This window comes from Theropithecus gelada, chromosome 10 (genome assembly GCF_003255815.1).
Source record: "Theropithecus gelada isolate Dixy chromosome 10, Tgel_1.0, whole genome shotgun sequence".
Lineage (NCBI taxonomy): Eukaryota > Metazoa > Chordata > Mammalia > Primates > Cercopithecidae > Theropithecus > Theropithecus gelada.
The window spans coordinates 73702013-73774101 of record NC_037678.1 but is presented as its reverse complement, the minus strand read 5'-3'; the positions used below and the strand labels follow the sequence as shown (position 1 = coordinate 73774101).

At 45.0% G+C, this 72089-nt stretch overlaps 1 protein-coding gene across 2 annotated transcripts; it reads right to left on the bottom strand.

Annotated features, from left to right (window-relative positions):
• Positions 1-14218: 14218 nt before the first annotated feature.
• Positions 14219-68927, bottom strand: TGM6 (transglutaminase 6). 2 transcript variants are annotated; one of them, XM_025399234.1, is made up of 13 exons: positions 68860-68927; positions 54599-54772; positions 53790-54032; positions 52631-52749; positions 51213-51341; positions 49513-49690; positions 48812-48950; positions 45776-45879; positions 45452-45694; positions 29346-29687; positions 16369-16523; positions 15942-16075; positions 14219-14482 (listed from the first exon to the last, which is right to left on the bottom strand). In XM_025399234.1, the coding sequence occupies exons 1-13, from the start codon at positions 68864-68866 to the stop codon at positions 14329-14331; spliced, it is 2121 nt and encodes a 706-aa protein (XP_025255019.1). In that variant the 5' UTR covers positions 68867-68927; the 3' UTR covers positions 14219-14328. The 2 variants fall into 2 exon arrangements, with proteins under 2 accessions (XP_025255019.1, XP_025255020.1); XM_025399235.1 differs by lacking the exon at positions 15942-16075.
• Positions 68928-72089: the final 3162 nt, after the last annotated feature.

Below are 72089 nucleotides of genomic sequence, written 5' to 3'. Positions count from 1 at the left end.
GATTACTTTTGTCACCATCTGCTGGTTTCAGCCAGTGTCTTCACTTCATCCTGTCTGGACCAGATCCTATTTTGTTCAGCAGGGTTGTGACTAGAAAACAAGCCCTGCTGGTCTCTAACCTCAAATTAATCTATTTTCAAGTTTGCTTATTCTTTCTTCTGTCAGCTCAAATCTGTTCTTGAGTCTCTCTATTACATTTTTTATTTTATTTATTATACTTTTCAACTCCAGAAGTTCTGTTCTTTCATATGGTTTCTATCTATTATTGATATGCTTTATTTGGTGAGCCATTTCCTCATACTTAAAAACTTTTTTTACACATAGCTTTTGTTTTTTTTTAGTTCTTTGAACATATTTAAAACAGCTATTTAAACTGTCCAGTAAATCCAATATCTGGGTTTCCTCAGGAACAGTTATTATTGAGTTTTTAAAATTTTCTTGGGTATAGGCTATATTTTCTTAGTTCATTGTATGTCTCATATATTTTTTGAAAATTGGATATTGAAAATAACGTGGCGACTCTGGAAGCCAAAGTTCACTGCTCCCCAAGGCCTTGTTATTTTTGTTGTTCATTTAGTGACTTTCTTGTATTAATTCTTTCAAGTTGTGTATTGCCAATGGAGTCTCTGCTCAATTAGCTTGGTAGTCAGCTAATTATTGAACACAGATTCCCTTAAATGTCTTGAACCAATAAGCTCCCCAGCCTTTGCTGAGGAGTTCCTTGTGTATGTTAGGACATACCTTCAATTCTCAGGCAGGAAGTTACAGCTACTCCTTATCCTCCACTTCCTCCCTGTGTAGCAGCCAGAGGTGAAAATTTAGGTCATCCTAAGTTATTCCTAGGCAGGTGTACAGGAATATCTTAGGAAGTCCTGGGCAGGTGCACAGTCCTATGCATGCAAATGTCCTCCTAGATTTCCAAATGTATGTTGGAGCTTTTCAAAGTTCCCTATGGACATCTCATTTCTCATCTTTTAATATTTTTAGTTAGCTTTTTGTTTACCCTATTTGCCCCAACTTTAGGTAGTTTTGATGGTAAACAATTTCCGCTGCTTGTTTTCAACAAACTCCTAGGGGAAAGAGTCTGTTTGTACTGAGCAAGCTCTGAGTCCGCTCAAATAAAAAGAAACCCTACAAGTGAAGATTTTAGGGAACCACCAGAGAGGTCAAATAATAATAATTCACTGGGAATGATGTCTTGGAGGAGTTCGAAACCTGTTCTTCCCTTTCCAGTGTCTGCCAAGCTACTGATTTTCACTATAACTGCAGCGATGTCGCTTTTCAAGACAATCAAGGAGATGGGAAGTAAAAACACTACAAAGAGGCCGAGCAAGGAGGCCCATACCTGTAATCCCAGCACATTGGGAGGCCGAGGCAGGTGGATCTCTTGAGCCCAGGAGTTTGAGACCACCATGGGCAACAAGGTGGTACCCTGTCTCTACAAAAAGTACAAAAGTTAGCTGGGCATGATGGCATGTGCCTGTACTACCAGCTTCCCAAGAGGCTGGTGGGAGGATCTCTTGAGCCCAGGAGGTGGAGGTTGCAGTGAGCTGAGATTGGGCCACTGCACTCCAGCCTGGGTGACAGAGTGAGACTCAGAAAACAAACAAGAAAAAACCCACTACAAAGCTCTTACCATTTGAACTAATATTCATGCCTTTTTTGTTTTAATTGAATAAGCACTCCTCAGATTGTTGGAAGCCTTTGGTTAATTTACAGAGTTCTGAACATGTTGTTTTTGACAATTTTTGTCAATGTTCTTATTGCTTTAATGGAGAGTGGAATTTGGGGGTTAGTACTCTGCCATTCCTGATGACATCCTGGGAATGTGGACATTTTGATGCTCCCCTTTCCCCCTCTTTTCCGGGTGCAGTGGCAGGCACCTGTAATCCCAGCTACTGGGGAGGCTGAGGCAGGAGAATCGCTTGAACCCAGGCGGCAGAGGTTGCAGTGAGCTGAGACTGCGCCACTGCATTCCAGCCTGGGCAACAGAATGAGATTCCATCTTAAAATAAAATAAAGTAAAATAAAATAAAATACAGCCAAGCATCCATTTGCTGACTAGAGGTTATACGTGTACTCTGCATTCCCAGAATGCTCACACCTTTTTAACTTTGGGACTTACAGATCTCACCTGAACCAACCAGTCAGAGGTCACCTGCCTTGACCAATCAGGGTTCAACTGTATTGACCAATCAGAGCAAGATTGAATCCTTCATTTGCGTAAATGAACCTAATTGGGAACTGGGTGGCAAGTTTTGCTATAAAACCTGAGCTTTCCCTTTGTTCTCTGGAAAGCATCTTCATTTTACATGAAGGCTGTGTCTTCCCAGTTTGCAAACTTTTCACTGGAATAAAGTATCTTTCCTTCAAATCTTTTTCTAAGAAATTTTGTTTACAGTGCATTTTTAAGTGTCTGATCTATTTTTAATTGCATTGTCTGTCTGTTCTTTATTGATTTGTAGACATCCATTGGATATAAACTTCTGTCCATTTTATGTGTCACGGATATTTTCTTTCATTTTATGGTTTGCCCTTTTACTTTCTTACTGGTGTTTTTTGATTAACACAATGTCTTAAATTTTAATGTAGTTCAATTTATTAATGTTTTCCTTTATGGTTAATGCTTTTTTGTGTGCACCGTTTAATAAATATTTCCTATTCTAAGGTAGCAGTTTTTTCTATGTTATCTTTATTGTTTTACCCTTCACAGTTAGATTTGCCATCCACCTGGAATTTATTTTTGTGAATGCTGTGGGGTAGTGTTCCACGAAAGGACCATATAGATAAAGTGACCCCTGATTGTTCTGTGAAAGGGCTGGATATGCAAAGTGACCCACAAATGCAGAAGGAGCCAATAAACCAAAGAATGAGGCAGACAAATCTAGTTTGTGAGTAGGGGATGGTTTATTAGGGAATTTATGTACAGAAGCCTAGTCTTAGGTGGCAGCGATACAGGTAGATTTCCCCACTGTTACTCCCTAAAATCAGAGCTTACATTCTATAGGGAAAGAGTGTATATGTTCTGTAAAGACAATGAAAGGCAACTCTGCAGAACAGGCAAGAATGCTGTGTGTGTCATAGCCTATAATTTGTATGATAACATCAAGGTTGCTTTGATTTAAAGGCAGGATTTATAGTGAGTACATGTTCTCACACTAAGGACAGTAAATAAAATAGAAATCAGGAGGCATTCATGGGACTGGGTTTAATCAGAAGTCAACACGGTGTATTAGCATCCAAGATGGAGTCACGTTTGTCTTCACAGGTACCGTTTGGATTTTAATTTTTTTCTTTCTCTCTTTTTTTTTTTTTTTGAGACGGAGTCTCACTCTGTCACCCAGGCTGGAGTGTAGTGGCGCAATCTCTGCTCACTGCAACCTCTCCCTCCAGGGTTCAAGTGATTCTCCTGCCTCAGCCTCCCCAGAAGCTGAGATTACAGGCAACCACCATCATGCCTGCTAATTTTTGTATTTTTGTAGAGATGGGGTTTCTCCACGTTGGCCAGGCTGGTCTCGAACTCCTGGACTCAGATGATCCACCCACCTCAGCCTCCCAAAGTGCTGGGATTACAGGCGTGAGCCACTGCGCCCAGCCGGATTTTAATTTCTTTTCTATGGATATTCGACTGACCCAACATCATTTATTTTAAAAACCTTCATTTTATCTTTATTATAAATCAAATATCCATCCATGGGTCTATTTCTGGCCTCCATTTTGTTCCATTGGCCTTATCTTCTTCCTGTCATACCTCATCATATTAATCAATATAGCTTTATAATGAATCTTGGTATCTAATAGGGATAGTCTTCTCATTTTGTTCTTCTTTAAAATACTCTTGGCTACTTTTGGGTTTTTGCATTTCCATATACATTTTAGGCTACATGGATAGATAGTGATTTTTATTGCAATTGCACTGCACCCATAGATCAATTTGTAGTCTTCCAATTCATGAACCTGGTATATTTCTTCAACTATATAGATCTTTCATTTTTCTCATTAATATTTTATCGTTTTCTGGATAGAGGCCTAACACATCTTTTGTTATATTCTTTTTTACAAGTATTTCATGACTTTTGATGCTGTTGTAATGGTATCTTTTAAAATTTATTTAAAAAATTTTCTTGCTGGTATATAGAAGTATGATTACTCTTTTATATTAACCTTATATCCAGTAATTTTACTAAATTCACTTATTAATCCTACTAACCTTAGATACTTTTGGATTTTTCTATAATTGTACATAATCATATTGATTGTGAATAAAGACAATTTTAGTTCTTCTTTTCCAATCTTTACCCTTTTAATTTCTGTTTCTTACTTTATTGCACTGGAAGCTCCAGTACATTGCCAAATGGAAGTAATAATAATGAACATCTTTTCCTCATTCGCAATCACCACTCCCACTTCCTGCCTCTGGATACTCAAGAAATGTAAATGCTGGCCGGGCACAGTGGCTCACGCCTGTAATCCCAGCACTTTGAGAGGCTGAGGCGGGTGGATCACTTGAGGTCATGAGTTTGAGACCAGCCTGGCCAACATGCTGAAACCCCATCTCTACCAAAAAAAAAAAAAATTAGCTGGGCGTGGTGGTGCTTGCCTGTAGTCCCAGCTACTCAGAAGGCTGAGGTGGGAGAATCACTTGAACTCAGGAGGTGGAGGTTGCAGTGAGCCGAGATTGTGTGACTGCACTCCAGACCTGGGCAACAGAGTGAGACCTGTCTCGAAAAAAAAAAAAAGAAGAAGAAGAAGAAATGTAAATGCCAGTGCATCACCATACCACCCTCTCATCTACCTAGGTCAGCTCTGAGGCTATGGAAACGGGGTTTAGCCCTCGTCTGGAGATTAAAAAGGCCTCAGTCTCCCCTAAGCATAACCTCCCTGGGTTCACACAGCTCAGAAGATCAACACAGTCCCTGCTGGCATCTTGGCTGACAACTTCTCTGGAGAGAAGGGGGATTAAAGAGGGTCAGATTTCTAGGCTGGGCTGTGTCACTTGACCTGGTCTAGTGAGACAGGATTCTGGAACCTCACCCAGTTCTGGAGGCATCCTAAAATTTGAGGGATTATTGGGAAGTCCTGTAATCCAAATAGGTTCCCATGCTAATACTTTAAATTCCCCCAAGAGAGTAATACTTAATCCTGTAATCTGGATTAAGTATTGCCTTCTCCAGATACTTCTCTAAAAATGCAAATGCCTTTGAAAGAGGGAAGGAATGAAGTCAGTGTCACAGAGTGTGCAAGTGTCAAACAGTTGCTGTAATACCAGCAACACACATGCACATACATGCATAAACATACACTGTATGGCATGTTCACCGATCTGCCCTTTTCTCATTCCAGAAAGACATTGGGGAAATGTCCCAGGCAAGGAAAAGAAATGTGCTTTGTGATGGTTGAGCACATGAGGGCTCTGGAGCTAGACTGCCTGAATTCACTGTCTGCTTCGCCATTACTAATTTATTAATCTATGAGAAGCTATTCAACATCTCAGGGACTCAGCTTCCTTCTCTGTAAAATAGAAATAACAATACTATCTATCTATTTGGCATATGATAAGAGCTCATTAAATATTGTTGTTATTAGACAATATTAACTCCCTGCCTCCCATGCCTATGTTTGATGCAAACCGATTTTATAAACAGCAACAGCCAACTTAGACTGCCACTGCTTTCTAAGGTCTATTCAATGGCCAACTTCAGCACTGTGATAGTCAGTTATAATGTGTCAATTTGACTGGGCCATGGGGTGCCCAGGCATTTGGTCAAACATTATTCTGGACACTTCTGTGAGGGTTTCTTGGATGAGATTAACATTTAAATTGGTAGACTTTGAGTAGAGCAGATTGCCCCCTCTGATGTGGGTGGGCCTAATCCAATCAATTGAAGGCCTGAATGGGACAATAATTGGCTGACTTTCCTCTGTGTAAGAGGGAATTCCTCCGGCCTCACTGCCTTCAAACTCAGCTTTCCCCTGCCTTTGGGCTTGAACTGAAACGTTGGCTTTTCTTGGATCTCAAGCCTGCTGGCCTTACGACTAAAACTACACCATTGACTCTCCTGGTTCTCAGGCTTTCGAACTCAGATTGAGCCTACACCACCAGCTCTCCTGGGTCTCCAGCTTGCCAACTACAGATCTTGGGACTTGTTAGCCTTCATAATTCCGTGAGCCGGTTCCTTGTAATCAATCTCTTCTGTCTGTATACACATGCTGTTAGTTTTGTTTCTCTGGAGAACTCCAACACAAGAACTTCCATCACTTACACCACCCCTCTCTTTTACTTATTTCAACATAAGAAATAGTCATAACCTCCTCTGGCTGACCAATGAACAGGAGGCCAGGGATCTTTCTGAAGGACATCCCTTTAGGCCTGAAGAAACTACAAAGATGACTTGAATGAGAAGATATTGGAGTGATCAGAGTCAAGGTATTGGCCTCTGAATCTCCTTCTTTGGTTACCATCTAGGGATTGAAGGTCAGGGCAACTGACCAGTGTCAAGAAGAGGGTAATAAGCTGCAGGACACTTTGACTTCACTCTGTTCCTTAGACGCATCTGGTTCGTCTCTATATCAGGGCCTATATGGGTCAGTGTTCTTTGTCACAAGCAAAATAAACTGACTCTTGATGGCTTAAGCAAAAGGGGACGGGGAGTGGAAATTAAGCAAACATTGGAGAGGATGCTAAGAGACAGACCAGACCTAGGGAATACTGGATCCCATGAATTTCCAGAGAGTCAAGAAGCAGGCAGCAAGAAACAGCATGGCAGACTGTATACTTCCAAAAATAGCTACAGCAATATTTCCAGTCCCATAAGCTCTTCCAAAATCCTTCCACCTCTTATGATGAGTTGGAGTGTGGGGAAAAGAAAGAGAGATCAGCCTCTTACTGTGTCTATATAGAAAGAAGTAGACGTAAGAGACTCCATTTGGTTCTGTATTTGAGATGCTGTTAATCTGTGACCCTACCCCCAACCTTGTCCTTGCAAGAGACGTGTGCTGTGGTGACTCAAGGTTTAATGGATTTTGGGCTGTGCAGGATGTGTCTTTGTTAAACAAGTGCCTGAAGGCAGCTTGCTGGTTAAAAATCCTGCACCTCCTGGGCAATGGAACATCTTGGTGTGAGACCCGATTGTATGCTCTGTTTACTGAGATACGAGAAAACCGCCTTACGGCATAAGGTGGGACTTGCTGGCGGACTTGCTGGAGCAATGCTGCTAAGAGGTTTGTGGAGATGTTTGCATATGCGTATCAAGGCGCAGCATTTTCTTTTGAACTTATTCATGTCACAGAGATCTTTATCCATATGTCTTACTACTAATTTTCTCCCTAAAATGATCCTATTGTCCTGCCACTCCCTTATCTTTGAGATGGTAAAGATAATTATCAATAAATACTAAGGGAACTCAGAGACCGTGCTGGCATGGGTCCTCTGTAAGCTGAGTGCCGGTCCCCTGGGCCCACTTTTTCTTTCTCTATACTTTGTCTCTGTGTCTCATTTCTTTTCTCAAGTCTCTCGTTCCACCTAACGAGAAACGCCCACAGGTGTGGAGGGGCAGGCCACCCCTTCATAGGAGTCTATTGGGACGGGGAGGAACTGCCTCAATGAATAGAATGTGGCAGAAGCAACACTTAGGTGACTTCCAACACAAGGCCATAAAGGCGAGATGGCTTTCCTCTGGTGCTCCTTCTCTCTGGATATGCTTGGCCTTGCAACCCAGCCACCGTGTTGTGAGGAAGCCCAGGCCATGTGGAGGGGTCATGGGTAGGTGTTCTAGCTGACAACCACAGCCTAGGGCTCAGTCAACAGCCAGCGTCAACCACCAGCAAGGTGAGTAAATGAGCTTTCAGATGATTCCAGCCTCCAGTCTTTGAGCCACACCAGCTGTTGCTGAGTTGACCAGAGATGACACGTCCCCACCAAGCCCCACCCAAATTGCAGATTCAAGAACAAAATAACTGTCATTATTTATTTATTTATTTAGAGACAGAGTTTCGTTCTTGTTGCCCAGGCTGGAGTGCAATGGTGCGATCTCGGCTCACCACAACCTCTGCCCCCCGGGTTCGAGTGATTCTCCTGCCTCAGCCTCCGAAGTAGCTGAGATTACAGGCACCCGCCACCATACCCAGCTAATTTTGTATTTTTAGTGGAGACAGGGTTTCTCCAAGTTGGTCAGGCTGGTCTGGAACTCCCAACCTCAGATGATCCACCCTCCTTAGCATCCCAAAGTGCTGGGATTACAGGCATGAGCCACCATGCCTGGCCAATAACTGTCATTATTTTAAGCCTTAAGTTATCATTTGCTTGTTACCCAGCAATTGGTAACTGGAACACAGCAACTGTATCAGCAGAAATCACCTGGTTAGAACACTGCCTAGGGCTCTACCACCACCACCACCTTTAGTGCCTTCTGAAGCTTTTCTCCGCTCTGATCTTTTAAGATCCAAGTTCTAGGAGGGAGCATATGCACCCTCTGAGTCAAGACGCCCACTGTGGGCTGTACTGAAGACAGGCTGCAGAAGGATCCGTCTTCCTCAGCCTGAGGAAGAGAAAGGGGCAGTGGGAAATGGGAGCCAAGGGTCACCCTCCCACAAGACTGTGTGGGAAAAGTGATTCCCAATAAGTGTTATTGGAAGGGCCTCAAACTGATGCCTGTGGCCTCTACCTGGAACACAGCTGTCTACGTCTTTGCACAGCTGGCTCTTCACATGCAGTAAAGCATAGCAGCTGAGAGTGCAGTCTCTGCTGGCCTGAGTTCAAATATCAGGTCTGCGTCTTATGTGCTGTGCAATTGTGTATAAAGTGGCTTCATTTCTCTGTGCCTCAGTTTCATTTGGAAAGAGGAAAGAATAATAGCACCTACTTTCTTACATTACTATGAAAATTAAATAAATATGTGTAAGACACCTGAAACAGTTCTTGGCAGGTAGGAAGCACATTAATTAAGTTAAATTTTAATCATTATTTTTATTGTAGTTATTAACATTTCAGCTCAAACATCACTTCCTCAGAGAATCTTTCTCTGGTACCTCCATCCAAAGTAGGGCTATCTTGACTGGGTGCAGTGACTCGCGCCTGTAATCCCAGCACTTTGGGAGGCCGAGGCAGGCAGATCATCTGAGGTCAGGAGTTCGAGACCAGCCTGGCTAATGTGCTGAAACCCCATCTCTACTAAAAGAAAAAAAGAAAAAAAACCAAAAACTAGCCAGGCGTGGTGGTGTGTGCCTGTACTCCTAGCTATTCAGGAGGCTGAGGCAGAAGATTTGCTTGAATCTGGGAGGCGGAAGTTGCAGTGAAACAAGATTGCACCACTGCGCTCCAGCCTGGGCAACAGAGCAAGATTCTGTCTAAAATAAATAAAAATAAATCAAGTAAGGCTATAGGGCTATCTTAACTCCACCACTCAGGGAGAGGTGGCCGTCACTTTTATTTTCTTTTTGGCACTTATTCACTACCTTTAATTAGCTTATTTATTCACGAATTTGTCTACTTGTTTACTTTTATTTCTCATTGTACTTTTCATATCTTTTCAAATGTGATTGAACACCTGTCTCCACCAGCTACAGGATAATCCCTGTGGGCACGAGCCTAGGCAACCTGTCATGTCACTGCTCTGTTCTTGGGGTTGGACAGAATGTAGGTGGGGGACATGGAGACACATGGCTCAGAGCCCCCTCGATGGAGGGCTCGTTCCCCAAACTGCTGTGAGTGCTGCAGGCAGACGACCCTTAGCTGTCAGCTGCTCCAGGGCTGGCCCCTGCTGTAGAGAGCTGTTTCGCCCAAAGTCATGCCCCTTCCTGGGTGAATCACTAACAGAGGCAGGCATAGGAAGGCCCAGCCATCTTGACCCAAACTGGACAACTCAGATAGGCCATTCTAGCTCCAGAGCTGCCCGGGATCAGGACAGGCTGTCTCTGGGCCTGCACCATGGTTTGATTCCTCCCTCTGAACACTCATGCTCCCCCACTCCCTTTCATGGGTGTTGAACCCTAGATCACTCTTTGATCAACATCTGCATCCTAAACTCCATCTCACAATCAGCTTCCTAGGAACTCAGCCTCCAACAGCCGAGCTTGAGATATACAGATAGCTGGCATTTGCTGGAAGGATGAGGTGTCTGGAGCCACCACAGGGGGAATGGATCTGGGACACGTGGAGGCTCCTTGTGGGAAGGAGCATCTTTATACATGGAGTGGCAGGGAAGATGCTTACAGGGTTCCTTTCATTTGTGGGAGATTCATATGGGGAGAAAGGAACCCGCATGATGAGAGGAGGGATCCCTGGTCAGATGCTCCATAAGGATTGGGCCATGAACGCAGATTCTCACAGTGTGACAGAGCTAAAGGATCCAGGGGGTCACTATGCTTCTCAAATATTTCTACCCAAGTATCTCAAAGGGGAAGGAAGGTGAGCGCAGACCCTTGGCTCAGGGACAGGCTATCTTCACGCAGTGACCAGGGATAAGGGGAACTCAGATCAGAATGGAAATCCAAAGCTAAGACCAGATCCATCTGGGGTCTGAGTGAGGTCAGGCCTCAGCCAGAGCCTGGATCAAGTCTCAGCGTGGGCTCAGAGCTCAGTCTTGGATCAGAGCTCTGTTTGAGGTTAGGGCTTAGTCTGGGGTCAGAGTTCACTTAGTCAGGATTGGAGCTCAGTCTGGCATCAGGGCTGTCTGGGACTGGACCAGGGCTCCATGTGGAGCCAGAGCTCTGTCTAGAGCCAGAGTCAAGTCAGAATTTAGCTATGGTAGGATCCAAGGCTTAGTGTGAGGCCAAGGTCTAGGGCTCATCTAGCCTCAGAGTCATGACCTAGTCAGCCTCTGAGTCACGGCTGTCTCTGGGGTCACAAACACAAGCTGGAGACTCATCCTAGTTTCAGTCTGGGGCTTGTTAAGGGCTTGGCCTTGGTCCAGGTTTGGGCTTGATCCTAGGGCAGGGTGTAGCCTCGTGTCGGAGCTCAGTCCTGGAGCAAGATTTGAGGCAATGCGTTGTTCTACGGCAAGGTCAGCCAACTACAACCTGTGGGCTGAACCTGGCCCGCCACCTGTTTTTGTAAATAAAACTTTATTGCAATACATCCAGGCTCATTTGTTTATGCACTATGTATGGCAGTTTTCATGCTATAGCAGCAGAGTTGAGTAGTTGTAACAGACTCTATGGCCTGCAAAGCCTGAAATATTTACTATCTGGTCATTGACAGAAAAGTTTGCCAACCTCTGTTCTAAAGGTTTGGAGGCCCCTCTGGTGTGTGAAAGCCCGGATCCCTGATCTAACTTGGTGTCGAGGGCCTTCATGAAGTTTCAGATGGTGTTTAAGAGACAGGGGGACTCAATGGAAGCAGGAGTCCTGAACCCCAGTAAAGCCCTGTTGCTGGTGTCCTTCTGAGTGCCCCATGACCAGCCAACTCTAAGGCTTTTCTCAGTCTTGAACTACCTGTTCTGCCTTTCCTCTGTTAAGGGCATGGTCAGGGTGTTGCCCTACCAGCTGAAAGGTATTCTCTACCTGCACATTTTTCTTAGTAATTTCCAAAACCACATTCCCACTCACACTGTCCCTTGGACCTCTAAGCTGTCTACTGTCAATTTCTCCACCTCTCCCACTCACAAGCAGGGCTTTCTCATTGGCTGTTGAGGCAGCTTCTGCTTTCCACTGGGGCTGGAATAACCAGTGAGGCCAATTTTGTCCCATCAAAGTGCTACTTGAAGGTGCCAAGGGCAAGAGCATTGTACTGGAAACAGAGCTATGTGGCAGGTGGCCCTCACCACCTTCAGCTACGTTCCCCTCCCTAAACACCTACAAGGGGACTTCAAAAGATTCATGGAAAAGTAACGTTAAAACATAAACATAAAAAGTAGAAACTTTATTTCTCAACATGAGCTCTGTCAAGTTCAAGATATTTTTGTAAACAATAATATCTGCCATTTATCAGTCCATCCTAAAGAACTGAGGGTCCGGCCGGGCGCGGTGGCTCAAGCCTGTAATCCCAGCACTTTGGGAGGCCGAGACGGGCGGATCACGAGGTCAGGAGATTGAGACCATCCTGGCTAACGCGGTGAAACCCCGTCTCTACTAAAAAATACAAAAAACTAGCCGGGCGAGGTGGCGGGTGCCTGTAGTCCCAGCTACTCAGGAGGCTGAGGCAGGAGAATGGCGTAAACCCGGGAGGCGGAGCTTGCAGTGAGCTGAGATCCGGCCACTGCACGCCAGCCTGGGTGACAGAGCGAGACTCCGTCTCAAAAAAAAAAAAAAAGAACTGAGGGTCCAAGGGATGAAACCATGTTAACACAGTCTTTTTTTTTTTTTTTTTCAAACACAATTAACAGAAGAGAAATGGGCACCTTTAAAGATTTTGTTTTTAAGATTAGGAAACAGGCCGGGCACAGTGGCTCATGCCTGTAATCCCAACACTTTGGGAGGCAGGAGGATCACTTGAGGTCAGGAGTTTGAGACATGCCCGACCGACCACGTCTCCACAAAAATGCAAAAATTAGCTGGGCATGGTGGCACAAGCTTGTAATTCCAGCTATTCAGGAGGCTGAGGAGGGAGAATCGCTTGAACTCGGGAGGCAGAGGTTGCAGTGAGCCAAAATTGCACGACTGCACTCCAGCCTGGGTGACAGAGCAAGACTCTGTCTCAAAAAAAAAAAAAAAAAAAGAGATTAGGAAATAAAAAGAAGTCAGATGGAGCCAAATCAGGATGGTATGGTGGATGCTTAATGAATTCCAGTCAACACTCTCACAAAATTGCCTTTGTTTGATGACAGGAATGAGCAGGAGCATTATTGTGGTGGAGAAGGATTTCTGGTGAAGCTTTACTGGGGCTTTTTCTGAAAGCTTCAGCTAACTTTATCAAAACACTCATAATAAGCAGGTGTTCTTCCTCTTTGGTTCTCCAGAAAGCCAACAAGCAAAATGCTTTGAGCCTCCCAAAAAACAGTTTCCATGACCTTTGTGCCTGACCGGTCCACTTTTTTTTTTTTTTTTTTTTTTTTGAGACAGAGTCTTGCTGTGTTGCCCAGGCTGGAGTGCAGTGGTGCAGTCTCAGTTCACTGTAAGCTTCACCTCCCGGGTTCAAGTGATTCTCCTGCCTTAGCCTTCTGAGTAGTTGGGATTACACACCACAATGCGTGGCTAATTTTTGTATTTTTAGTAGAGATGGGGTTTCACCATGTTGGCCAGGCAGGTCTTGATCTCCTGACCTCAAGTGTTCCACCCACCTCAGGCTCCCAAAGTGCTGGGATTACAGGTGTGAGCCACCACACTGGGCCGGCCGGTCCACTGTTGCTTTGACTGAACCACTTCCTCCTCTTGGTAGCCATTGCTTCGATTGTGCTTTGTCTTCAGGACTGTATTGGTAAAGCCACGTTCCATCCTGTTACAATTCTTTGAAGAAACGCTTCGGGATCTTGATCCCTTGTTTACAATTTCCACGGAAGTCTCTGTTCTTGTTTGCAGCTGATCTGGGGGCAACAGTTTTGGCACCCATTGAATGAAACATTTTCTCAACTTTAATTGTTCAGTCAGAATTGTGTAAGCTGAGCCCAGTGAGGTGTTGGCTGTTGTTTGTGCTGTTAGTCACTGGCCCTCTTCAGATTTGGAGCTGCAGATTTTAGGGGAATGCAATCCAGTGTGGGCCCTTCCTTTATCTTCTTAGATTATCCCAGGCAGCAGTTGCGCCTCAGATCCTGGGCCTGTGTCTTCACTGAGGGAAAATCTCCCTTTGCTTAAAATCTAATGCTTTTTAGGATAGGGACTTACGAGGTATAAATGGCACACACACGGGCCTCAACTCTGCCTCTAGCTCACCCTATGGCCTCAATAAGTTTCCTTCTTCTCTGTAATGGGAGTGTTGAGGGATGGTTAGGTTCCAGCTTTTACACTTTTGGGTTCTCTGTCAGGACTGTGGGGAGAATCCTCAGCTCTTGATGTGGCCAGGGCATTTGAGAAGCAAGGGGAGTCCAAGGGTCAGCCAGGGTGATGGTGAGCTGGCAGGGTGGAGTACGGCAGAGCTGAGTGGGCCAGGGTTACTGTGATGCTTGGGTCTGTCAGCCTCCCAGCTATGGGGATGAGACATGAAGGTTGGAGAGGCTCCCTAGGTTCTTACATCATCTATGGTTGTCCAAAAGTTTAAGGATTACCGAGTGCAACACTTCATTTTATGGAAGAGTAAACTGAGGCCCAGGAGGAGAAGGAACTTGCCTAAGTTTACCAAGTAGGGCAGAGGTTGAAGCAGGATTAACTGAGGCCCCCTGCCTCCCACGTGGAAGAGACAAAGAATGGGCAGAAGGAGGACAGGGGCCAAATTGCCCCCTCTCAGTCCCTCATGATCCATCACTTGGCAGTGGCCACATGGATGATCACAAAACCCTTGATGTCCGGGAAGTGAGGGCTTACAAGGTCCACCTGCAACTGCCTTGGGCCACTCTTGGAGGGGGTGACGTCAAACTGGACTGAGGCCCTCTCCTGAGGCTCCAGGGTGGGCACGCTGGAGGAAAAGGAGGTGAGAAAGGCAGATTGTCAGTCCTCTTGCCATTCTGAGTCTGGCCTGCCAATCCACGGCTCCCCAAACTCCTCAGGATCAAATTCACCTTGTGGCTTGACATTCAAGACTTATCAACATGTTTCCAGGCCAGGTGCGGTGGCTCACTCCTGTAATCCCAGCACTTTGGGAGGCCGAGGCAGGTGGATCACCTGAGGTCAGGAGTTCGAGACCAGCCTGACCAACATGGTGAAACCCCATCTCTACTAAAATACAAAAATTAGCCGGGAGCGGTGGTGCACACCTGTAATCCCAGCTACTCAGGAAGTCGAGACAGGAGAATCGCTTGAATCTGGGAGGAGGAGGTTGCAGTGAGCTGAGATTGCACCATTACACTCCAGCCTGGGCAACAGAGTGAGACTCTGTCTCAAAAACAAACAAAGAAACAAACAAAAACAACAACAAAAAAAACATGTTTCCAATTTAATTTTCTCTTCTACCACCTGCATTCTTCCCATCCAGCCCGGCTAGTTTTCTGTCTGTGCCCTGAACTTCCCTCCTCTGGGCTTTCATCGGCTCTGTTCCTCCCACCTAGGATACCTTTCTTATTCCAATCCACCCGAGGCCCAAATCAAGTTCTCTTCTTCCAGGAGACCTTCCCTGACAACAACAGCCATCAGGTGTTGATACCAAGACCTTTGCCTGGCAAACCGTCCTTCCTTCTTGATACCTGAAAATCTCAATTCATCATTTAAGCCTCAGCTCAAACACCAGCTCCACTGGGACTTCTTCCTGGCCCCACCTTCACTTAAGGGCTGCTTTTGCTCCCCCAGACCTTGGACAAGGTCTTTTTCACAAATCACACTGTCCTCATGTGAAGGGCCGTCTGTATCTGAGAGCCCTTCTCCAGGCAAAACTCCTGTCAGTGTTCCTAACAATTACACATGGGCCAGAGCACAGGTCAGTATAATCAAGGACCACATAAGTAGCAGGCAGATGAATGGAAGAAGGAAGGAGTGAATGAATGATTGACAATCAACAAGTAAATAAACGAATCCATGAAAGAACAGGAACATGTGTGAATGAATGAATGAAGCATCAATGTAGGAATACATGAATGAAAAAATGAGCAAATGAGTGAATAAATGAGTAAGCAAATTCAAGAATGCATGAATAAATGAGAGAAAATGAATGAAAGTGAGTGAATAAGTAAATGGATAAATAAGTGAAAATATGAATGAATGATGTGAGTGAATGACTGAGTGAACGAGTTATATGATTTGAGTAAATGAATGAATGAAGGAAGGAATAAATAAGTGAATGCAGGCTGATATGGATAGGCTGTGGGCTGGATCCTGGGGAGTCCAGAATCTCTCCCACACCCCCCATCCCTGGCAACTTCTCTCTGGCTCATCCATAAGGAAGGGAGCCCCATTCCCTGCCAACCCCCCAGGCTGGCACTTACTCGATGCTGAGCTGTTCCTGGAGAAAGCCGCTGCCCTCCACCATCAGCGCACAGTCCTTCACTCTTTCTAAGAGGGGGTTGACTACTGTCACTTCCACCGTAACTGCCACTCCCACCATGGCTGGGCCCAGAACCTGAAAGGGGACAACACCGATGAGCCATCGCGCCTACCCCTCCTCCCTCCAGGAAACCGATGGTCCTGGCTGAGTTAGAGGATGGATCATTAGTCATGTCCACCCCTGCCTCCGTATACCCCATTACTGAGTGCCACCATTGCATTCATCCCCTTATGTCCAACCCACTCCTCCCACCTTGGAGAGCTAAAGCTGGAGTTAAAGGCACAAAACGCGCAGCTTCTGACGCTCTCCCCCAGCTCTAGGGAATGGGTGCTCCTTGGAACAGCATGGTAGGTGCAGGCTGAGGTCACCTTGATGGTGATGAAGTCCTCTAGAGTAATGTCCTTCTCCACCAGAAGCTTCTCTCCTTTGGTGACGAGGCACATGGCAGCCAACAGGATCTTCTTGTCCTCTGTCAGGTCTTCTTTATACTTAGAGTAAGATATTGTAATTGGGATTCTCTTCTCTGGAAGGGAAAGCAGAGGTGGGAATTGGGGCTTGGTGTCTTTCTTCAATGGCACTGGGAAGAAGGAAGGGAATGCCCAACTAATAGCTCCTTTCTCTCTGGTCCTTGCAACCATTCTGTGACAGGCTTTATTCTCCTCAGTTCTCAGATGAAGAAACCTAAGGCCCAGAGCGGGTATTTTCTTGTCCAAACTCATATAGGAAGTAAACCAAGAAATTAGGATGAGGTGGGAGTCAAATTCAGGTCAGGGAGCTACCACAATACCAGACTATTTCTCCAAGAGCCCCCAGAGATGCTTCCAAACTTTCCCTACTTATTCAGGATGGAAATCTCTCAGACCATCAACCATTCATCCCCTCCTTCACTGCTTATTGAGCACCTATTATGTGCTAGGTGTAGAGAAGAGGAAGACCAAAGGCCTGCCTCAATCTTCCAATCCTGTGAGGCCAATTTCCCTACAACTTTTCCAAATGCCCCCCTCCACGAAGGCCCAGTCCCGGTCAGCCCCACCAACTGAGGGAAGTCTTCACTGACGCCTCCAGCCAGTGCTCTCATGCTCTCTGAGCTCCTGTGGTCCTGGCCATCTCTATCTCCCTCTCACCAGTCACAAACATCCTGCCTAGGTATTCTTTTCTTGTAAGCATGGATCACCACAAACCTCAGTCTTTTCTTTTGAAGACGGAGTCTTGCTCTGTTGCGAGGCTGGAGTGCAGTAGTGGCATGATCTCGGCTCACTGCAACCTCCACCTCCTGGGTTCAAGCAATTCTCCTGCCTCAGCCTCCTGAGTAGCTGGGATTACAGGCACGTGCCACCACACCCAGCTAATTTTTGTATTCTTAGTAGAGATGGGGTTTCATCATGTTTGCCAGGATGGTCTCAATCTCTTGACCTCATGATCCTCTCGCCTTGGCCTCCCAAAGTGCTGGAGTTATAGGCGTGTTTTTTTTTTTTTTCTGACTACTATGTATTCTTTCTTTCAGGTTCAATGTGCTCGTTCTGGTTTGCTCTCAGGCCCCCTCATTTCCTATTGTTCTACTCCCACTGCTTCCTTTATTTCGTTTTCTTCCTGACTCTGAAGGCATCTGAGTTTTTAACTCATGGAAAAGGTCCTTAAAGGGCTCAACATGGTTCATGCACTCTGCTACCCCAGGGCTTTGCATATCATATTCTCCTGAATGCCAGCAGGCCGATTCATGTGTTAAAGCATGATTTTTTTTTTTTATGGGCTCCCTTAGTTTGGTTGGTCATTACTGGAAGAACTTTATTACAATAACAGTAATAAGTAATAATTATAGGCCAGTGCAGTGACTCACACCTGTAATCCCAGCACTTTGGGAGGTGAAGGTGGGTGGATCATCTGAGGTCAGGAGTTCGAATCCAGTCTGACCAACATGGAGAAACCCTGTCTCTACTGAAAAAACTTACAAAATTAGCAGGGCGTGGTGGTGTGTGCCTATAATCCCAGCTACTTGGGAGACTGAGGCAGGAGAATTGCTTGAACCCAGGAGGCGGAAGTTGCAGTGAGCTGAGATTGTGCCATTGCACTCCAGCCTGAGTGACAGAGCAAGACTCTGTCTCAAAATAACAATAACATTAACAATAATTATTATAAATATAAAAGCTAACTTTTACTAAGGGAATAAAGTGTACTACACTTGGAAGTGCTTTTGCAGACTGACTTGTTTAAACCTTACAACAATTCCATGAGCAGGTATTATTATTTTTATTTTATTGATTTATTATTTTATTGATAGTGTATTATTATTGGTAACAATATCAAAAACACTGATAATAAACATCATAAATTGAATGTTCGTCAGGTAGTAGGAATGATGCCAAATACTTTATATACATTATATCATTTACTCCTTGCATGGTGATAGATCATGGTTCTCCAAGTGTGGTCCTGGGACCAGCAGCATCAGCGTCACCTGGGAACTTGTTAGAAATGTAAATTCTCAGTGTCCAGCATGAAGAACCACCATATGCCACCATATGATACCCATGAGCAGAGCTCTGGGCATCAGCTCAGACCCTGGGAGAAAGGAGGAGAAAAGTTGCCCTTTAGAATGTTTGGATCAGGGCTTCTTGAAGTCCTTTGACTCACAGACTCCACTAACAATCTAATAAAAGCTGAGACTCCTTTCCCTAGAACAATGGTTCTCAATAGCACCGCCACTCAGCTGGACATAACTGACATCTGTAGAATATTGCATCTGACAACAGCAGGATACACATTCTTCTCAATCTCACACGGAGCATTCACAAAAATGGATCACATTCTGTGGCATAAATGACACATTAACCAGTTTAAAATAATAGAAATTATGCAATATATGCCCCCAGAACACAATGAATTCAAACTGGAAATCAACAACAGACAGAGAGCTGAAAAATCTAAAATACCTAGAGATTAAACAACACACTTCTAGAAGAACACATGGGACACAGAAGAAGTCTCAAGAGAAATTTAAAAGTATTTTGAAGTAAATGAAAATGAAATTACAACTTATTAAAATTTCTGGGTGCATGCCTGTAGTCCCAGTTACCTGGGAGGTTGAGGAGGGAGAATCACCTGAGCCCGGGAAGTTGAGGCTACAATGAGCCATGATTGTGCCACTGCACCCCAGCCTGAGTGACAGAATGAAACTCTGTCTGAAAAGCAAAACAAAACAAACAAACACCCTTCCCCCAACACACACATTTGTAGGATGCAGCAAAAGCAGTGCTTAGAGAGAAGTCTATAGTATTAAATACATATGATAGAAAAGAAGAAAGATCTAAAACCAATAATCTAAATTTCTGCTTTAGGAAACTGTAAAAAGGAGAAAGTGTTAAACTCATCTTAAGCAGAAGAAAAGAAATAATAAAAATTAGAGCAGAAATCAGTAAAATTGAAAATCAGAGATCAATAGAGAAAATCAGCAAAACCAAAAGCTGGTTCTTTGAAAAGATCAATAAAGTCAATAAGCTTATAGCAAGGCTAACTTATAAAAAAAAGAGAGAAGGCATAAGTTATTAATATGATAAAGGCAAGAGAGGACGTCTCTCCAGATCCCATGAACATTAAAAAGATAGTAAAGGTAACAAGTTTGGGGAGTTAGGAAAAAAACAGATAGTAAAGGAATATTATGAACAACTTTAAGCCCACAGGTTTCATAACCTAGATGAAAGGGACCAGTTCCTGAAAGAAAAAATCAGCTAAAATTCACATAAGAAGAAAAAGACAACCTGAATAGGCCTATATCTATTAAAAAAATTGAATCAGGACTTAATAACCTTCCAAACCAGAAAGCGTTAAGCCCAGATGGGTTCACTGGTGAAATATACCAAGTATTTAAGAATAAAAAATTATAGCAATTCTCTACAATCTCTTCCAGAAAATGGAAGCAGAGAAATACTTCCTAATTCATTCTATGAGGTCAGCATTACCTTAATGCCAAAAACCAGACAAAGACATTGCAAGAAAAGAAAACTACAGACCAATATGAACATAGATGCAAAAATTCTCAACAAAATATTGGTAAATTGAATCAACAATGTGTAAAAAATTACACGCCATGATCAAGTGGGATTTAGTCTAGGCATGTAAGGCTGGGTCAATATTAAAGTTCAATTAATATAGTCCATCAAATCAACAGGAAAAAAATAACATGATCATATGAATAGATGCAGAAAAAGAATTTGATAAAATCCAACACCCATTCCTGATAAAGCTCTTAGCAAACTAGGAATAGAGGAAGAATTTACTCAACTTGATAAAGAATATCTACAAAAAACCTACAGCAAACGTTATCCTTAATGATGAGAAACTGCAAGCTTTCCCATGATGATTAGGAACAAGGCAAAGATGTCCCCACTTACTATTCCTTGTCAACATCATATTGGGAGTCCTAGCTAATGCAATAAGATAAAACAAGGAAATAAAATATATACAGATTGGGAAGGAAGAAATAAAACAGTCTTTGTTCACAAATGATATAATTGTCTATGTAGAAAATCCAAAAGAATTGTCAACAACAACACACAAAAAATCCTGGAACTAACGAGTGGTTATAGCAAGGTTACAGGGTATAAGATTACTAATATACAGAAGTCAATCACTTTCCTATATACCAGCAAGGAACAATTAGAAATTAAAATTAAAAAGATAATACCATTTATGTTAGCACCACCAAAAACGGAATACTTAGGCATTAATTTAACAAAATATGTACAAGATCTACACAAGAAGAACTGTAAAACTCTGATGAAAGAACTAAATAAATGAAGAGATATTCCATGTTCATGGATAGAAAGGGCTCAATATTGTCAAAATGTCAATTTTTCCTAACTTGACCTATAGATTCAAAGCAATCTGAAGAAGTTATTTTGTGGATATTGACAAACTGATTCCAAACTTTATGTGTGGGTGGGAGGCAGGAATGAAGAGAAGTTGGATAATGGGTACAAGATAGTTAGAAAGGATAAATTCTAATATTTCATAATACAGTAGGGAAATTATAGTTAACTATGATTTATGGTGTGTTTCTAAATAGCTAGAATAAACTGTAATGTTTCCAACACAAAAGATACAGATAAATGTATAAGGTGATGGATATCCCAGTTACCCTGATTTGATTGTTATACATTCTATACATGTATCAAAATATCATGTGCACCCACAAAATATGTACTACTATGATATATCAATTAAGATTTTTTTAAAGATCCATGACATAAAAAACGTTTATGTCAAGAGGCAAAAGACCCAGAGTAGTCAACACAGCTGTACAATTGTAAAATATTGAAGGAGAGGAACAAAGTTAGAGGACTGGCACTACCTGACTTCAAGATTTACTATAAAGGTACAGTAATCAAGACAGTGTGGTATTAGTGAAAGAATGGACAAAGACAGGCATACCTTATTTTATTGTGCTTCATTTTATTGTACTTTGCAGATATTGCATTTTTTACAAATTGAAGGTTTGTGGCAACCCTGAGTCAGGCAAGTCTATAAGAGCCATTTTTCCAAGAGCATGTATTTGCTTCTATGATCAGTGATCTCTTTTTTTTTTTTCTCTTTAAGACAAGGTCTTGCTGTGTCACCCAGGCTGTAGGTGCAGTGGTGTGATCATAGCTCATTGCAAACCTCCAACTCCTGGGCTCAAGCAGTCCTCCTGCCTCAGCCTCCAAGTAGCTAAGACTATGGGAGCATGCCACCACACCCAGCAGATATTTTTTATTTTAATTTTTGTAGAGATGGGGTTTTGCTGTGTTGCCCAAGCTAGTCTCAAACTCCTAGGTTCAAGCAATTCTCTCACTTTGACCTCCAAAAGTGATTGGGATTGGGATTACATATATGAGCCCCTGTGCCCAGCCCTTGATCAGTGATCTTTGATGCTACTATTGTAACTCTTTGCTGGCACCACAAACCATGCCCTATAAGATGTTGAACTTAATTGATAAATGTGTGAGTTCTGACTGCTCCACTCACTGGCCATTTCCCCATATCTCTCCCTTTCCTCGGGCCTCCCTATTCCCAGATACACAACAATATTTAAATTAGGCCAATTAATAAACCTACAATGGCCTCTAGGTGTTCAAGTTAATGAGAGTTACATGTCTTTCACTTTAAATCAAAAGCTAGAAATGATTAGGCTTAGCGAGGAAGGCACATAGAAAGCCAAGATGAGCCAAAAGCTAGGCCTCTTGTGCCAAACAGCAAGGTTTTGAATGCAAGGGAAAGTTCTTGAAGGAAATTAAAAGTGCTACTCTTGAAGGAAACTAAAAGTGACTTAGGAATTACAAGAAAGCAAAGAAGGAAACTAAAAGTGACTTAGGAATTATAAGAAAGCAAAATAGCCTTATTGCTAATACGGACAAAGTTTTAATGATCTCCATATAAGATCACACCAGCCATAACATTCCATTAAGCCAAAGCCTAATCCAGAGCAAGGCCCTAATTCTCTTCAAATCTATAAGGATTGAGAGATGTTAGGAAGCTACAGAAGACAAGTTTGAAGCTAGCACAGATTGGTTCATAAGGTTTAAGGAAAGAAGTCATCTCTATAACATAAAAGTGCAAGCTGAAGCAACAAGTGCTGATGTAGAAGCCACAGCAAGTTATCCAGACTCTAGCTAAGATCGTTGGTGAAGACGGCTACATAAAACAACAGATTTTCAATGTAGAAAAAATAACTTTATATTGGAAGAAGATGTCATCTAGGACTTCACAGCTAGACAGAAGTCAATGCCTGGCTTCAAAGCTTCAAAGGACAGGCTGACTCTGTGCATTAAAGAGCTAATGCAGCTGGTGACTTTAAGATGAAGCCAATGCTCATTTACCATTTCTAAATCCTGGGGCCCTTAAGAATTATGCTAAATCTACTTTGCCTGTGGTCCATAAAGGAACAACGAAGCCAGGATGATATCACATCTGTTTATAGCATGGTTTACTGAATATTTTAGGCCAACTGTTGAGACCTACTGATCAGAAAAGAAGATTCTTGTCAAAGTATTACTGCTCATTGACAATGCACCTAATCACTCAAGAACTCTGATGGAGGTGTACAATGAGATTAATGTTATTTTCATGCCTGTTAACATAACATCCATTCTGCAGACCATGAAGCAAGGAGTAATTTTAATTTTCAAGTCTTTTTATTTAAGAAATACATTTCATAAAGCCATAGCTGCCATAGATAGTGATTCCTTTAATGGATCTGGGCAAATTCAATTGAAAACCTTCTGGAAAAGATTCACCATTCTAGACATCATTAAGTATATTCATGATTCATGGGAGGAGGTAAAAATATCAACATTAATAGGAGTTGGAAAGAAGTTGATTCCAACTCTTATGGATGACTTTGAGGGATTCAGGATTTCAGTGCAGGAAGTCACTGATGATGTGGTGGAAATAGCAAGAGAATTAGAGTGCAACCTAAAGATGTGACTAAATTGCTCCATCTGATGGTAAAACTTGAACAGTTGAAGAGCTGCTTCTTATGTGTGAGCAAAGAAAGTGTTTTTCAAAGATGGAATCTATTCCTGGTGAAGATGCTCTAAACATTGTTGAAACGGCAACAAAAGATTTTGAATATTACATAAACTTAGTTGATAAAGCAGTGGCAGGGTTTGAGAGGATTGACTCCAGATTTGAAAGAAGTTCTACTGTAAGTAAAATGCCGTCAAGCACCATCACATACTACAGAGAAATCCTTCGTGAAAGGAAGAAAGTCATTCAGTGTGGCAAACTTTATTGTTGTCTTATTTTAAGAAATTGCCACAACCACCCCAACCTTTGGCAACCACTACCCTGATCAGTTAGCAGCCATCAACATTGAGGCAAGACCTTCCACCAGCAAAAATACTATGACTCAGTGAAGGTTCAGATTTTTAGCTTTTATTTATTTATTTTTTTTATATTTATTTATTTATTTATTTATTTATTTTATTTATTTTTTTTTTTTGAGAAAGAGTCTCCCTTTGTTACCCAGGCTGGAGTGCAGTGGCAGGATCTCAGCTCACTGCAGCCTTGACTTCCCGGGCTCAAGTGAGCCTCTCGCCTTGCTTCTGAGTAGTTGAGCAACAGGTGTGTACCACCATGCCTGGCTAATTTTTTTGTTTTCTTTCTTTTTTTTTGTAGAGATGGGGTTTCACCATGTTGCCCAGGCTGGTCTTGAGCTCTTTAGCTCAAGTGACCCTTCGCCTCAGCCTCCCAAAGTTCTGGGATTACAGGTATGCACCACCTGTGCCTGGCCCCAATTGTTAGCATTTTATAGCCATAAAGTATTTTGAAATTAAGGTCCACATTTTTTAAAAAAGGAATAGTGTTATTGTACACTTTATAGACTATAGTATAATATAAACATAACTTTTATATGCTCTGGGAAACCAAAACATTATTTGACTTGCTTTATTGCAATATTCCTATTATTGTGGTGGTCTGGAACCAAACCCGCAATATCTCTGAGGTATGCCTGTGGATCAATAGAATAGAAAAGAGTTCAGAAATAGACCTGCACAAATATAGTCAGTTGATCTTTGACAAAGTAGCAAATGAAATACAGTGGAGAAAAGATAGTCAACAAATGGTGCTGAAGCAACTGGATATCCACATGGGGAAAAGAAAATCTAGACAAAGGACTTACATTCTTTACAAAATTTACTAAACTGAATCATTGACCTAAATGTAAAATGCAAAACTACAGAACTCTTAAAGATAACATGGGAGAAAAATCTGGATGACCTGAGATTGGTAATAATTTTTTTTTTTTTTGAGACGGAGTCTTGCTCTATTGCCCAGGTTGGAGTGCAGTGGCATGATTTTGGCTCACTGCAACCTCCACCTCCCGGGTTCAAGCGATTCTCCTGCCTCAGCCTCCCGAGTAGCTGGGATTACAGGCACTCACCACCATGCCCAGCTAATTTTTGTATTTTTAGTAGAGATGGGGTTTTACCATGTTGGTCAGGCTGGTCTCAAACTCCTGATCTCAAGTGATTCACCTGCTTCAGCCTCCCAAAGTGCTGGGATTACAGGCGTGAGCCACCGTGTCCAGCCGGTAATAATTTTTTTTTGATACAGTACCAAAGGCATGGTCCATGAAAGAAAAAATTGATAAGTTGGACTTTATTAAAACCAAAAACTTTGCTCTGCAAAAACACTGTGAAGAGACTGAGAGGACACAGACTGAGAGAAAATATTTGCAAAAGACATCAGATAAAAGACTGTTACCCAAAATACTCAAAGACCTTTCAAAAACCAGCAATGAGAAAATGAACAACCCAATTAAAACACGGGCAAAAGATCTGTACACCTCACCAAAGAAGAGATACAGATGTCAAATAAGTATATGAAAAGATGCTCAATGTCATATGTCATTAGTGAATAGTAAACTCTGATATACTATTTATTACACACCTATTACAATATCAATAATCCAAAACACACAACGCCATCTGCTGCATAGAATAGGGAACAACAGGAATTCTCATATATCCCTGGTGGGAATTCAAAAGGATACAGCCACTTGGGAAGACAGTTTGTCAGTTTCTTACCAAACTAAACATATTCTTACCATAAGATCCAGCAAGTGTGCTCCTTGGTATTTATTTAAAGAATTAAAAATTCGGGCCTGGTGCGGTGGCTCATGCCTGTCATCCCAGCACTTTGGGAGGCTGAGGCAAGTGGATCATGAGGTCAGGAGATCAAGACCATCCTGGCCAACATGCCGAAACCTTGTCTCTACTAAAAATACAAAAATTAGCTAGGTGTGGTGGTGTGTGCCCGTAATTCCAGCTACTCGGGAGGCTGAGGCAGGAGAATGGCTTGAACCCGGGAGGTGGAGATTGCAGTGACCAAGATCTTGCCACTGCACTCTAGCCTGGTGACAGAGTGAGACTCTGTCTCAAAAAAAAAAAAAAAAAAAAGGAATTAAAAACTCAAGCCCACACAAAAACCTGCATAAGGATGTTTACAGCAGCTTTATTCATTATTGCCAAAACTAGGAATCAACCAAGATGTCCTTAAGTAGGTGAATGGATAAACTGTGTACATCCATATAATGGAATACTATTTTGCAATAAGAAGAAATGACCTATCAAGACACAAAAACCATAAGGGATCCTTAAATACATATTGCTAAGCGAAAGAAGCCTGTCTGAAAAAGCTTAATTATACTGTATGATTTCAACTAGACGACATTATGGAACAGGCAAAAGTGTGGAGACACTGAAAAAATCAGTGGTTACTGGGGCTTCAGGCAAGGGAAGCAGGGATGAATAGGTGGAACATGGGGATATTGGAAAAGGGGTGAAACTATTCTGTATGATAGTGGAATATTAGATACATGCCATTATACATTTGTCAAAAGCCATAGAATGCACAACACAGAGTGAACCCTAATGTAAACTATGAATTTTAGTTAATAATACTGTGTCAATATTGGCTCATTAATTGTAACAAATGTACCACACCAAAGCAAGATGTTAATAACAGGAGAGGTGTGGTGGTGGGCAGGGATATGGGAACTCTCTGTACTTCCCACTGAAAGTTTTCTGAAAACCTAAAACTACTTAAAAACCCAATAATTAAAAAAATTATAGGTTTTAATAGTCTATCATTTGGCCAAAGAGTTTCACTTTTCTTTTTAGACGGAGTCTTGCTCTGTCGCCCAGGCTGGAGTGCAGTGGCGAGATCTCGGCTCACTGCAAGCTCCTCCTCCCGGGTTCACGCCATTCTCCTGCCTCAGCCTCCCGAGTAGCTGGGACTACAGGCACCCGCCGCCACACCCGGCTACTTTTTTTGTAGTTTTAGTAGAGACAGGGTTTCACCGTGTTAGCCAGGATGGTCTTGATCTCCCAATCTCGTGATCCGCCCACCTCGGCCTCCCAAAATGCTGGGATTACAGGCATGAGCCACCGTGCCCCACCCAAGAATTTCACTTTTGTGATATAGTCTAACAAAAGTCCAAAATCCAGAGGAAAAAAAATGATTTCTTTTTGCATCAAAATGTTTACTTGCTTGCCTGACACTCTGTAGATAAATTAAACAAAAGTTTAGTTTTATTTTTAATAGCAATAAGCTGATAACTACCTAAAAGAAGAGAAAAGATAGGTCACCATGTATTTATTTAAAGATCTATTAAATTTTATTTAAACATCCATTAAAATGGTGTTTGTGAGGAGCTCATAAAAATATTTAAAATACAATGTAATATGAAAAGAGCAGGGCATTAATGACTATTTGCAATCTTTAACTAGAACTGTTTTTCAAAAAGCAAACAGGCATTAAAAATTTGGAAGTAAAATACATTAACAGTTTGTAGGTGGGTGGCAGAATCATAGGTGATTTTTCTCTTTTGCTTTCCAAATTTTTATGAATATGTATTACTTTTAATATGAAAAAAATTGCTAAAAGCCAGAGGGAAGTGTATGTTAATTAAAATTTTATGATGAAGTGTTATTTTGTGATTTAGACTTTGTGAAAAATAAATGACAAAAAAAGCTAAAGAAGTGTGACACCTCCTTCATACATTTTCACACCCTGTGAAAATCCACAAGCTTCACTTACCAGAAACTGGCCCAGAGCAACAACTTCTTTGTTTAATTGAATCCTTAGAGTTCAGAAAGTATGTGAAAGGAGAGGGAGGCAAAGGAGAGATAGAGATACAGAGATAGACTGAGAGACAGAGAGAGAGGAGAGATAGAGAGACAGACAGGCGAAAAAGCCAAAAGGACAGAGACAGAGAGAGAGACAGGGAAGGAGAGACAGATGGAGAGGGAGACACAGGCAAAAAGACAGACTAGGAAAAAAGTGCAAGAATAATCAAAGAGGACACATTTAATAAATCATCCATGAAGTGCTATGTGTTCCAGGATCACGAAAAAAATCCTTTAACCTCAGCCTCCTGGGTTCAAGTGAGTCTCCTGCCTCAGCCTCCTGAGTAGCTGGGACTACAGGCGTGTGCCATCACGCCAGGCTAATTTTTTGTATTTTTAGTAGAGACGAGGTTTCACTGTGTTAGCCAGGATGGTTTCGATTTCCTGACCTCGTGATCTACCCGCCTTGGCCTCCCAAAGTGCTGGGATTACAGGCGTGAGCCACCGCGCCTGACTTCGATATATTTTTTAAGAAGCAGTTGGAATAAGGTCAGTTAAAAAAATACAAAAACCTTTAAAAAGACTGAAGCCATTCTCTTCTGCTATGAAATACTAAGGATAAATTTTAGGCAAATGTACCATTAGGCGTGTTGAGCATATTTGGTGTGGGCTCTGACCATTCCATAACCTGCAGTCAAGCAATTGCATCAGCTGAGTAAATGTGCACTGTGGTCAACATCCCCGGCCTTGAACCCTGGCTTTGCCCCTTGCTGGCCTTGGTCAGGAGTGTGTCTGTCATGCCAGACTGCCTGGATTTGGGTCCTGCAACTATGCACACTGACTGTGTGACTCTGAACTCATGATTCCACCTTTCTTGGTGTGAGTCTTCTCCTTTCAAAGATGGAGCTAGCACTAGCACCACGCACAAGGTGGCTGGAGGGATTATGCTGTCACATGCAGAATTCTTGGGACAGGGCTTGGCACATGTAAGCACTTAATAAACATCTGTGGCCTGGCTCAAGCCTGTCCTCCCAGTACTTTGGGAGGCCAAGGCGGGCAGATCACTTGAGTCCAGCCTGGGCAACATCGCGGAACCCCTTCTCTACTAAAAATACAAAAATTATCTGGGTGTGGTGGTGCATGCCTGAAGTCCCAGCTACTCAGGAGGCTGAGGCAAGAGAATCCCTTGAATCTGGGAGGTGGAGGTTGCAGTGAGCTAAGATCACACCACTTCACTCCAACCTGGGTGAGAGAGCAACACTCTGTCTCAAAAAAAATCGAAAACCAAAACAAAGAAAACCATCTGTTACCAGTCCAGCCCTCTCCCACAGATCATCTGGAGCCAAATGGGCTCCAGAATTTTTTTTTTTTTTTTTGGATTTTAGAAAAGTAATGCATGGCATATTCCATACATGCTGAAATACCCCCAGCCTGTATTTATTTGGTGTGTAAATATTCATTCTAATTAAAACAAATAGAAACTATAAATCACATCTTCATCAGATTGCCACCAGATGCATGTGGACTTGTATTACTGTTATTATTGTTTTGCCCCTCCGAGTCTCAGTTTTCTCATCTGTAAAGTGGGGACAAGAGGCAAGGCACTGAGCACAATGCTCAGGAATGTCCCCTTCCTTCCTGGGGATGAATGCAGATCCTGGGAAATACCCCCGACCTCCACAACCCTCCTGAAAAAGGAGGTGGCTTGGCCTGATTCCACCAAGCCAGGGTACACTTACCTTCTTGTCGTCCCAGCCTCACGGCGTGGGATTCATGCAGGATCTCTGCCACCGGCTTGCGGGTGTAGAGGATGGTGGCACCGCTCAGGTTGACCCTCACCTGCTGGACCCGGGAGGTGAGGTTGGCCAAGCACAGGGCCAGTCTCAGGTCGTGGCCCAGCATGGGAGGCTCTAGCAGCTTGAATTTGCCAGTGATGCTGGGCTTGGTGGTGGGCTCTAGGAGGTCATCATGCCAGAGACAGTGCCCCCCAGCCCTGCGGATCCAGGTTCTCCTTCCAGAGGCTTTCACGCTGAACAACCTCTTCACTGCCTTGCTGTACACCTGCCTCTCTTTCCGGGACCCTGCAGGGCATCACACAACATCAGCAGCAGGCACCCCCTTGCTCCTTTAATTTACCACGGCTCCTGGAAGTCAAACTGGCAGTTCAAGAGCCATATGCACAGCGGTGCCACATGCCTTGTGTTGGATTCTCTATGTAAATAAAATTTTAAATCCGTTGCCAACAACTTCAGGTCAGGAAATTTCACATAAAAATGCAAATTTCCAGCTTCTCTGACAGCTGGGTCAAAAGCCTCATATAGTAATGATAGCTAGCACTTTTGCAGATTTGCTATGTGTACTATAGCACTTGGTGCTGTGTTTTTTTTCTCTAGGAGGTACTACAGAGGTATTATTATGACCTACATTTAACAGACGAGGAAGCCAAGACACAGAGAAAGAAGTAAAGTAACTCCTCAATCACACAGCTTATGTGTTAAGTGGGGGAGCTGGGACTTGAACCAGGCAGTAAAGCTCCAAATTCCATTTATGCTCCCTTACCACTCTCTACATGGCAATAATGGTCTTGAGGCAGGAGGCGGGACTTGACTCCGGAGTTGGGGCTCAAACTCAGGGCTAGATTAAAGATGAATGGAAACAGGGAGGAGGCAAAAGTACTTCTCTATAAGACACGCCCACCAGTGCTATCGCAACACCCAGAACCTACTACCCCTTTTCAAGGCAATCACCTGGAAGTTCCACCCTTTTCCTAAAAGTTTCTGCATAATCTGCCCTTTAATTTGCACATAATTAAAACTGAGTATAAATATGACTACAAAACTGTAGGGTATAACAACTTCATTCTTTTGCATGTGGATATACAGCGGTTCCAACACCATTTGCTGAAAAGACTATTTTTATTCTTTCTCCATTGAATTGTCTTGACACTCTTGTAGAAATCAATTGAACATAATTATAAGGGCTCATTTTTGGACTCTCAGTTCAATTGCTTTGATTTGTATGTCCATTCTCATGCCAATATCACACCGTCTGAGTTTCTGTATATTTGTAGTACTTTTTGTCTGTCTGTTTTTGAGACAGGATCTCACTCTGTCACCCAGAGCTGCTATGCTGGGCATACTGCCTATGTGGTAGCCCTGGCCCACAAGGAGCATCACCTTCGCTGTTGCTGCACACTGCTCCTTTAAGAAAAGTTGCTAACACCACTGGCACATCCTTGAATTCTTTCCTGGGTGATGCCAGGAACCCTCCTGGGCTAAGCCTGCATGCCCTAAATCAGTGTAGAGTTGAGCAATAGCAGCGCCCCCTAGAGGGAACGTACTCTCTGGTTGTCCATGATCTTCACCCCGTAATTCTCACTCACAGGGTTCTATCTGTGGGGCTCCTGTAGACATGTGAGTTTAGGGCCCCCGATACACCACTTTCCCCGCTGCTAGCACAGACCTCTCTTTTGAGCTCCAGAACAATACGAAGAACTGGACAGCACCCCCCAGGCGTCCCACAGGTGCCTCAAATCCAACCAAACCCACCAACTGCCCAGCATCATTCCCCATCCCAGCCAATGGTGCAGCCATGAGCCCAGATGTACAAGCCAGAAGCCTGGGGGTGTTCTTGACTCTTCTCTCACCTTCATCACTCACAACAGAGCCCTCACCAGGTCCTGCTGAACATCCTCCTTAGGCTCTGGAATTTGTCCTCTTCTCTCATCTCTCTTCCCCCATCAGACCACCATACAAACAACCTCACCATGAGGTCAGCGTGTGAATTTTATCACTGTTTTCATTACTCTGTTCCTGCAAGCTTCAGTTTTCCTCTCTGTAAAGTGGGGACAAGAGGCCCACAGGCAAGGCACTGAGCATGACAATCAAGAACGTCCGCTCCCTTCCTGGGAATGTAGGATCCATCCCGTTCCAGTTCTATTTCCACTCTGATGATTCCAAAATCCAATTCTGGTGGTTCCCCTTCCCTACCTGAAACCTGCGGCATGTGGTCTTCACACCACTCTCCCCAAAAGGTACCCTGATACTGTGTGACCCTGGACAGATCACTTGGTGATTGCTTGGTGTTGCTGTGGACACCAAGGTTCTTTAACACTCCATGTTTTATTATTTAAATGTATGTGAACTCTGCTACTGCACAATATATTTTTTACTATGAAAATGTTTCATTTCCCTGCCAAAGAATTTAATGCCACCTTCTCATGGAGGCCTTCTCTGACCACCTGATTTTTTTAAACAACTTTATTGAGATACAATTCCATGACATACAATTCACCCATTTTAAGAGTGCAATTCAATGTTTCTTAGTATGTTCACAGAACTGTGCACCCATCACCACAATCTAATTTTTGAACGTTTTGGTCACTTCCCCTAAAAAAATTCTGTAACCATCAGGAGTCACTTCCCATTCCTCCCCACCCCAACCCCAGCCCTAGGCAACCACTACTTTAATTCACAATTTGCCTATTCTGGACATTTCATATAAAGGGAATCATACAACATGGGGTCTTTTGTGAAATTTTTTCCACTTAACATAATGTTTTCAAGGTTTGTTCATGTTGTAGCATGTATCAGTACTGAATTCCTTTTCATTTCTGACTAGGATTCCATCAGATGGATATACATTTTATTTATCATTGATGGGTACTTGGGCTGTTTCTACTTTTTATCTATTTTAAATAATGTTTCTATAAATATTCATGTAAAGTTTTTGTGTGGGTGTTTGTTTTCATTTCTCTTGGACATGTAGCTGGGAGTGCAATTGCCGGGTCACAGTAACACCACGTTTAACATTTTGAGAAACTGTCAAAGTGTTTCCCAAAGTGGCTGCGCAATTGTAAATTCCCACCAGCAATGTATGAGTGTTTCAATTTCTCCACATCTTCACCAACACTAATTGTCTGTCTTTTTGATGACAGTAGATCTAGTGGATGTGAAGTGGCATCTCATTGTGGTTTTGACATGCATGTTCCTAATGACTTAATGATGTTAAGCATCTTTTTCTGTGCTTATTGGCCATTTATATATGGTCCTTGGGGAGATGTTCATTCACTTCCTTTGCCATGTTAAAATTGGATTATTTATTTATTTATTTTGTAGAGATGGAGTCTTGCTATGTTGCCCAGCTGGTCTTGAACTCCTAACCTCAAGTGCTCCTCCTGCCTTGGCCTCTCAAGGTAATAGGATGGGCCAAGCATGGTGACTCATGCCTGTAATCCTAGCACCTTGAGAGGCCAAGGCAGGGGAAACACTTGGCCTTTCCAGTGCTCTTAAATTATTTTTTTAATGGTTGAGTTTTAAGAGTTACATATATATATATATATATATATATATATATATATATTTTTTTTTTCCCTAGGTAAGAGTACTTTATCCATTCAATACATGATTTGCAAATATTCTCTCCTATTCCATGGGCTATCTTTCCACTTTCCTGATGGTACTGTTTGCAGGACAAGTTTCTAACTTTGATAAAGTCCAATTTTCTCCCTTGTTACTTGTGCTTTTGGTGTTGTATCTGAAAAGGCTTGGTCTAATCCAAGATTATGAAGATTTACTCCTACATTTTCTTCCAAAAATTTTATAGTTTTAGCTCTAACATATAAGTCTATAAAGCATTTTGAGGAATTTTTGTGTATCGTGTGAGATAGGAGGCCAACTTCATTCTTTTTCTTTTCCTTTTTAAAATTTTTCATGTGACCAGTGGGGTATAACAACTTCATTCTTTTGCATGTGGATATACAGTGGTCCCAACACCATTAGCTGAAAAGACTATTCTTATTCTTTCTCCATTGAATTGTCTTGACACTCTTGTAGAATCAATTGAACATAATTTTTAGGGCTTATTTTTGGACTCTCAGTTCAATTTCTTTGATCTATATGTCCATTCTCATGCCAGTATCACACTGTCGGGGTAACTGTATATTTGTTGTAATTTTTGTTTGTCTGTTTATTGTTGAGACAGAATCTCACTCTGTCACCCAGGCTGGAGTACAGTGGTACAATCATGGCTCATTGCAACCGCAACCTCCCAGGCTCAAGCAATCCTCCCACCTCAGCCTCCTGAGTAGCTGGTAGCCATGCCACCACACTCTGCTAATTTTTAAAATTTTTTGTAGAGATGAGGTCTTCCATGTTGCCCAGCTGGCCTGAAAGGAGATTTCCTGACCTGGAGGGAGTCTCCTGACTTAGCGTCCTAAAGTGCTGGGATCACAGACATAAGCCACCATGCCTGGCTGCAGTAAGTTTTGAATTTGGGAAGTATGTGCCCTCCAACTTCTTTTTCAAGACTGTTTGGGCTATTTGGGGTCCCCTTACGTTTCCAAATGAATTTAATGATCAGGTTGCTAATTTTGGGGAAAAAACTCAACTGTAACTTTGATAGGATTTTGTCGAGTCTGTAGATCAATTTTGAGAGTCTTGCAATTTTAACAATATAAACCCTTTCAATCCGAAAATGGGATGCCTTTTCATTTATTTATATCATTAATTTCTTTCAACAATGTTTTGTAGTTTTAGCATATAAGTCTTGCTCTTCTTTTGTTGAATTTATTCCTAAGTATTTTATTCTTTTTGATACTATTGTAAACGGATTTATTTTCTTAATTTCATTTTTGGATTATTCATTGCTAGTATCTAGAAATATGATTAATTTTTATATATTGATCTTGTGTTCTGCAAACTTGCTGAACTTGTTTATCATTTCTAATAGCTTTTTAATGGATTCCTTAGGATTTTATATATACAAGATTATGTTGTGTGCAAATAGAAATAGTTTTATATCTTTCTAATTTGGAAATTTCTCTATTTCCATTTCTTCTTTCTCTCCCTCTCTCCCTCCCTCTCTTCTTTTCTCTTCTTTCTTTTTATTTTAAAAATTGTGATAAAATACACATAACATAAAATTTACCATCTTAACCATTTTTAATTGTACACTTCAGTGTCATTAAGTACATTCTTATTGTTGTGTAACCATCACTGCCATCTATCCAGAGCTCTTTTCATCTTGATTGAAACTCTGTACCTATTAAACAATAATGCCCATTCTCCCCAGATCTTAGCTCCTGGCAACCACCATTCTACTTTCTGTCTCTATGAGTCTGTCTACTCTAGGTACTTCATAGATATAAGCAGCATCATAGAATATTTGTTCTTTTATGTCTGACTTATTTCACTTAGCATAATGTCCTCAAGTTTCATCTGTGTTCCAGCATTTGCTGGTATTTTCTTTCTTTTTAAGGCTAAATAATATTCCATTGTATGTATATACCACATTTTGTTTGTTCATTCATTCAATGATGGACACTTGGGTTGCTTTCACCTTTTGGCCATTTTGATGAGATTGGGTGCATTCAGGGTGGTATGGCCGTAGATGTTTTGGCTACTTTGAATAATGCTGCTCTGAACATGGGTGTACAAATATCTCTTCAAGGTCCTGCTTTCAATTCTTTTGGGTATATACCCAGAAGTTAAATTGCTGTATTGTATGATAATTCTATTTTTGATATTTTGAGAAATAGCCATATTATTTTCCACAGTGGCAGCACCATTTTACATTCTCAACTCCCACCAATTCCACTCTCTCCACATTCCTTCCAACACTTTTTTTATTTGATAGTAGCCATCTTAGTAGATATGAGGTGGTACTTCATTGCGGATTTAATTTGCATTTCCCTAAAGATCAGTGATTTTGAACATCTTTTTATGTGTTTATTGGACATTTGTATATCTTCTCTGGAGAATGGCTACTCAAGCCCTTTGCCTATTTTTAAATTAAGTTATTTGGTTTTTGTTGTTGAGTTACAGGAGTTTTTAATATATTCTGGATAGTAGTCCCCTATCAGAAATATGATTTGCAAATATTTCCTCTCATTCTCTGAACTGCCTTTTCATTCTCTTGAATGTATCCTTCGATGAACTGACATTTTAAATTTTGATGTAGTCCAATTTATATATTTTTTGTTGTTGCCTATGCTTTTGGCAACATATTCAAGACATCAGTGCCAAATCCAACATCATGAAATTTTTCTCCTATGTTTTTTTCTAAGAGTTTTATAATTTTAGCTCTCACGTTTAGACCTTTGATTTATTTTCAGTTAATTTTTCTATATAATGCAAGAGTCTAACTTCAGTCTTTTGTACATAGATATCCAGTTTTCCCAACACAATTTTTAAAAAGATATCTATTTCTTTTTCTTGCTTAATTTCCTTGGTTAGCACTTCCATCAAAATGATGAATAATGTGGCAAAAGAGGATATCTTGGTCTTGCCCTTGATTTTGGGGTGCAAGTGTTCAACCTTTCACTATTAAATATCATTTTAGCTGTGGCTTTTTTATGGGTGACTACTTCTATTCTTAATTTGCTGAGTGTTTTTTCTTTTTAATCATAAAGGGGTATGAGAATTTGTCAAATGATTTTTCTGCATCTATTGAGATGATCATGTGGTTTTGTCCTTTTTTCTATTGATACAGTGTATTATATTAGCTGATTTTCAATGTTAAACCCATCTTGCATTACTGGGATAAATCCCACTTACTCATAGCATATAATCTTTTTTATATGTTGCTGAATTCAGTTTATCAGTCAACTGAATTCATTTCATATTCATGAATTTTTGCTTTCATTATTGATTTTTGCTTTCACATTCATAAGGGAGATAGATATATAGTTTTCTTTTCTTCTGACGTTGTCATCTGGTTTTGGTATCAGGATAATACTGACTTCATAGAATGAGTTGAGAAGTATTCCCTCATTTTCTAATTTTTGGAATAATTCATGAATAATTGATATTAGTTCTTTTAATATTTGGTAGAATTCACCAGTGACATAATCTGGGCCTGATTATTTCTTTTTTTTTTTTTTTTTTTTTTTTTGTGTTTGAGGCGGAGTCTTCACTCTGTCCCCCAGGCTGGAGTGCAGTGGCACCATCTCGGCTCACTGCAAGCTCCGCCTCCCGGGTTCGCGCCATTCTCCTGCCTCAGCCTCCCGAGTAGCTGGGATTACAGGCGCCCCGCCACCGCGCCCGGCTAATTCTTTGTATTTTAGTAGAGACGGGGTTTCACCTTGTTAGCCAGGATGGTCTCGATCTCCTGACCTCGTGATCCTCCCGCCTCGGCCTCCCAAAGTGCAGGGATTACAGGCGTGAGCCACCGCGCCCGGCCTGGCCTGATTATTTCTTTGTGGGAAGTTTTCATATTAGTAGTTCAGTATGAACTGTTACTAGTTCTTTACTTGTTGTGAATCTATTCAGATTTTCTATTTCTTTTTCAGATAGTTTTGGTAAGTTGTGTCTTTCTAGAAATTTACCCATTTAATCTAAAGTTATCTAATATATTGTCATACAGTTGCTCATAGTATCCCCTAATAAACTGTCATTAATTATAGCAATTCTGACTCCAAATGTGTGTGGGGTTTTCATACTAACCAATTCTCCAACTCTCTGGACACCAACTGGGTCTCCTTCCATTCCATTCCATTCCATTCCATTCCATTCCATTCCATTCCATTCCATTCACTAACTACCTGGAGTTAGCATCAGACTCCACAGGTTTAAAGGCTCAGTCCCACAAGACTGAGACTTCAGACTCCAGTCACAAGTATTGGTTACCCAGGGTTACTCACACTTCTGTCTAACTTTGCTACAGATTTGGGGTTATCACAACTGCCCATAGCCTTAGGTTTGATAATTTGTTAGCATGGTTCACAGAACTCAGAAAAACAGTTCAGAGTTTCATTACACAGGCATGACTGATTAAATCATAGGCATTTGGTGATTAACTCAATCTTCAGCCTCTCTCCCCTCCCTGGAGGTCAGAGGTGGGGTTTAAAGTCCCAAATCCCTAATCATGTCTTGATTTTTCAGGCAACCAGCCCCATGCTGAAAGTGATCTAGGTGCACATAGTCATCTCACTAACATACTACAGCTGATGCTCTTCTCATTCTGAAGACTCCAAGGGTTTTAGGAGCTGTGTGTCAGGAACTGGGGATGATAACCAAATACTTTTCTTTAAAAACCACATTCTTTATAATTCTTTTCATTTTTGTAGGGTTGGTAGTGATGTCCTCTCTAATTTTAGTAATTTGATTCTTCTCTTAGTCTAGCTAAAGGTTTATCAATTTTGTCAATCTTTTCAAAGAATCAACTGGTTTTGTTGATTTTCTTTAATGATTTTTCTGCTCTTTATTTCATTTACATTTATTTCCACTTTAATCTTTCTTGTTTTCTCTTTCTGCTTTTTTAGGGGTTTACTTTGCTCTTCTTTTTCTAGGTTTGTTTGTTTGTTTGTTTGTTTTTTGTTTTTTTTTAGACAGAGTTGTTTTTTTTTGTGGCCCAGGCTGGAGTGCAGGGGCCTGATCTAGGCTCACTGCAACCTCCGCCTCCCGGGTTCAAGTGATTCTCCTGCCTCAGCCTCCCGAGTAGCTGGGACTACAGGTGCATGCCCCCATACCCAAATAATTTTTGCATTTTTAGTAGAGACAGGGTTTCCTAATGTTGGCCAGGCTAGTCTCGAACTCCTGACCTCAGGTAATCTGTCCACCTCAGTCTCCCAAAGTGTTGGGATTATAGGTGTGAGCCATTTTTGTAGGTTCTTAAGGTAGAAGATTAGGCTATTGGTTTGAAATCTTTCTTCTTTAATATAGGTTTTTATGGCTATAAATTTCCCTCTGTGTACTGCTTTAGCTGCATCTTATAAATTTGGGCACATTGTGTTTTCATTTTCTTTCACTGCAAAGTATTTTCTAATTTGACTTGTGATTTTTCCTTTGGCTCATTGGATATTTAGATGTATGTGTTGTTTAATTTTCACATATTATAAATGTATCAAATTATTTTCTGATACTGATTTCTAATTGAATTCTATTGCAATAAGATTATACACTTTGTATGATTTCAATCTTCTTGAGTTTACGGAGGCTTATTTTATGGCTGAACATATGGTCAATTCTAGATAATGCTACCCTTGTACTTTCCAAGAATGTGTATATGTTGCTGCTATAATGTGGAATCTTCTATAGGTGTCTGTTAGTGTCCACCTGATTTTAAATGACAAATGCTCGCTTCCTCTCAACCAGTCCCTAAACTCTTTCCTTTCTTTATTTTCCCCCAGAATACTTATCACTAACTGAAATACTAGTCGTTTTACTTATTTGTTTACTTTTACCTGCCCCACTAGAATGTCAGCTTCTTTAAGATAAAGATCGTATGCATTTTGCTCACTGGTTGGCTGGCGCCCGGTAAGTGCTCAATAAACACATGCTAATAGAAAACAATGTGAAAATGTAGCTTACATGTCCTGTAGCTTCACATAAGCCAGTCCTACAATCAACAAAGCAAGGCCCTTTTTGATACAGCTCAAACTCCTTATGACATTAAAAGCCCTTCATATGTTGTTGGCCCCAATTCATTCATTCCATGGATCTGTACTGAGCACTTACTATGCGGTTGATGCTGCTGTAGGGGTTGGGGATAAAGCAGTGAACAAAACAGTCAGGCTCCCCGCCATCCTAGAACTCTCAGTCTAGGAGAGTTCTAGGTAGACAATAAAGATTCAAGCAAACATTAAGTTGTGATATGTGCTTAGAAGGAAGTCAATAGGGTGCTGAGACCCCTGGCCAGGCAAAAGTTTGGGGTGAAGTCAGCAGGTCCTTCCCAGGCAAAGAAAGCGTCTTGTGCCAAGTCCTTTAGGTATAAAAGAGCTGCTAATGACCTTTCCCTCTTGCTGTTACCTGAACAAGCACTGTCCTCCCTGCTGCTGTAACCTGATCATTCTGTACCTCGGCAGCCTGACCTCATCACACTGCATTGGGGTTATCTGCTTTCCTGTGCTTCCTGTCCACCCTCCCACCTGGTATTTGGGGGTGCCCACTAAATGCAAGAAGGGAGGAGAGAGAAAGGCACAGCAGAAAGGCAGAGAGCAGAATGGCTGGGAGACAGATAGAGAGTGTGGAAGGAAAGTGTCCTGGGCTGGTCACAGGGTCTCTGCATCAACCTCTCAGCAGCTGTAGCCCCACAGCCACTGCACTCACTATTTCCTGTCTGCTTGGCCATCCAGGCCCTGGGCAGCAGGTGCTTGGTCTTCCCACACAGGCTGCAGTCAGTTGAACAATGTCCTCCTCAACAATATGCCCAAGTCCTAACTCCTGGTATGTGTGAATATAATCTATGAATAGGATTTTTGAAGATATAATTCAAGATCTTGGGATAAGATCATCCTGGATTTAGGGTAGGTTCTAAATCCAATGACTTTTGTCCTTGTAAGAGAAAGGAGATAGGAATTTGAAACACATAGGAGGAAAGAAGGCCATGAGAAGGTGGAGGCAGAGATAGGAGTGATGTGACTACAGGCCAAGGAATGCCTGAGCCACCAGAAGTTAGAAGAGTCAAGGAAAGAATCTCTCCTAGAGCCTCTGGATGGAGCATGGCCCAGCCAGCACCTTGACTTTGGACTTCTGGCCTCCAGACTGTGACATAATAAATTTCTGATGTTTTAAGTCACCCAAGTTTGTGGTAATTTATTATGGCAGGCCCAGGAAACTAATACACAGGACCAGAAGCTGAAGGCTGGACAGGTGCACCAGCCTTGCTTCCCTGTTGGCTGCTGGTACCAGCCTTACCAACTAAGATCTTGACTTTGTATTTTCTTTGCTTGGAAGGTTCATTCTCTGTTTGCTTAGTCTCCAGGCTATCTTAGGAGTATGGGCAAAGCACGTTGTACCCAGGGGCTCTGAATCTTTGTGCTCTAGCATGTGTCCTGGTTCCACAGAGAGCAAGGGCTCATGACTCAGAGAGGCACAAGCCCCTGTCATTTCATCTGTAGAATACTGCTCATGCAAGTCAAGGATGTCTTGGCTTCCATGAGCAGTATTGCCCAGCATGAGTCTGGAATCCGGCTGGACCCTGTCTTCCTGGAATGCCTTCTCAACCTTTCATCTCCTGGCTGAATCTTACTCCCTTCAGCATTCCCTCCCATAGGCTGCTTTTCCTGATACCTTCTGCCCTGGCTGAGTTAGAGACTCCTCCCCTCTGCTCCTTTAGCCTCTGGACACCCCAGTACAGTGGCAGTCACTCTGAATTGTTCCGTGTTGTCAGCTCACCATGTGGTGTGTTCTCTGGGGACCTCTCTTTGTCCCCTTGCCTCTGAATCATGCCTGGCACTCAGGAGGCTCTCTACTTTGGGAGCACATGAAAAAAGCCTAGCGTGGTGTATGGCACACCGAGGCCACTCAGCGAAGAGGGGCAGTCTAGCATAGCGAGGAGGGCAGAGGCCCTGAGACTAGACTGCCTCATTAGAACTCCAGCTCCTCTGGGGCTTTGAAAACTTGGAGAAGTTACTTAACCTCCCTGTGCCTCAGTTTGATTATCCATAAAATGACTTTTTTATTTTTTAAGATGGAGTCTCGCTCTGTAGGCTGGGGTGTAGTGACGTAATCTTGGCTCACTGCAACCTCCGCCTCCTGAGATCAAGCAATTCTCTTGCTTCAGCCTCCCAAGCAGCTGGGACTACAGGCAACCACCACCGCGCCCTGCTAATTTTTGTATTTTTAATAGAGATGGGGTTTCGCCATGTTAGCTAGGCTAGTCTTGAACTCCTGACCTCAGGTGATCTACCCACTGTGACCTCCCAAAGTGCTGGGATTACAGGTGTGAGCCACCACGCCTGGTTCATAAAACGATTTTAAAATAAATATTAAGGCCGGGCGTGGTGGCTCAAGCCTGTAATGCCATCACTTTGGGAAGCTGAGACGGGTGAATCACGAGGTCAGGAGATCAAGACCATCCTGGCTAACACGGTGAAACCCCGTCTCTACTAAAAAATACAAAAAAAAAAAAAAACTAGCCGGGCGACGTGGCGGGCGCCTGTAGTTCCAGCTACTTGGGAGGCTGAGGCAGAATGGCATAAACCTGGGAGGTGGAGCTTGCAGTGAGCTGAGATCCAGCCACTGTACTCCAACCTGGGCAGCAGAGCGAGACTCCGTCTCAAAAAAACAATAAAAACAATAAAAAATAAAATAAAATAAATGCTAAATGAAGTAATGCATGGACATTGCTTACCATTGTGCTTAGCAAGTTCTAGATACTATTATTATTATTTTTGTTAACCTAGATGTGAAATCACGTTGCCCACAGTAGGTGGTCAATAAATAGTAAACAATAGTATAATTAAACAGTGGCAGTGCAGTGCAGAGTGAGGAGCATGGGCTCTGGATTCTGCAGGGGAGTTCTCCCTTACTAGCTATGTTCTCTGGCTGGGTCAACTTGCCTCTCTGTACCTCTGTCTTCTCCTCTGTAAAATAAACGCTGTATCTGTGTCTCACTTAAAAGCTCATGGTAAGGGCTTTGTAAACATTTGTTACATAAAATAACTACATAACTTGTGGAAATGGCCAGCCCACAGCAGGCGCTCAGTGACAGTGATTGCCATCACTGTCATCATGTAACAGGATGTTAATTTCTCCTGTGGCTTTTTTTTTTTTTTGAGATGGAGTTTTGCTCTTGTTGCCCAGGCTGGAGCACAGTGGCACGATCTTGGCTCACTGCAACCTCTGCCCCCCAAGTTCAAGCGATTCTCCTGCCGCAGCTTCCCAAGTAGCTGGGAATACAGGCATGTGCCACCATGCCTGGCTAATTTTGTATTTTTAGTAGAGATGGGGTTTCGCCATGTTGGCCAGGCTGGTCTAGAACTCCAGACCTCAGGTGATCTGCCTGCCTCGGCCTCCCAAAGTGCTGGGATTACAGGTACGAGCCACTGCACCCAGCTGGTCATGGTTAAATCTTAGGACAAAAGACCCACAGATCTCATGTTTTTTTGTTTTGTTTTGTTTGTTTGTTTTGTTTTGTTTTGTTCTTTTGAGACTGGGACTCACTGTGTTGCTCAGGCTGGAGTGCAGTGGCACAATCTTGTATCACTGCAACCTCTGCTTCCCAGAATCAAGCAATCCTCCCACTGGAGCCTCCTGAGTAGCTGGGACTACAGGCACATGCCACCATGCCTGGCTAATTCTTTTGTATTTTTTGTAGAGATGGGGTTTTGCCATGTTGCCCAGGCTAGACCCCTCATTCTAAGTTCCAGAAGCTCCCAGCAGAAGGGACCCAGCCATCAATCTGTAGGTCTTATCAGAGAGGTGCCAGCTCAGAAGAGGCCTTACCACATACTCCCCTCATCCATAGCCCACCCCAAGACAGTAAGAAGATGGCTAAAGTGGAAGATGTCTTTGACAGTCAAGAAAGTGCCATGTTCCTGAAGATAGGAGCTAAAGTGTGAGTTGGGGGTGTGTGTAGGTGTTTAAAAGAATCAGCGTTAAGGTTTGGGGGTATCTTCAGCAAGAAATGACTGGCTGATCAAGATTGTGGGTGCCTACAGAAAGGGAAGTTGGTATTCCCCTCCCTGTGGGAGATCTGTTCATCCCGTCTTACTTACTAAGCCGTGTACTACGTGAGCAGGGAGAAGAGAACTGAAGAGAGACAGCAGGTGGGAGACAGCCAGTCAAGACTGCTCCTCCTACCCACAAGTGTCAGGTTTCAGTTCCCAGCCTTGGAGTGGGAGACAGTGGAAGTTAGGGTGGGGCACCACAGCCTTGTAAAACCTCGGCAGAACTTGGGGACAAAAGTCACCATGCATCAGAAAGAAGCCCAAATAGCACAAGAAATCAGCAGTGTCTACAGGAACAGCACAGGAATTAGCCTTGATGGCAGCAGGTTGTGATGGAGCCACCATCTGTCCTCAGCAAGCATAGATAGGAAACTAGGGCAGCAGTACCCGCCCACTTAGTCGGCACTGAATCCTCACCCAGTTAAGACAAAGGCATCTGCTCTCTTCTCTCCTCTTTTTCTCCCCCTTAGCCTAACAGTGCTCTCAGCATTGGTAGCACACTAGAGACCACCTGGGAGCTTTAAAAAGTCCCAATGCCAGAACCACATCCTGTAGAGACTATGATTCAATTAGTCAGGGGTGCAATCTGGACTGCTGAGGTAGATTTAAAATTGCCATAATGCCTTGCAACTTCCCACCCCTTGAATCTAGATTGGGCTCATGAATTGCTTTGACCAATAGAATGTGGCAGAAATGACATGGTGCACATTCTGAGCCAGGCCTCTAGAAACTTCACAGCTTCATCTCTCACCTTCTGGGAATGTTGCTGCTGTTGGGACAATAGCAAGGGCTGGCCTGTTGGGACAAGAGAGGCCAAGTGGGAACACAGACCCAGCCATCTCAGCAGTCCCATGTGACAGACATATGTGAGATCCCAGCCAACACCACCTGGAGATGAACCATCCCAGCTGAGCACAGCCCAAATTGCTGACCCACAGAAGTGACCACATAAGTAATTATTGTTTAAGATACATAACTGAAACAGCTCCCTGGATAATTCAAATGTGCAACCAGGGGTCGGGTGCAGTGGCTCACATCTATAATCCCACCACTTTGGGAGGCCGAGGTGGGCAGATCACCTGAGGTCAGGAGTTCAAGGGCAACCTGCCCAACATGGTGAAACCCCATGTCTACTAAAAATACAAAAATTAGCCGGGCATGGTGGTGGGCTCCTGTAATCCCAGCTACTTGGGAGGATGAGGCAGAAAAATCGTTTGAACCCAAGAGGCGTAGGTTGCAGTGAGTTGAGATCATATCATTGCATTCCAGTCTGGGCAACAAGAGGGAGACTCCATCTCAAAGGAAAAAAAAATGTGCAACCAGAGCTGTAAAATATGATGCTAGAGAGTAGAAAAGGGAGGTGAGGAGGTGTTCAGAGCAGACTGTGTCTCCTCTTTAGCAATCTTCCAGGGTCATTGCTGTAGCTTGTGCTCAGGGCACAGGAGGAGACAGGGTCTAATTCAAGTTTGAGCTTGAAGTCGTAATTACTTGGTGACATGGCTTTAACAAGCAGAAATGGTTGAAAATATGTTAATCAGATCATAACATTGCTAAGGAAACTGTTACACAGTGGGAAAGGGAGATTTTTAAAGTGTATAGTTGGAAGCAGCTGTAAGAAAAAATACAACTGTTTTGTTTTTGTAGCCTAACAAGTAAGGGCTCTTCAATAAACCAGTGGCCATAAATTGGTATCATGGCACAGGCCCTGGCAGATGCTAAACAGGAGATGGTATTATTATTAGTCTGAATTGGGCCTGTGCCATGCATTTGTCCTAGGTGTTCAATAAATAATACCTGCTACTATCACCATTATTACTAGTAGTGATTATTATTGTATGTGAACATACCTAATGCAGTGCCTGGTATATGGCAAGTGTTCAAGGAAATGTAGCTATTATTATTACATATGGGAAATCTTTTTTTTTTTTTTTTTTTTTTTGAGACGGAGTCTTGCTCTGTCGCCCGGGCTGGAGTGCAGTGGCCGGATCTCAGCTCACTGCAAGCTCCGCCTCCCAGGTTTACGGCATTCTCCTGCCTCAGCCTCCTGTGTAGCTGGGACTACAGGCGCCCGCCACCTCGCCCAGCTAGTTTTTTTGTATTTTTTTAGTAGAGACGGAGTTTCACCGTGTTAGCCAGGATGGTCTCGATCTCCTGACCTCGTGATCCGCCCGTCTCGGCCTCCCAAAGTGCTGGGATTACAGGCTTGAGCCACCGCGCCCGGCGGGAAATCTTCTAAGGCAGAAGAAGTGCTTAGCAAACAGAGGAAGTTATTAATGTAGCCTAAATAAAGGCACTTGGCTCAGAGCACAGAGACAATGTGCATGGAAGCTGCTGTCAGCATCATATACCTGGGGCGGGGCCTGACCCCAGGCTACCCGCAGTGGGATCTCTGCAGCACATGGGCCATCCTGGGGAAGGTAATAAAGGTAATAAAGGCTGCCATGTGGCCCTTACCTTCCGGATACTTGTAGAGGTCGGTGATGTCCACGCGGGAGTCGCTGCCTACTGCCTTGGTGCTGATGCATCTCCCAATCTTCTTTGTGTTCGAGTATACACGCTCTCGGCTCTCATCCTCATGCCACAGCCAGGTGATGTAGTCGGCGTTGACCTCCGCAAACACGAAGGGGCCATCGTGGGCCAGGTGCACATCGCCCTCGCGGATGGCAGTGACTGAGGCTGGGCCGCACCGGAACACACCTGGGCAGGAGGGGTGGGCCTGAGCAGCATGGGTAAGGAAAAAGCAGGGATCTGGAACCTACCCCACCCAGTTGAGCATACCTTCACTCTCCTCCTGGGGGGTGGCATCCAGAACCTGCCAGCCATTGTAAGAGGGGCCTAGGTCCTGCCGGGCAAACCAGCTCTCATTCCAGACATGGAAATTCCTGTCACAGAGAGAGGATGGGTGAAGCTGCCTAGAGTGAGGGCACAGGAAGGGAAGATCCTACTGAAAGGCAGGCCCTGGGCGCCCTACTCTGCACAAGAACTGTGGCTGCATCTTGTGAATCATTCATTCAACCACACTAATGAGCACACGGCATTCATATATGTTTGTATATATGTGTATGTGTGTATATAGATGTGTATGTATATTTATCAAGAACCTGTTGTTCAAGGTACTGCAACTAAGACAGAAGATCCTTACTCTCCTGCTGCTTACATTCTAACAAAGGAGACAGGCAAAGCTAAGTCAGCAGATAAAGAAATGCAAGTGACAATAAATATTATGAAGATAAAGAGGGGCTTGAGCTAGAGAACAACCCCTATAGACCTACTCTAGGTAAATGACATTGAAGATGAGACTTAAGTGAGGAAGAATAAGCTATAGGAAGAGTGAAGGAATAATATTCCAGGCAGAAGGAACAGCATGTGCAAAGGTCCTGAGTGAGACGAGAAAAAGCCTAGTGTGTTCAAGGAACAGAAAGTATTTAAGTATCTCTGGGATATGGCCAGCAGAGAGGGTAGGTAGGGTTCTGATTATGCAGAGCTCTATAGACCCTGGTAATTCCAGCCTTATTTTTAATTCCCTGTGTTAAAGATGAGAATATGAGTAGGAAACAAGATATCACTTGCTCAAGGTCTTGCAGAAAGAAAGGAGCAGAGAGAAACCTGATTCCTGGTTTGCCTGTCTTGGCATCTTTACAGCCGGCCTCAGAACTCCTCTTTGGCAGGCAACTGTCTTTTTTGGGGGAAAGTATCTTGATTAGCATTTGGGGATTAAAAGTGGGACCCTGATAACCTGGGTGATGACAGAGTCCTCAACATCAAAATGAAGTGTCTGTGCTTTCTGCATGAAGAAAAGAGAAGAATGTGAGTATTTTGGGCTTCCAGGGAATTAAGAGAACCAAAAAAGAGGAGAGACCAAGGGGAGCAGAGATGGGCTGAGCTGGAGGCCAGCTTGGGAAGGGTTCCTGGCAGGCTCCCCTGGGGAACAAGGATACAAGGGTCTCTGTGTCTCTGTGTTGTGTTCTCTTCACCGTCTCTCCTAATCTGTATTTTTTAATTTTTATTTATTTATTTATTTTGAGATAGAGTCTTGCTCTGTCCCCTAGGCTGGAGTGCAATGGTGCAATCTCAGCTTACTGCAACCTCTGCTTCCCAGGTTCAAGCAATTCTCACGCCTCAGCCTCCCCAGTAGCTGGGATTATAGACGTGTGACACCACACCCGGCTATTTTTTATTTTTAGTACAGATGGGGTTTCACTGTGTTGGCCAGGCTGGTCTCAAACTCCTGACCTCAAGTGATCTGTCAGCCTCCGCTTCCCAAAGTGTTGGGATTACAGGCATGAGCCACCGCGCCCGGCCGTCTCTCCTAATCTTTAGAAAGTTGGCTTTGAGTGGCAGACTTGCACACATGTGAACAGACATTTGAACAAGGTTATTCACTGAAGCGTTGTTTGTAAAAACAAACTTATTTTTAACTGAGGCAACTGAAATGTCCATTTCATATGGGATGGTTAGATGAACAATGGCTTTTTCATGTAACTGAGAGGCCGACTGGGTTCATACCCTTATGCTTCCACTCACTAGCTGTGTGGCCTTGGATGGGTTACTTAACCTCTCTGTGCTTCAGTTTTATCATCTGCAAAATAGAATCAATGATCTTAACTTATTCACAGGTTGTTTGAAGAAATACACGAGTTAATCTATATACAGCACTTAGAACTAGACCTGGCACAGGCTAGGTGTTTGGTGAGTGTTACGTTATTACTTTAAATATTATGGAAAATAAGGAAAACTCTTTGTGTATTGATGTGGAATTGTTAAATGTTCCAGCAAGAACAGTATCACATAAAGCTGCCAATACTGTTTAAGTGGGGAAAAGGCAGGGAGGCACTGCAGGTACGTATGTTCTCGTGTCTACAGAGCATCTCTCTGATAGGAGATGTAGAAGACAGTGATAATGTTGCCTCCAGGAGGAGGATGGGGAGGCTGGGGAACTGGGCGGGAGGGAGACATCACTGCAACCCATTTTATACTTTTCGAATATTAAACCACATAAATGTATTTCCTATTTCAGAAAATTAAGTTAGAAGGATTTTTTTTTTTTTTGGTTTTTGAGACGGAGTCTCACTCTGTCGCCCAGTCTGGAGTACAGTGGTGTGATTTTGGCTCACAGAGGCAACCTCTGCCTCCCAGGTTCAAGAGATTCTCCTGCCTCAGCCTCCAGAGTAGCTGAGACTACAGGCGTCTGCCACCACGCTTGGCTAATTTTTGTATTTTTGGTAGGGATGGGGTTTCACTATGTTGACCAGGGTGGAGTGGAATGGGGTGATCTCAGCTCACTGCAACCTCTGCCTCCTGGGTTCAAGCAATTCTCCTGCCTTAGCCTCCCGAGTAGCTGGGGCTACAGTTGTGAGCCACTGCGCTCAGCCTAGAATGAATTTTTTAAAGCTTTATGTGAAGAATTTTGTTTTAACTGAGGAAGGAGTTTGTTTCCCACCTGAGACACACAGCACGGAGAACCGCAGCTGATACGGAAGCAGGAGCCTGATCCAGAGTTACCTGTGTGGATGGAGTTCCCACCCCACCTCAGGAAGCCACAGATTCCCAGAGAGTAGAACCAGGCATTCGAGGCAATCAAATCTTGAGGCCCCTCCTGACCTCTGAGTCTACATCTCTTGACCTCAGACCTTACATCTTGGAAGAGGTACCACTCTATCCGCAGGGCGCCTCTCGCTGCCTCCAGAGCCGGCTCAGACTCAGGAGAACTGGGCTCTGGGCCTGCCGCTCCCTGGTGGTGTTATGGAAGATGACGCCTTACTCCACCTGCAGGGCTTCCGGAGCCCTTGGGCCTGGGCTGGGGGCAGGACCTACCACATGCTGTCTTCTGTCAGGTCCTCCAGGGTCCGCCCGAAGGAGTCTACGTATTTGTCCACACTCAGGTTCTGGTCTGTGTCGTGGGCTGAGTTGAAGTTGGACACGACCCGTGTGGCTATCCCCAAGCACCTGAGGACTGCAGAGCAGAGACTGGGAGGCTCGGAGCAGGCGGGACCCCGGCCCCTGAGGGAGGGGCCTGGTTTCCACAGGTGCCCTGGCTTATCTGTGGCCAAAGCCTTCCGCCCCCCATCTTTGTCTGTCTGTCTACTTCAGCAGGTTCTGGGGCTGAGACTCCCATCTCCACTCTCAGAAATGCCACCATCTCCTGCATATTCTCTCAAGGACTTCAGGAGATGCTGCTGCCACCTCATGTGAGCAGACAGGCTTTGAGGCTGGCAGGAACTTGGAAGCCACCTGATAGAGCCCACTCATCTTCCTGAGGGGACTGGAGGCCGAGGGAGCCACAGGGCTCGCCCAAGGTACTCAATGAATGAGAGACAGAGGGAGGTAGGTAACTCTTTCAAAATAAAAGATCTGATGTGAAGGAAATAAATTCTCTGGCTTCTCTCTTCATTAGCCAGACTTGGTTCTCCCCCTCAATGAATCCATCAATGAAGATGGGTTGCAGCATATGCAAATATATGTAAATACATTTAGATAGAGGAGGCTGGGGGAGGGGCCCTTCTCTCCCAGGGTACCTGTGCACATGACTCCCGCGAAGACCCAGCACTGGCCGTACTTGACTGGCTTGTACCTGCCCTTGAGCCACTTCTGCAGAATGGCCACGCTGCCACGCCAGTGCAGCGGGCTGGTGCCGCCGTCGTACTTGCCCTGCCAGTGTCCTTGCACCACACCTCGGTCATTGTTGCTGTTCACCTGGGCAGAGGAGGGCACGAGTCCACCACCAGACAGGGCTTCCTACCTCAAGAACCGCATCGTGGTAAAATCTTCTCCAACTTTGGACCACCAGGTCAATCAGGGTCACTCTTGCTTTTTAACTGCCTGAAAATTAGGGGCATCTGTTGCCTTAAAATACCTACTTTTTGGTAGCACTTGTCATTTTCAATTATCTTCCATTTGGATACTGTGTTGTAAAAATCATTACAACTTCAGAGCATTTCTTATGTTAAATGATCTGTTTTGGGGAACTGTTGGCATAATAATTATAGGGACAGCTAACATTTATTCAACGCTTATTGTGTGCCAGACACCACTATGCCAAGAATTTTGTGGACACTATATTAACCTGTTGAAGTTTACAATGTGGGCTTGATTATTTATCCTTTTTCTTTTTTTTTTTTTTTCAGATGTGAAAACTGAGCTTCAGAAGCATTCAGGGACCTGCCCAAATCACACAGCAAGTTAGTCCAAGTGGTGATCCATGAGTCTAGGACTTGGACTCGGGAGCCTAGAGTTCAGGACTTTCACCGTCCTCAGGGCTGTGATGCTCTGCTGTTTGGGATTGTCACTCATGTTAATTCTCTGTGCTCCAACTGCTCTCTGAGGTCTTGAGGAATTGAGAGTATCAAATAGGAGAAATATAGCTTTGTGCAATTTTGGAATCTCAGATACCACCCACTGACCTTAATACCTGCATGTGGTAGAGGGAGCTGGTGGGCCCTGCAGACATCTTTCTGGAGGAAACACCATGGCCTGAGGCCTGTGATAGGTTAAAGTTGTCATACCTCCCATGGAGAGGTGGGTCTATGTCCCACTCAAGAGGAGGGGTCCTCTTAAGTCTGGGCTGGCCTGTGACTACTTTGACCACTGACTATGGTGGAAGTGATGCTGTGCCAGTTTCTGGGTCTAGGCCTTATAAGACTGGGAGTTTCTACTTCCTCTTTTTTGGAAGCATTGCTTGGGGCAGGGAGGTGGGGGTGAGGGAGCCATTGCTATGCATGAGACTGCCATATTGTGAGGAAGCCCAAGATAGCCACATGGAAAGGCTGTGTGGAAAGAGTGATGACTGGTGGGTCCCAGCTGCTACAGCCACCCCAGCCCAGGGCCTGACATGAGGGTGAGGAGGCCATCCTGGATGTTCCAGTTCCAGGAGACATGACATGGACGACAACCTAGGAACTGCCGACTACCAGAACCAAAGCCCCAGACACAGGTCCTGTCAAACCATCCCAGACATATGCAGCCATTAAGACACCCCCAGAAGAAGCATCTTGGAGCAGAGACAAACCATTCTTATGGCGCCCTGCCCAAATTCCTCGTCTAAAGAACTGTAAGCATAATAAAGGGTTGTTTTACACCACTGAGTTTTGGGGTGGTTGGTTGTGCAACAACAGCGAATTAAAACAAGGGGTGATGGGAAGAATCACAGGGTGTGGCCCCAGGGTTGGCTGGGGGATCCTTGAGGAAGTACATGTGCAGGGATGAAAGGGCTTCTCACCATGGCACTGATGACCCTGGTGACGTAGATGGGGTCGTGGCGGCAGGACACGTCGGTGGCTGGGTTGTTTTGGTGACCGGGGCTTCGATCCAGGATGGAGAGGCAGATGTTCAGGATGTCCTCCTCAAACTGCTCCCCAGAGAGGCTGTGCTTAGAGGCTGTGCTCAGTCACCCATGTTCCAGGCCCTCCCACAGCCCTCACCCGGTCAGTCACCCCATCTGTGCAGGGCAGTTTGCTGCCCCTTCCAACCACCAGGGGCAGCACAGAGCACCCGCTAGTCTTGGAAACCCTTCCTCAGAGAGTCACCTGGGGAATCAGAACCTCAGCCTTAATCACACGTCTCCCCTGCTCAACAACCTCCCATGGCTCCCTACTACCCACAGTAAAGTCTGGGCTAAAATCGATGGCTCTTGAGCCACATCTACCTCACTGATACGCTCGTTTGGTCTACATGATGTTTTCAAACACATTTGAATTAGTTAACAATATTTAAAAACTGGGGGATGTTTGCATACACATTTAGGTTTCTGGTCACTGATAATTTGCAAGGTCTGGCAACAAAAAGTGGGTAATGAGTAGTGGCTACCCCTTAGATGGACCCTAAACTCTTCCCTATATCTTCCCTGTCCAGCACCCGAATCCCGAATGCTTTAAACCCCCGGCCTGCAGGGCAGTGCGTGACTCCTTAGCCTGACAGTCAAGTCCAGTCTTCCTTCCGCTGGGCACCTGGAGCTCAGGCAGACAGAACTCCTCTAGCAGACTCAGGACTCCCTACTTCACACCTCCATGTGGCTCTGCCTCTCTTCCCTATGCCTGGGCAGATCCTGACTCACTGTAGAGACCCAACCCCAATATCATGCAAGCCTCCACAATGGCCGAGGTGGAGGTTCCTTTCACCCTCTTCTGAACTCCCTTTGCTTCCATCCCTATCATTCTTTTTCCTTCCCCTCTTGCACCTGGTATTGGAACTACTTATCTAAGCCAGTGGCTCTCAGAGCATGGTCCCAGACCAGCAGCATCAGCATCACCTGGGAACTGGTTAGAAATGCACATTCTCAGGCCCTGCCCGAGACCTACTCAGTAGGCAGCTCTGGGGGTGGGGTCCAGCATGCCATCCCTCCTGGGATTCTGATGTATGCTTGAGCTTGAAAACCACTGATCAGAGCTGTTCATTTTTCCACAACAATACCGACCTATTCTGTGTCCATACCGTGTCCAAAGCAATTCCCCTTCCCCAGGATGCAGCGCATGCCCTGGCCCAATGAATAGTAGATGAATGAATGAACGAGTGGATTTTCTCTAGGAGTGAGTCCCCCTTTGTCCCTCCTGAGAAGAGTGAGCAGATAGAGGGACTCCAGTCCCACCGACCTCCCCATGCCCCAGCCCACGTCCCTGTCTGGCCTGTGCCCCTGGAGACCTGCCCGTAGTTCCAGCCCTGGGCTCGTATGTGCTTCTCCACGCCTCGGAAGATGATGCCGCTGTCGTTGAGCACGTACTCCCGTCTCTCCTCCTCTGAGGCCAGAAACACATCGTCCTCTGAAAAGCAGTCATCAGGCCCGGTGTGGACTGGGGCTCTGGCCTTGCTGGCCTGGGGAAGGGCTGCATCAGGGATCAGCAGCAGGACAGTGCCCGGAGGCTGACTGGGGCAGGAGAGGTCAAGAGGGGGCTTGCGAGCTCCCATGCTGCCTCCCTGCCAAACTCCATCCCTCCCGGCAAGTCTTTATCCAAGCAGGGACCAATCCCAAAACAGCCCAAGACTGGAGAGTTTTATGGGACCTGACACATTAGCCTCATATTTCTTTTTTCTTTCTTTTTTTTTGTGTTTTTTTTTTGAGACAGAATTTTGCTCTTGTTGCCCAGGCTGGAGTGCAATGGCTCAATCTCGGCTTAATGCAACCTCCGCCTCCTGGGTTCAAGCAATTCTCCTACCTCAGCCTCCCGAGTAGCTGGGATTACAGGCATGCGCCACCACACCTGGCTAATTTTGTATTTTTAGTACAGATGGGGTTTCTCCATGTTGGTCAGGCTGGTCTTGAACTCCCGACCTCAGGTGATCCACTTGCCTCGGCCTCCGAAAGTGCCGGGATTACAGGTGTGAGCCACTGTGCCCGGCCATATTTCTTAGATATTAATAAGAATACTGATCCTGGCCACCCCTTACTAAGGCCTTATGATGCATCTCATATGTTACAAGTTTTAGCTCTATGGATTTTTACCACAGTCCTAAGAGGTAGGCACTGTTATTTTTCCCATATTACAGATGAGGAAATGGAGACTGGTAGAGGGGAGCAGCTCAGCAGAGCTGGGACTAAACCAAGCCAGTCTGATTCCCAAGTCCTGGCTCTTACCCACCCCTGGGCCTCTCCTGCCCACTGGGTCCTCTAGCACAGGCTTTGAAGCACCTGCTACCAGGTTTCTCTGACCATTGCCTACCTCTTCCTAGGCCAAGTACTTGCCCAGCTCTTGGCATTCACCTTCTTGTCCTTTAACCCACCTCCCAGGCTCCCTCCAAGGGCAGGCCCTCCTATGAGGATGTCTTTTGGAAACACCTCTACCTTGGACTTGGCCACTCCTACCTGCACACCATGGGTTGAAAAGAAGAACAAACTCGCCCAGCCTCCGGTTGCTGTGTTTGCGGTGAGAGGAAAGCCTGATGCTCAGCAGGTAGCGGCCAATGACAGCATTGGGAGGGCTGGCGAGACTGACAGTTAGAGTGCTCTCCATCTGAGCCTCCTTTGCTGCTGTCCAGCCCTCACCCAGCTCCAGCTCCGATGTCTGGAACACAGCTTTGGTGTGCAGGGCCTCAGAAGCCCGGGGTCCTGGAGGAGGGGAGAGGGACTCAGGAGACCCTGCCCCTGGGAAACCCAGCTTTAGAGAAGCGAAAAAAGCTACAGGCCTGGAAGCCCCACCTTCACCCCTGAACTGCTGGGAGGCTTTGGGAGAAGGACCTGACCAAGAGCAAGAAGGCCAGTGGCCGAGTGAGGGTCCACCTCAGCTGCCCTGACACCCCAGCCACTTCCAGGCTAAGGAGAAAGTGACAGCATCCTTTGAAACCAAAGTCTGCCTATGTCGGGCCAGGAAAGGAAAGAAAAGCTTGGGCTTCAAAGTACATGATGGTTTTTCATACCCTTCCAGAGCCCTGGGTGTCTGGTACACACAGGGTTCCAGAGACGCATCCCATCCATCCCACTGTCTGCTGGCAGCACCTCCCAACCACCCCCAGAAAGCTGCCACCAGAAGCCTCCAGGGTTCAAGGCTCCGTCTACCTACAGGGACTTGCTTCCCCCAGAGCCTGAGCTGCTGACTGCAAGGTCTCAGGTTACTGGGTCATAAGACAGGTCCCTCCAGGTGCGGATGAGAAGGGGGCGCTGGTGAGCTCAGTTACCTGTCTCCACCATGAAGATGAAGGTCTCCTCGCAGTCCGGGGCTCTGCTGAGCTCTAGCGTGAGGCTGAACGACTGGCCCCGGCGAACCACCAGCTCAGGGCAGGGGTACTCCTGGGTGTGGTGGGCAGCGCCATTCCTTGACCGCTGCCAGTCCACCTTGGTGACTCTGATCCCTGGGTGGGGAGAGGACAGGGAGATGAGGACACGGCCTTGTGTTTCTCACCCACTCTGGGCTTGTCCTCCCATTCAATCCCAGCCAGTCATTTATTCATCCAACTGCTATTTATCATATGTCAGCGAGTCTCTGTTTTTTTGTTTGTTTGTTTGTTTTGTTTTTGACACAGGGTCTCACTCTGTCACCCAGGCTGGAGTGCAGTGGTGTGATCTTGGTTCACTGCAACCTCTGCCTCCCGGGTTCAAGCAATTCTTGTACCTCAGCCTCCCGAGGAGCTGGAACTACAGGTGTACATCACCACACCTGGGTAATTTCTTTGTATATTTTTGGAGAGATGGGGCTTTGCCATGTTGGCCAGGCTGGTCTTGAACTCCTGACCTCAGGTGATCTGCCTGCCTCGGCCTCCCACAGGGCTGGGATTACAGGTGTGAGGCACTGTGCCCAGCCTTAGTCATTAAGTTCTGTAAAATCACTGCAAAGGTTGAATTAATGAGAACTGACCCATTGCCCTTAGGGAAAAAAATAAGTTTAGGTTCCTGTGAGCCTCTGGTCCCAACTTATTCATCAATTGATCAGTATATAAATGTGCATTTCTGTTTAAAGATACATTATTCAGGCTGGGCATGGTGACTCACGCCTGTAATCCTAGCACTTTGGGAGGCCGAGGTGGGTGGACTGCCTGAGCTCAGGAGCTCGAGACCACCCTGGGGCCAACATGGTGAAACCTCATCTCTACTAAAATACAAAAAAAATGAGCTGGGCATGGTGGTGGGTGCCTGTAATCTCAGCCACTCGGGAGACTGAGGCAGGAGAATCGCTTGAACCCGGGAGGTGGAAGTTACAGTGAGCTAAGATTGTACCACGGCACTCTAGCGCGGGCCACAGAGCAAGACTCTCCCTCTCAGAAGAAACAAACATTATTTAATATATATTGTTGATTCATTAATATTGAACTTGTGGCCAGCAGCGCTATAGTTCATGCCTGAATGTTCACCTAACACATGTTTTTCATGTAAGGCACATCACAGCTTTACTGCTCCTGTTTTCCTGCAGCTTTCCTAGGAACACGAGACAGCACTTTAGTCCTGTGCTGAGCGGCCATTTTAAACAGAGAAATCACCAACAAAAAAAGCACAAAAATGCAAAAAACCCCTAGTTTTAAATGGACAGAGAAAGGTTATTTGTTTATAGTATGAGAGCTGAAACAAGAAGGCAGAATATTGCCTGTTCAGCTTCAGCTGGGAATATGCATGTCAGGTCAGGCGACAATTTTTCTGCACTTTGTGCATGTCTGTGAATGGCTAAGAAAGTGCAGAGTATAGATTTTGGATTTAAAAATAAATATTAGCAATGTGCATGTACAGAATCCACAAGCATTGAGGATTGACTGTATATTCTCTATGCCAGGCTGGTGTCTGGTGCTGAGGATGTAGATGTGGGCTTGCCTTCAATGCATGGTGCGGTGAGACTGTCTGGCTCAATGGTTATGAGCAGGTCCTCTGGGGGCAGCTGACATGGGTTCAGATTCTGACTTGGCCATCTACTGGTTGACCCACCTTCCTTTCTTTGTTTGAAACTGAGTGTCGCTCTGTCACCCAGGCTGGAGTGCAGTGGTGCGATCTTGGCTCACTGCAATCTCTGCCTCCCAGGCTCAAGTGATCCTCTCATCTCAGCCTCCCAAGTAGCTGGGACTGCAGGCACATGCCACCATACTCAGCTAATTTTTTGTATTTTTGGTAGAGACCAGGTTTCGCCATGTCGCCCTGAACTCCTGAACTCAAGCAATCTGCCCAACTTGGCTTCCCAAAGTGCTGGGATTACAGGTGTGACCACTGTTCCCAGCCTGCCTTCTTGACCTCTCTGCCTCTCAGTTCCCCACTCTGCAGAATGGGAATAATGCCTGTGGCGTGATTGTGAGGATAATGGCTCCTGTCATTTAGAGTCCTCAGAAGATGAGAGCTCAATAAATGTTACTTATTATGTTCCAGGGGTGACACCTAAGTAGGTGAGTCCACGTAACTAATTCTCGCTTTGATACATGCTATCAGGGAGAAGGATGGGAGCTGAAAGAAAAGTAATGGAGGGCTTGTCCTGGTCTGAAGCAGGACAAGCAAGGCTTCCTTGAGAAGGCGGAATTGAGGCTGAGTCTTAAATTGGATGGGTATCTCCAGGAAAGAGTTGAGTGATGGATCTAGTCTCAGTCCAAGCATCCTCTTCCTCTATTCAGCTTTCATTCATTCAAGTGCTGGGCATTGTGCTGGATGCTACAGACCCAACAGTCCATCAAATACCCTCTGGCCCTGACATCACACAGTTGATAGCTCAGTGGAGAAGACTGGCATTAAGCAGATAGACCTCAAACATTTAGGGCAAGCTTTGAGATGAACCCTATGGGAGAGGCATTGGGAGTCCTAGGAGCACAGAACACCTAAACTAAAGTAGTTAGATTAACAAAACTATTCGCTAGAGTACTATAAGCAACAGCTTAAAACTCTAGGATGTGTGCAGCCTTGAATTCTAGCCAGCAGCTATGGCGCTAGACAGAGAGACAGGAGGGAGCACGGTGACTTCTAAAATTTGAGAGAAAGCAGATGTGTGGGGAAGGCAATGAGGTTGGAGGGGCCCATAGTCGGCAGACCACCAACGCTTGGAGTGGGATGAGAAATCTGCCTTTTATCCTAAGGACTGTAGTTAGCCAAATATTGTTTTAAGCAAAGCTGTGATGTAATCAGATTTGCACCTTGGAAAGATCATTCTGGTGCCATGTAGAAGATTAATTAGTGGTATCTGGTGAGATGCTTTAGTAAGCAAAGGGATGTTTCATGAAACTGTGGTTTCATTTTGTCAAACATCTGCTCCCAAGCCTCCACTGGATGCCCCATTGTCTGTTATGATCTGTCCAAGATCTGACCCCTCCAGCTCACACCCATCCCCTCACAGCTCAGTTACTCTTTGCTCTGGCTGCATCAGACTCTACCTCTGCAACCTCCTGCCCTGACGTCCCACACATCTCTTTCCTGCCTTGTGCTTTTCCTAAGGCCCCTCCTGGTTGGGGTGCCTGTGATTGTCCCCTGAGATGTTCCTGCCTCGGCCCTGCCACCAGAGTTCATCTCTCCTTTGTCCAATCAGCTATTAGATTTGGGATAATATAAACAACAATAATAAAATCTTTGTATGTATTCAAGTGCTTATGCCTTCTAACATACACCTAAGGAAGGCACTGTGACCCTTTTCATTTTCTTTTTTTCTTTTTTCTTTTTTTTTTTTGAGACGGATCTCGCTCTGTCGGCCAGGCTGGAGTGCAGTGGCCGGATCTCAGCTCACTGCAAGCTCCGTCTCCCGGGCTTACGCCATTCTCCTGCCTCAGCCTCCCGAGTAGCTGGGACTACAGGAGCCCGCCACGTCGCCTGGCTAGTTTTTTGTATTTTTTTTTAGTAGGGTCGGGGTTTCAACGTGTTAGCCAGGATGGTCTCCATCTCCTGACCTTGTGATCCGCCCATCTCGGCCTACCAAAGTGCTGGGATTACAGGCTTGAGCCACTGCGCCCGGCCGATCCTTTTCATTTTCTAGATGCCGTCATGCTTACTGAGTTCCCTATTTCACCTCCCCTGTGCCCCCACCCCTGCATGTCCCCAGGGCTCATTCTCAACATGGAAGTCAGAAGGATCCTGTTAAAATCTAAGATCACTTGGTTGCTCTCAAGCTCTCCGTTGGTTCCTGTCTGTCTCAGCAGAGTTGAAGTCCCAACAATGACCCTCAAGCCCTTCAAGATTGGGCACTTTGATATCTTTTTTGGGCGTTCTGTTTCTCTTCCCCTCTCTCATCCCCTTAAGCCACACTGACCTTCTTATTTCTCTTTGAACCTGTGGACAGGCTCCTTCTTCAGGGCTTTTGCACCTGCTGTTCCCTCTGTGTGGATTGCTCTCCTTTCAGATTCCTGCAGAACCTGCTCCCTTGCCTCCTTCTTCAAATGTCACCTTTTCAGTGGGACCTTCCCTGACCACCCCTTTATAAATTGCAAATCACCCCTACCCTCCTTTTCCACTATTTTCCTCCACGGCACTTACTGACATCTTACAATATATTTTATTTATTTATTTTAATTGCTTACTTTCCCTTTCAAGAATATCAACGCCAAAAGGGCAGGGAGCTGTGTCTGTTTTGCTCATTGATGAATCTTCAGTGCCTGATACGTGGAAGGTGCTCAACAAATATTTCTTAAATGTGTTAATGAATGAATGAGGAAACTGAGGTCAAGAGAAGTGAAATAACTTGCCAAAGGGCACACAAACAAGCAAGGGCTGGAGTGGAGTCTTCCAGCTGTTGACCACTGGGTCAGTGGTTATACTAGTTTTATTGTGATTGACATAAGAAACAGTTTTAAAAGTTCCATACTCCAGGCCGGGCGCGGTGGCTCAAGCCTGTAATCCCAGCACTTTGGGAGGCCGAGACGGGCGGATCACGAGGTCAGGAGATCGAGACCATCCTGGCTAACACGGTGAAACCCCGTCTCTACTAAAAATACAAAAAAAAAAACTTAGCCGGGCGTGGCGGCGGGCGCCTGTAGTCCCAGCTACTCGGGAGGCTGAGGCAGGAGAATGGCGTGAACCCGGGAGGCGGAGCTTGCAGTGAGCTGAGATCCGGCCACTGCACTCCAGCCTGGGTGACAGAGCGAGACTCCGTCTCAAAAAAAAAAAAAAAAAAAAAAAAAAAAAAAAAAAAAGTTCCATACTCCATATGCCTGCAAACATATATACATGCACAGATATAAACTGAAACAAAAGTTTCATTACTATTTCCCCTTATTATGAATGATGAACACTGAAATTTATTTTCTTTTCTGTCAAAGCCTTCTAGCCAAAGACCACCAGCAACACATCAGTACAATGAACAGGAAGGGCTCATCGCTCATGGCAATGAGAAAGAACGCTCACCACAAAGAACCACGGAACATCTTGGGAAGAGGATATTAGAGAGGACTTACAGATTGCGACTTGTGTTAGATGGTTTTGGGGAAGTTCAGAGAAGCAGGGCTTTGCTCTGGATTGGAGGCTGATCTTGGAATGAGGCAAGTCTATATCTGAGTATCTTAATAGTCCTACATAGAAGGTGGGAAGAATGAATTGAGACTAGTGTCATAAGTGATAAAGAAGCAGCCATTATTCATATTAGCCCAGCTACAGGGCTAATATGTCAGTAAATGGAGACCAGCAAATGGCTTAGACAATGTTCATGTTTTTGTCTGTGTTCACTCATGATTATGAAGTGGTCTTGTTTTTGTCTTGATTCACTACAGTCACAGGATGGCATCTGATCACTTCATCATGTCTTCTGGTAAAGTTTCAATAAGCATTTACATACTTAAGTATGTTTAGTAAAAACTGATTTCCTTTTATTTACTATTTATATTATAGTTAGGATACAATTTTTTAAAAAGTGGCCTATAGAGGTAGGTAAGCTGTGTCAATTCAATTTCAGGTTGGTGAAGGGACACTATTAAATATTTGTTATATTGAGAGGGAGGGCATTAGGGACAAAAGAGTTGATGTTTTACTCATCTATTGCTTCTTAACCAATCTGTTTAACCCAGAGTTTAGCTTGGAAAAATGATAATCATATGTTATCTTTCATGGTTTCTGTGGGTCAGGAATTTGGGCAGAGCTCCACTGGCCAGCTGTTAATTGGAGTTGCTTATGTGGTTGCAATCATATGTTAGCTGCGGCCATACTCATCTGAAGGCTTGACTGAGGCTAGAGAATCCACTTTAAAAGTGACTAACTTACATGGTTGGCAAATTGGTGCTGAATACAGGTTGAAGCACCTTGGTTCCTTTCCATGTGGATTTCTCCATGGAAATGCTTGAGTGTCCTCCTGGCATGGTGCTTAGTTTCCCCTGAGCAAGTGACCTGAGAGACCATGGTGGAAGATGCAATGGTTTTTATGATCTAACCTCAGAAGTTACACAATGTCACCTCCACCTTATCCTATGGGTCAAGGCAGTTACAAAGGCCTACCTAGGTTCAAAGAGAAGAAACATGCCCCATCTCTTGCTGAAAATGTACCAATGTCATGTCCCATTGTAAAAAGAACACTGAGATGAGATGTATACTGATGTGACCACCCTGTGAAATATAATCTGCCACAGTTGAGAACCACTGAAGTTATATCACCAAGTACTCCCCACCCAAGGACACTTGTCATGCAACTCTTAACTGTGTCTTATTTGATGCCAACCATACAGGAAATGTTCAGTAATTGTTGGCTAGACCATTGGATAGGTTTTATTTAATAAAACTTCCTATGAACCAAGTGCTTTTCCAAGTATTTCATAAATATTAGCTCATTTAATCTTAACAAACCATATGAGGGAGGTACTACTGTTAACTCATGTCACAGATGAGAAAAATGAGGTACAGAGTTACACAACCTGTTTTCTTTTCTTTTTTTTTTTAAATTTGAGATAGGGTCTTGCTATGTTGACCAGATTGGTCTCCAACTCCTGGCCTCAAGCAATCCTCCCATCTCAGCCTCACGAAGTGCTGGGATTACAAGCATGAGCCACTGCGCATGATTCAGAGTTACACAGCCTTCTAAGTGATGGAGCTGGGAATCTGCCTCCTGAGTCTGTGGCTTTTCTATCCCCAGGCTATGGTGCCTTTATCTTTGACTCCATAGGAGTCACAGCCTAGAAGTTCCAGACTATAAAATTCAACATGAGCTTCACCACAGGCATCAGAACAGTGGCTTGTGTGTGCAAGTGTCTGGACAGGGCTGGTCAAAATGTTTGACTTTTTAAATATTCCAGCATCTTTGTACAATCTTTTGGTTAATAGCATGTGGCAGATTGCATTTTCCAAAGATGGTTGCAGTAATATCTCCCATCCCACATACTCTTCTTTCAATATGATGTTGATTCTCCTCTCATTGAGAAGTAGAGTATGTATTCCCACCCTCTTGACCTGGGAGACTTGTGGCTAAGACACAGTGACACACTGTGACTTCTAAGGCTAGATTATAAAAGTTAATACAGCTTCCTTCTGGTTCCCTTGGGTTGCTTGTTATTAGAACCCAGCCACCATGCAATGAAGAAACCCAAATGGCCCATGAAGAAGCTCACCTGGAGAGCCACCAAGGCTTCCAACCCACAGCCCACTGAGCTCCCAGCTGACAGACAGAACTACTTGGAAGCCATGGGACTGAGCCATCTGGCAAGTGGGTCCTTCAGCCCCTAGGCAAGCTGCCCCAGCTGATGCAGACACAAGCTGTCCCTGCCGAGTTCTGCCCAAATTGCAGGTTTGTCAGCAGGAGAATGATTGTTGTCTGAAACCCCTAAGTGCTGGGGTGGTTTGCTACACAGCAATTGATAACTGAAACATAGAGAGAGCCAAGATTCTTGTCTAGACCACAACAGCCTCCCAACTGCTCTCCACCTGTGAGCTGTCTGGGCTGGTGCTGTGGTCTCAATACTCAGGCTTGAGATTCATGGAAAAAACTAGTTTCAGCTTAGCTTAGGCCGGAAGCCCCTGCTGGCATCATGATATGGGGATAATGACTGAACATGTGGGTAGGAACTCACATGACTGACACATGTGTCCCAAGATTGGGAGCTCCTACAGCCCCTGTTGTGGTGAGTGAGCAAAGACTGTGCAGGACCAGTGTTCAACAGTGACCTCATGTGGCATGAGCTGGAACAACAGTGCCAGGGGGCTTTCCCATTACCCTTCCCAATTCTCACAACGGAAAGTAGAACCAAAGCTTTCACATCAAGTTAGCCCCAGTTATTCTAGGGCGGGCACAAACCTCTGAAACTCCAAAACTTTGAGCTCAGATGACCTTGGTTTAGTCAGAAAACACAGGCAGGACCCTCTCCCCCAACCAGGTACCTTGTACATAGAATTGTCAAGTCTAATATCAGCAGAGCTGGAAGCGCCATTAGGAGCTCAGGTCTCCATTTACTGACATAGCAACTGAGATCCAGAAGTGGGAAGAAAGGGACTTCTTGCCTGAGGACACAGTGGATTTGTAGCCCACAATTCATGTTGCTACTTCCCAAGCAATGTATGTAGGGACAGGCCAGAACAGGATGCTATTTTTTCAGTGGATGAGTCAGAAGCAGGGGACGAGGTTGTTGGGTGGTAATTATCTCAGCCCTGGTATGCCTCAGGGCTGGATACAAGGGGAGTTTGGGATTGGATGAGGACTGCTGCATCCTGGGTCATGGGTTTAAACCCTATGGATCCTGCACTTGTTTCCCCCCTTCCCTGCCACAGCCCAAAGCAGCTCCCATCACCCTCTGAGGCATCTGCATCCTTATCACAGACGAGCAAGAGGAAGTGGTGGGATGAGTCAGAACTGTCATTATCATCACTGTCCTTGAATCTCAGAGACCATCTCTCTCACAACTTCCTGCCCAGGTGCAAATTCCCTTGGCCGAACTCTTGGTGGATACTTGATCATGGTCCCAGCTTGCCATATCTCTGAGAGGTAGCTCACTCACCGCCCAATGTTAGAAAGTCCTTCATTCTGCTGAACCAAGCTCTTTCTTCTTGCAACTTCTCCCCATTTGTCCCTATTTTGCTCCCCATCACCCACATAGAACACACTTCTTCCTTTGCTCTTTGATGGGGTTTTGCAGAAACATTACCTAGAAATCCCAACCTGCCAGCCCCCGGCCCGTCCCCTGCCCAACTCTACACTCACCCCATAACCCAGGAGGTCGCTGTTCTAATCCCTGTGGAATCTGTCCCTGGGGCTGCTGCTTTGGTGATCTAAGTCGCCCACACCCATCAGCATCTCACCTCCATGACCTGCCATTTGTGGGGTAATGGCCAGGGCTGGGGTCCAAGATTCTGCAGGGGGAACTACTGGTGATTACAGATAAGTTCTGTCCTAGCCAGTGTCCTTCCTGGCCCTCATGGGGACAGTGAGACTGATGGGCATAGGCAGAGGCTCCTAGGTATAGGGTAGCCCAAGGCGAGGAGATAGATGTGCACTTGGGATGGTTTCCAGGCCCCTTGTCAAAATAAACCCAGTATCACCCCTTCCATGTCCTCAGCTCAAATTCTATTAAGGTGGAAGCTTCTGTCCCTTATCTGTGATCAGGGATGCTGTGTTATAGTTGTTTGCTTACATATGTCTCTCCCCACTGGACTGAGAGCTCCATGAAGGCAAAGGCTGAGTCTCCTCCTCTCTGGGTTGCTAGAACCTGGCTAAGGGCCCAGGGCATATTAGGTACTCAGTGAATGTTGGTTGGATGAATGGTTGAATCTCCTTCCCCATCCCTCAGCTGGGGTATGGAAGGGGAAGCTGATGCTCTGCAGCGTCCTAGGTCCGCCCTCAAGAATCAGCACCCACACCCTGTCAGCTGCTCACGCTCCGACAGTCCACACCCCACCCACCCCATAATCCCTCTCTCTCAAGCTGTTGCATTCCGAAGCCTGCCTTTCCTTCTTAACTTCTTTCCTTCCACAGAGTGAGAAAGAGGAGGGTGTGTGAGGCCTCTGACATGGGCAGGCAGACGGATCACTGACCACCCACCCCCACGCATTGCCTCTCTGGGTCTGTTTTCTTCTCTGTGAAATGACCCAGAAGGATTCTTATGGTCTGGATAGTCTGTGGTTTGCTGAAGCAAGTGCCTCTGATTACCCACAAGGACCCTTCTCAGCCTGCCTCCCTACAAGACACCTCCCCCCGCACCCCTACCCCCTGCCAAAAGTGTGCTAATGTGCAGATTGTCACATCGCCCCGAGACATGGTTTTCCTGCACTGGTTTTCCCCCTTCTCTGCCACAGCCCAAAGCAGCTCCCATCACCCTCTGAGGCATCTGCATCCTTATCACAGACGTGCAAGAGGAGGTGGGATGAGTCAGAACTGCCATTATCATCATTATCCTCGAATCTCAGAGAGCATCTCTTTCACAACTTCCTGCCCAGGCACAAATTCCCTTGGCTAAATTTTTGTTGGATACTGGATTATGGTCCCAGCTTGCCATACCTCTGAGAGGTAGCTCACCCACTGCCCAGTGGAGGGGATGGGAGAGGCAACATCTGCTCTGAGACTGCTCCAGTTGACAGTGAACCCAAGACCCTGAGGACAGAATGGGCAGCCTGTTTTCAGCCCCCGGGGGGCCTTCATCCTTGGGATATGCAGGGTGAACTCCCAGCCCAGGGCTGAAGGCTCGCCAACCTCAGGGCTGAAGCTGTACCCTCCAGGCACAGGGAAAGGATGTGGTAAGGGTGCTCCCTCCACCTGCCTGTTACCCCAAGCCTCATAGCCCCTCCAGCTTCACTGTTCTCCTCCCCTTCTCCCTCTCACCATCTTCTCGGGGCTTCCTTTCACTCTGCACAGCAACTAGGAGCCTGATTTCAGAGGCACACACTTGAGCTCTCATGCAGGCTTTGCCCCTTGTTGGCTGTGTGGCAAGTGAGTGAGCTCTGAAACTCAGCCTCCTGGTAATAATGTGGGTGATGATCGTACCCGCCTCGTCGGGTTGGGAGGATTCACATAGAGTATTTAGACCGATACCAGGCACATCCTAGGTTCTCAGGAAATGTGAGTGTTATGATCATTAGTATTTACACAGGACCTCCTGGCTGCCATTCCAGTGCTCTGCCAATTCCTGCCATCCTGAATCATCTCCTTGTTGGCTGTGTGGCCCTGGATCAGTTATTGGGCCTCTCTGAGGATCTGATTTCCTCCTCTAGAACGTGGCAATAATAGTATCTTTCTTCTAGGGCTTTGAGGAGGATTAAGTGAGTTAGTAATTATAAATAGGGTGGTGATAAAATGCATCTTAAACCAGGAAATTCTGAGAGTGAAAGCAGAAGCCATTAATAAACACGCTAGGGCAACAGGCTTCCACCAGGATGAATGTCTCCCTATTCATTGAGTACGTAGCCTGGTGCTGGGTCCACAGTGATGAGCTCTACAAACAGGAATTGTTTTTTTCTTTGAGATGAAGTCTCGCTCTGTCGCCCAGGCTGGAGTGCAGTGGCACGATCTCGGCTCACTGCAAGCTCTGCCTCCCAGGTTCATGCCATTCTCCTGCCTCAGCCTCCTGAGTAGCTTGGACTACAGGCACCTGACACCATGCCCGGCTAATTTTCTGTATTTTTAGTAGTGATGGAGTTTCACCGTGTTAGCCAGGATGGTCTCAATCTCCTGACCTCGTGATCCACTCGCCTCAGCCTCCCAAAGTGCTGTGATTACAGGCGTTAGCCACTGCGCCTGGCCTACAAACAGGGATTTTTACATCATCACCTCCTTTCCCCACATTTCCCCCATCACTTTGGTCCTCCCCTCCCCAGTTCCTACATGCACCGGGTTTCTTGTTATTCTCCTCTCTTTGCCTCTTGCTTAAGTGACTGCATGGCCCCAACAGCCTCAGAGTTTTTCAGCTCATCCTATTCAATCCATCCCATCACTATGGAGAAACTGAGATTCAGAGAGGGGAAGGGACTTTTCTGAGTGTCAGCATGTAATTTTCCCTGCTCAATCACCATGGAATCTACAACCATCTTGTTGACATTCAAGGTCCTTGACAGGCCCTGCCCATCACTTCTGGCCCTCTGACCTCCTCCCCTCCTCCCCATCTCACTTGCTCACCGGCTGGCCCCAGAGCTCCACCGAAGAAAGGGAAGTGTCCATGTGCAGAACATTGCCTCCTGCCCACTTAGCTCTCCACCCATCCCCACCCCAAGGCCTAGCTCATCCATCTTCCTTCTCCTGCCCTTGGGTGACACCAGAGAGCTGAGTGATATAATCCTCCCCAATTCTTTGTCTCAGCCCAGTGGGGTTGAGCCCTGGAAGCTCTGTTGAAGCCAGCAGCATCTCCCAGACTCTGGACTAAGCATAATTGGTTTTTAATGGGCCCCATTATGATCCTATGCTTAGTACGCATCATGGGCACCTGAACTCCATGACTAAATGATTAATCGGGAGTTGCTTGGGGACTTTCTGGGGCCACTGCCCCATTTCCCTTTCCTTCCTGGTCTTGTTGGAAGCTGCTGGTCTCTCTCTCACCAGGAGGCAGTGACGCATCAACTGCAACCCAATGTCCCAGCCAAAGCCAGCCTCACACACAGTTTTCCACTCAATTCTTGGAATCTCTGAGCTGAAAGACGATCATAATTTAATCTTGGCAAAAGGGTCTCACCTCCTTTGCCAACTGATCAACTGGTACTTGAAGAACTGGGCTGAGCATTCTAGGGCCACATCCAGGCTCCAGAGGGAAGAGCTCTGGGGTCAACTAGGGATGTCCACCATGGACGGAGTGAGGGAGAGGGGATAGGAGGAGCTCCAGGAAGATGAACACACTTTCCATCTAGGATGTGATGTCTCAGCCATTCAGGCACAGGGCATGTAGTAGGCATGACCTACTGCTCTGATAAGCAGATCCTCCCAAGAGGACCCAGAAGACCCAATCCAGGGAATTGAATCCAATCCAACACATAGTCCGTTTACATAGGCATGACAACTCCGATGCTGACATTTCACAGACAGAGAAACAGAGATTCAGAGAGAGGAACCCAGCAAGTTAGTTACAGACCTGGCAATAGGCATCATCATCAACTTTTTTCCTTCCTCAGCAGCTAACCTTGGCACTGTCAAGTTTAAGTCTGATAGGTTATCAAAGGCCCAGAGAAGAGGGATCATCTAGGTGAGCCTTGAGAAGCAGATCTTGGAAGAACAAAGGCAATCCCTTCTGCACCAGGGCCATCAGGGAGGCAACCCCAGCTCTGGAAACAGGCAGTCTGGGCTGTAAGCTGGGGTTGGCAAGGCCTGGTCTTCAGGAGAACAGACCTATCCTAGGGGCCTGAAGGGCCCAACATGTCCAGCAATGCTGTTAACGGCCAGGAGGAAATATGAAGATGGAACTAGACTATGATGAGGAAATTAAAATATCTGCCTTTGAAAGTTAAAAAAAAATAGTTGATTGATGAAACTGTCACATAATGCTGAACAATTAAAACTGGCAGACACAGACTCAGACAAGCCCCTTGAATACCTGAGTGTAGGACCCCCGGTTCTGCTGACTTGCTCATTACTGGGCCCCAGCATCTAACAGAAAAGTTCTTTCGGAGGGAGTTTGCTGCCCACTATATTGAGGTCGTGGGGGACATGTTTTCTTTTTTTCTTTTTCTTGAGACAGGGTCTCACTCTGTTGCCCAGGCTGCAGTGCAGTGGCGCCATCTTGGCTCACTGTAGCCTCGACTTCCTGAGCTCAAGCGATCCTCTCACCTCAGCCTCCCAAGTAGCTGGGACTTCAGGTGTCCACCACCATGCCCAGCTAATTGTTGTATTTTTTTTTGTAGAGATGGGGTTTGCCACATTGCCCAGGGTGGTCTCAAACTCCTGAGCTCCATAAATCCACCCCCAACTCAGCCTCCAAAAATGCTGAGATTAGAGGCGTGAGCCACTGTGCCCAACCCACATTTTCTGAGCCTACTGTTTACAAGTCCCCACTTGAGATGTGTGGTGGGAGAACAGCACACATGGTCTCACCAACTCCTCACAGCAGGGCTGTGAGATAATTTGCATTATAATCCCCATTACACAGATCAGAAAACAGAGGTACCAAGGGCAAATTTTCTTGCTCAAGGTCATATAGCTCTTTTCACTTCAGCCAGAGCTGCTCTTGCCAAGTGCTTGGGGTGGGAATCGGGCGAGGATGCAGCCTGTGGGGGCCTCTCACTCCTTCCCACCCAGGCCACAATTCCCAACTATGCCCAGAAACGTCTCTGGATCCATAGAATGTGCATGGGGTGCGAGAAGATTTTCTTTCTTCTGCCCCTGCCGTCCTGTGCCCGCCTCCTTCAGTCCTGTGAGGCACAGGGGTGAGACCTGGCCCCAGCCCAGAAGACAGCGCTTAAGCCAGCCTCTGCCATGGACTTGCTGGGTGGCCTAGGGCTGGTTTTTTCATCCCGGGCCTCATGAACACACATGAAGAGTTCATGTGTTCACGGTGGGCCGTCCAGCTATAAAACCCTAACAATCAATGATCAAACGTCATCCCACAGACCCGTGTTTCTTGAAGCCCCTCTCATACGCCCTGGTGCCCCAAGGCCCCAGGCTCTGCCCACTCACCTGCCATGCGATGGCCAGCTGGACTCCTCTGTTCCTCCCCACAGTGGTGTGTGCACCGTCAGGGCAGTGTAGCATGTCACAGCAGCCAGCCAGACCAATTTTAACAAGGAAAACCTCGGGACACTCCTAGGCCGGAAAGTCAGAATTCAAAAGAGGAGGCGTGGCCCTCCACCCTAGCAGTGACACCCACGAGACACAAAATCATCCTGTAATTGCACCTGGAGGGGTTCACTGTGGAAGTGGCTCCATCCAAGAGACCTTGGAAACATGGAGTTGCGAGTGGGACTGTGGAGAAACTGAGGCTCAGAAAGGTCACAAGGCTGGCAAGAAACAGAATGGGGAAGGAGAGAAGAGTGGGAGGGAACTAGGATTTATGGTTGACCATTCTTAGCCTTCACAACAACCCTCAGATGAGAAAAAGCAGGCCCAGTGCGAGGACCCCAAGGTACATGGTTACATGCTGCAGAGCTGGGTCAGTCTGGGGCTCCCTCTCCCCTCCTGGGTGAGACCAGAAGATTCCTGGGCCCACAGCTCCTCTCTGTTCTGCAGACATCTAAAGAGGCAGAGGTCCATGATCCTCCTTCAGGGCCACTAGACTCTCCTAGTGGACACTAGACTCTTGAGAGGAGGTAGATAAGAAAAAGGGAGTGCTGGCTCTGACTCAGAAGCTAGGCCCATCTGCCCTGACTTTGTGAGTGGTCTCCAGCCAGGAGCTTAGAGGCCTGGTGGCCATGGGTGTCCTGTGACCTTGGGCAAGACCTCTCCCCTCCTGGAACCCTGGTGTTTCTACCTATAAACTAAAGAGACTGGACTCAATTATTCTTCAGGGCCATTCTAGCTCAAAGTCTAAGATTCTGGGCTTGAAGATGCTGGAATTCAAGGCATCTAAAGTCTTTTGTGTAATGAAATAGAGGGGATTTTATTCTCACGGGAGCTGGTGGGGTAGGTTCCTTTTTGCTGAAGAAATGCTTTGATGGATGACTTGGGGCTATTGGAGGCTGGATGTAGCCTGGGCCAGTGAGGAATGGGAAGTGGGAGGGGGTAGAATCGAGGGAAAGAGACAAGGAGGAGCAAGGAGACGACTGTCTGCTGAGCACAGTATGATGAGGCCGCTCCCTGGGATCACCCCAATATTCAGGAAACTGCATCAAAACCCCAAAGTGTTTGATGTGGTTGGATTTCTTACAGAAAGTGGCAAAGAGGCTGAGTTCTGCTTCCTGGTTTGATGCAGATCAAGCATCTTTAATGGGCTGTCTGCAGGCCCACGTAGCCTTATAATTACTGACATCTGGCACCAGCCCAGGGCAGCTCCTTCCTCAACACCCTGCAGGCTGCTGCCCCGCAGACCCCAGGCCCTGCTGAAGTTGCTTTTCTGCCTATGCAGGGTCAGGCTCCTCCCCACTAATGATGGTCTTATTCAGGGCCCTTTTATCTTTCATCCTGGGCTTGCTTGGACGGGAGCTCCCAGAAGACAGGGCATCAAAATCACTCCCTGCCCTGCTCCTCGCGACCCCAAATAATGATTCATATGCCTCAGTTTTTTTTTTTGAGACAGGGTCTTGCTCTGTCACCCAGGGTGGAGTGCAGCTCGGTGCAACCTCTGCCTCCCGGGTTCAAGCGATTCTCCTGCCTCAGCCTCCTGAGTATCTGGGACTACAGGACTGTGCCACCATGCCCTGCTAATTTTTTGTGTATTTAAAGTAGAGACAGTGTTTCACCATGTTGGCCAGGCTGGTCTCAAACTTCTGACCTCAGATGATCTCCCACCTCAGCCTCCTAAAGTGCTGAGATTACAAGTGTGAGCCACCGCACCTGGCCCATACTCAGTTTAGAAGTGAGCATCATAGCCTGGCAGTAGAGTCCTGGGTTCTGTTATCTCCAGTTCAAACTGGCTGTGTGACCTTCAGCAGGTCGCTTACCTTCTTTGGGCCTTATTGCCTTCATCTATAAAACAAGGGTGTGAACTAGGTGTTACCAGTTCCAACGTTCTCTGATTCTGATGATCAGGATAGAGATGACAGACAGGAGCCAAAGCCTTGGGCAGCTCAGGGTACCCCAATGCCAGGCATAAAGTGGGTGCTTCACAAATTAAAACCTGTGCCTGGTGCATAATCAGATGCTTTAAAAGCAGTTTAATTGTTCTTCTGGCTATAAAGATAATACATACTCAGGTACAAAATTCAAGCAATACAGGGAACGAAGAAAGCATACATGCATATTGCTGCATATGCATGGCAATAAATTTACATGAACTGCATCGTACACAGAAGCTGTTTTGTAACCTGTCCTTTTTGCTTGACCAAATATGGTGCTCCCTTTTCTTTTCTTTTTTTTTTCTTTTTTTGAGACAGAGTCTCGCTGTCACCCAGGCTGGAGTGCCGTGGCTTGATCTCGGCTCACTGCAAGCTCCGCCTCCCGGGGTCACACCATTCTCCTGCCTCAGCCTCCCCGAGTAGCTGGGACTACAGGCGCCCGCCACCACGTCCAGCTAATTGTTTTATTTTTATTTTTAGTAGAGACGGGTTTCACCATAGCCAGGATGCCCTCAATCTCCAGACCTTGTGATCCACCCGCCTTGGCCTCCCAAAGTGCTGGGATTACAGCTTTTTAAATCACAGAGTATAGTTATGCATTGTCATTATTAAATGTCATCTCTTGTGTGAATTTACATAATTTTGCTAACCCTTCTTAAATTTACAGGAATTTAGGTCATTTCCACTTTTTTGTCCTTATAAAGAAATGTAATTTTTTGCATGTATTTTTGTGTGCTTCTATGATGGGACAATTTCTGCAAAGTGAAATTGTTGAGGTGAACCCACTCTTCAAAGCAGCAGTTCCATGTGCAAGAATTTGTCCGACAGATGGATCAAAAAGTGTGGAAAGATTTAAGTACAAGGATATTTATTGCAACATTAATTATAACAGAAAGAGTGAAAACTCTCCTGTCTTCATTAGTGGGATAAATTATGTAATAAAATACTATGTAGCTATTTAAAAAGTGGAGGCAGACTGATACACGTTGATGTGAAACAATCTCCTAGGTACATTGCCAAGTTAAAAACAAAAAGTAAGGTGAAAAAAAAAAAGAGATGGTAGAAACGAGAAGTCAGGGAGAAACCTAATTTTTGAACTCTTAGAAATGTTTGACTGCGGGTATATACTACCTTTCAAAAACATCATTATTATTTTTTTTTAAAAAACAACAAGCCAGGCATGGTGGTGTGCACCTG

Coding starts and splice junctions, on each gene's coding strand:
- TGM6 (XM_025399234.1), bottom strand. Junction 48,951..49,512: donor CGCGGGAGTCATGTGCACAG/GTACCCTGGGAG, acceptor TCTGCTCTGCAG/TCCTCAGGTGCTTGGGGATA. Junction 45,695..45,775: donor CCCCCAGGAGGAGAGTGAAG/GTATGCTCAACT, acceptor CCTCCTGCCCAG/GTGTGTTCCGGTGCGGCCCA.